Source organism: Lepus europaeus, chromosome 20 (genome assembly GCF_033115175.1).
Source record: "Lepus europaeus isolate LE1 chromosome 20, mLepTim1.pri, whole genome shotgun sequence".
NCBI classification, from domain to species: Eukaryota; Metazoa; Chordata; class Mammalia; order Lagomorpha; family Leporidae; genus Lepus; species Lepus europaeus.
This window is the reverse complement of record NC_084846.1, coordinates 20,982,295-21,043,242: the sequence shown is the minus strand read 5'-3', so window position 1 is coordinate 21,043,242 and position 60,948 is coordinate 20,982,295. Positions and strand designations below refer to the sequence as shown.

The 60,948-nt window shown below is 41.6% G+C and overlaps 1 long non-coding RNA gene across 4 annotated transcripts; it reads left to right on the top strand.

Moving 5' to 3' along the window:
• Positions 1 to 3,522: 3,522 nt before the first annotated feature.
• LOC133749834 (uncharacterized) lies at positions 3,523 to 38,763 on the top strand. Of its 4 annotated transcripts, none has more exons than XR_009864621.1 (3): positions 3,523 to 3,956; positions 16,845 to 16,960; positions 38,576 to 38,763. It is a non-coding gene; the product is annotated as an uncharacterized LOC133749834 (long non-coding RNA). The 4 variants fall into 4 exon arrangements; XR_009864620.1 differs by lacking the exon at positions 38,576 to 38,763 and adding an exon at positions 26,236 to 26,560; XR_009864623.1 differs by lacking the exon at positions 38,576 to 38,763 and adding an exon at positions 21,607 to 22,382.
• Positions 38,764 to 60,948: the final 22,185 nt, after the last annotated feature.

The following is a 60,948-nucleotide window of genomic DNA, read 5'->3' as shown; positions in this document are numbered from 1 at the left end:
CCCAGTGGAAAGAATGGGCCATCAAAGAAGGAGGTACCTTTCTCTGAAGGGAGGAGAGAACTTCCACTTTGACTATGACCTTGTCTAAATAAGATCAGAGTCAGCGAACTCTGCTTCCATAGCCTTGGCAACTCATGACAAGAGCCTAGGATGATTACTGACGCCATAAACAAGAGTGTCAATTTGTTAAGTCAACAACAGGAGTCACTGTGCACTTACTCCTCATGTAGGATCTCTGTCCTTAATGTGTTGTACTATGTGAATTAATGCTATAACTAGTACTCAAACAGTATTTTACACTTTGTGTTTCAGTGTGGGTGCAAACTGTTGAAATCTTTACTTAATATATACTAAATTGATCTTCTGTATATAAAGAGAATTGAAAATGAATCTTGATGTGAATGGAATGGGAGAGGGAGTGGGAGATGGGAGGGTTGCAGGTGGGAGGGAAGTTATGGGGTGGGGAAGCCATTGTAATCCATAAACTGTACTTTGGAAATTTATATTTATTAAATAAAAGTTCAAAAAAAAAGAAATAGTTCATGGAAAATGAATGTTATGAGAAAACCATACACAAATTTCTTTTTTTTTTTTTTTGCTTCAAAACAAATCTGTACACACTTATAACCTGTCTTAACAGGATCAACTTTCAGGAATTAAGAATGATAGGACATCAGTTAGAAAAGAACCCCAATCAGAGCAACATGAATTCTGCTAAAATTGAGGCAAGAACAAACATCCAATCAATGATTAAGTTTGGATGGCAGAATGGGCGAATCATTGATGTTTTATGAAAGTTTTATGGGAACAGAGCCCCAGTGAAATAATCAGTTTAAAAATTAATAACTCATTTTAAGAAAGGTTGGGGTGATGTTGAAGATGAAACCCAAAGCAGCAAACCATCCACATCAATTTGAGAAGAAAAAACTCATCTTGTCTGTACCCCAAATGAAGAAGACTAATGAGGAACAGCAGAAGCAACAGACAACACCATGGACATTTGAACTGGTTCTGCTTATACAATTTTGACTGAGAAATTAAAGTGGTACAAACTCTCTTTTCAACAATGTGTGCCAAAGCTGTTGCATGAGGATCAACTGCAGACAAGACCTGAGCTTTCAGTGGGAATTTTAAACAAATGGGATCAAAGCTCCTGAAGCATTTCGTCCAAGAATGGGAATGGGACATGAATCATGGCTTCACCGCTATGATCCTGAGCATAAAGCACAATCAAATCAAAGGCTACCAAGAGGTGGAAGTGGCCCAGTTAAAGTTAACAAAGTCCAGCGAACAGCAAAGGTCAGGGGAACCGTTTCATGAATGCTCATGGCATTTTGCTTGTTGATTTTTCTGGAGAGACAAACAATGACAGCATCTGCTGATTAGGAGAGTATGTGAAGAAAGTTAGTCAAAGCTTCACCAGAAAAACCCCAGGAAAGTTTCATCAGAGAATCCCTTTTCACCACAATTGTCTTGCTGCTTTCTCTCATCAAAGAAGAGTGATTTTGCAAGCATTTCATTGAGAGTTCATTCAGCATCCACTTTCAAGTCCTGATCTGGTTTCTTCTGATTTTCTTTATTTTCTAATTTTAAAAAAAATCTTAAAATTACTCCATTTTTCATAAGTTGATAATGTAAAAAAGACTTCATTGACAAGGTTAAATTCCCAGAGTCTCCACACCTTTAGGGATGAGATAAGTAGCTGTTATGATTTATTATAAAAGAGTCTAAGTTTTTTTTTTAACTTTTATTTAATAAATATAAATTTCCAAAGTACAACTTTTGGATTATAGCAGCTTTTTCCCCCCATAACTTCCCTCCCACCCGCAACCCTCCCATCTCCCACTCCCTCTTCATATCAAGATTCATTTTCAATTCTCTTTATATACAGAAGATCAATTTAGTATATACTAAGTAAAGATTTCAACAGTTTGCACCCACACAGAAACACAAAGTATAAAGTACTGTTTGAATACTAGTTATGCTGTTAATTCACATAGTACAACACATTAAGGACAGAGATCCTACACGAGCAGTAAGTGTACAGTGACTCCTGTTGTTGATTTAACAATTGACACTAAAATTTAAGGTCTACAACTTAAATAGCTGGTATAATTTCTTATAAAAGTGTCTTAAAACTTAATGGAGTTTATGTTAAGAAATAAACCTTATATTTTTTCTTTTATCTCTTAATTACATTTTCCCACAAACCCTTTGAAGTTCCCTCATATATTTCCAAAGGCAAAAATAATAATTTTTTAAAATGCAATTAACATACTTTCCGAATTTAATAATGTGAACTTTTGAAACTTTGTGTGTCTTAGGGCTTATACAACATTATGTTTTGATGCTTCACAGAGGTCAGAGCTAGAGATGAAGGAACTTGGCAGTATCAACACACAGCAGATGCCAAAGATAAATAGATAATATTACCCAGGGATTTAAAAGGAGACAAATGATGGGGGAATGAGTTTTAGGAACAATTTTGAGTGAAATCCACAGACACTAGGATTTTGCATGAAGATCGGTGTGGGTGAGAGTGGTCAGATAGAATTTGCCTTTGTGAATAGAATGAAACCCAGGCCATGATGGAGGCTGGAATTTAAGCAGGTGGTGCAGGGGACAGGCTTTTGACACAGTGGTTAAGATGACACTGGGGTGGGTCACCTGCCTTATATATTGGAGTGCCTGGATAGGAGTCCTGGCTTTACTACCAATGCCAACTTTCTATTAATACACACCCTAGGGGATGGAGGAGTTGGCTCAAGTGGCTGATTCTCTGCCACTGATGCGGGAGACCCACATGGAGCTCCAGGATCCTGGCTTTGGGCTGACCCAGCCCCAGCTATTGCAGGTATTTGGTGGGTAAACTAGTGGATAGAAGATCTCTTCATCTGCCTCTGTCTCTCTGATTTTCAAATAAATAGAAACATAAGGAAAGATAAGAGGTGGTGGTGGGTGGGGGGTGGAAATCCATATTTATTCTCTTTTTTAAGGTGTCTGAAAATCTTTTGTGACTCACAGAGATCACCTTTCTTTGGTGCTAGGGAAAATTTGGGTAAATATTGCAATGCCAAGCATCTGGGTGGAGACACTAGGTTCCTTTGCAGGAAAGCGACTTCCTCCTTTCCAGCACCCCATACACCAACTTGTTCCTCCTCTAATGTGACTGGCGTCTTCACAAGGAAGCACAGGTTTTTTGGACAGCAATCTTGAGGTCCACTTGGACCATTCAGAATGTTTCTCAAATGACTGTCTAACCTGACCCCAGACCTTATGTTCTCGGAGGTGTTTGCTCGGAGTCGGCAAACATTGCACAGATGAAAAAGAGTTAGTCAATTATTTCCAAGGATCAGATTCAGAAATCCTCAGATGATTCACCCATGATTCAGATTTCTGTGTATTGCTTCTATTCTGCTTGTTGCCAAGGGAACTTGGGGCCTACTTCCTACCACACCACGGCTATAAAAAGTACCGACAAAAGCCACAGTAGAGTAACTTCTCTACCCTTTGATTTACAAAAATGGCGAAGTTTCACAGGAGAGAGGCAGGCTTTCCCTGTGCATGTCATATCCACCAGGGCCAAGAAAACCCGGGAAACCACGTCATTCTATTTACCTTTCAATTGCTTGGCCCTGCAGCCTTTCCCATGCAAGAAATTTTACATGAAGCACCGAAGGTGCAAACAGGAATTGTGTTTTGCGTCATTAAATCCCGATTGCTGTGCTTTTGCAGGGATCAAGGCATAACCTCAAGCCAGAATAAAGACCCCTGGTAATGTCGCCAGCCTGTCTGCCTCTCTGGATTTATATGACAGGGGAAGGACATGCGGCTTGAAGATGGGGAGAAGCTGTTGAATCCAGATAGGTCCTGTACACCTGCACTCTTGTAGCCACTACCGCTGGGACCTGTTTTTACCATCAGTTTTATCAAGCACTGTAAAACTGTCAACATAGGTAAGGAGCTCTGATAGGAAACCAGCTCTAGATGGGCATTTTCCCCTGAATAGACCCTCTGGGTTTTTGCTTCTTCCAGGATGTGTTTTAGGTTCAGTTTGAATCTGCATGTGGAAAAGAAGGCTAACCATGAGGAGAGTGTCTGGGAAGGTGTGTGTGGGACTCTAGTTCATAGCACAGCCAAGCACGCTCTGTACCCGTAGGGCCAGTGAGAGGACTCTTGGGGCATTAGTAATGTTTTGTCTTAATTTGAGTGTTGGGTATCAGTGGGATCGTAAGACACAAAACTCATGTGTCTGTACACTTATGTGCATTTCTTGGTATGTAGACTGTATTTCAATTAAATGTTTAAAGAGAGAGAGAGAGAGAAAGCCTGGTAAGAGAGCACAATGGGAAGCATCCAGGAATAAGTGTTTTATGTTTACATTTATAGAACATCAAAGACCTTCTGCTCTTTGAAGGAAAAACAAATACGATACAAGTTTAGATTTATTACTTAATAAAAACGTGTGCTCAGTATTATTTGTAATTTTTCTAAAATGTGAATCTGATTATTTTATCTCTTCCCACCTTAAAATCTATCATAAGTTTCCTATTATTTAGTGGATAAAATCCAGGCTCCTTATCATGGCATGCAAAATTCATCGCAGTCTCCTCTTTCACTCTTTCTTTGTATCCAAGCAGTGAAGAGCTACCATAGATCTTAACTTACGTTACTGTTCTACACCTCTTTGACTTGGCACATGGACCCCAAATGTATTCTTGAAGCCTAGATTATCTTCTCTCTCTTGTATGACTGGTTATGGTTTACCCTCAACAAAAAATTCAAACTCTACCTGCTCTGCTGAGCCTTCCTGGGTTCAGTTGCCAATCAGAAGCAATTTTTACACAGGATATCTGACTTCATCCATATTTATGGGACCACATCTGTAATATTCTACTTTAACTAGTTCACATGTGCTTATAAGTTTTCTTATATTGTACTGCATAATTCTTGGGAGCAAATTTAAAGCATCCAGGTGTTTTAAACTTTTTATTTTGGGTATTTTGTATAATACCTGGTATAGAGCAAGCTGTTTGTTGAAACTCTGTTGAAATCTTTTCCATTTTACAAGCCTTATAACTGTTGGAGGAAAATCTGTCCCTAGTGCGTCACTAGAAAATGTTGTGATACAGTAAATGAATATTGTAGATCCATACCTTATAATGCTTTACAGAAGAGGACTAGTCCCGGACTTCTTTGTTGGATAAGCAATCAAAAAGTCATAGCACCGTAAGTTTGATAAACATAAATGAAAGGGGAATTTGTGCAAGAAAGAAGAACAGTAACAGTGGAGTCTTTCCAATCTCTGATATTAGCAGTAATTGGTGAAAAAATTAAGATGTAAATTTTCTTATTGTCCAAAAAACTCTCAATTGGACGGACATAAAGTTTTCCAGTATCTACATTTTAACTAATTACTACAGAAAGAGATCATTCTATCCACTGTTTCTTTGTCAGTGTACAAAACAGGCTGGGAACCCAAGTCTTTGAGAAACTCTCAACTCTGGGAGCAAAGGCTAAGGGAGAATCAGCAGGGACAGAAGGAGAAGAGGAGCCTTTTTCTTTTTTCTTTCCTTTTTTTTTTTTGACAGGCAGAGTGGATAGAGAGAGAGAGAGAGACAGAGAGAAAGGTCTTCCTTTTTGCCTTTGGTTCACCCTCTAATGGCCGCTGCGGCCGGTGCACTGCGGGCGGTGCATCGCGCTGATCCGAAGCCAGGAGCCAGGTGCTTCTCCTGGTCTCCCATGCGGGTGCAGGGCCCAAGGACTTGGGCCATCCTCCACTGCACTCCTGGGCCACAGCAGAGAGCTGGCCTGGAAGAGGGGCAACCGGGATAGAATCTGGCGCCCTGCCAGGACTAGAACCCGGTGTGCTGGCGCCGCAAGGCGGAGGATTAGCCTAGTGAGCCGTGGCGCCGGCCAGAGCCTTTTTCTGAAACAAGCTCACACACTGCACTGCTTCTGTAGGATCCCAGTATTAGCGGGGGTGGCTTGCTCTAAAGGAAATCGGAACGAGTACTGTGAGCTGTGACTTTACATCAACCACTGGAACCTTGCCTGGCAAATGCTATTTAGCTGGGAGTTGAGGTTCCTGGAGCTTGACCGGGAGTCACATCCACTGAAACCAGGGTTGCCAGGGCATGCTGAGAAGCCTAAGATGGGAAGGGCACCACTGAGACAAATCTGAGTATAGTGATGAAGTGAAGAAAACCCAGGATGATGTGCAATGGGGAGCATAGGGTCTTTGAACAAACATCTGGAATGTAAACTAGTTGGACAGGTGGTTTTGGAATAAAATACTTTGCAAATGATAGGAAAAATCTTCAAGTTCTCCTAAGGAATAAAAAAATTCATTAAAGAGCCCAGAGCTGACCCATGCCAGTGTCCAAGGCCTTAGTGGAGTTACTCCTTGGAATTTCTGCCCACTTCCTTACTTCCTTGGACAAATTCCATGGAGCCCATGTTTCCATGATATTCTTTCATAAAGACCAAGGTAAGGTTGAAGGACAGAAGGCAGACTTCAAGAAATGCGTGAAGAAATTTGAGTACACGAAAATGTCCTCTGACTTGTGCAGTGCTTCTTTGGTCTTCCAAATATTGATTGATAGGTGTCTGTTCTTCATCAGGAAGTAGTCTTCCAGTGGATGTTCTCTGGATCACGTCCTTGTACATTCAGAAGTCATGGCACCCAAGAATCTTGAAGAGATGGTTTAAGAGGTTGGCTGGCATCCAGCTCTGGACTAAAGAGGCATACAACCAGTGTGCCTTGCTCCTAAGTGGCTGCTTTCCCCAGAAGATCAACCAGCAACAGCTGGGAGCCTAAGGAAATAGATACCTTCTACCTCCATAGATGGCACCAGAAAGGATTCAGCCACACAATAGCATCTGAGCCACAAAGTCAGCCTGAGAAAACCAGCCATTAGAACCCAAACCAACAAAGCTAGATCAGAACTGATAAGCACAGTCTAACTGGGTCACCTACCTGCTAAAGCAGAACATACAAATAAGACCAAAGATCTCCTAACATAATAGCCAAAATGTCCCGGATAAAGTAGAAAACCACTCATCATACCAGGAGCTAGGAAAATCTGAATGAGAAAGGAAAATCAACTTGTGCCAATAACAAAATAAATTAGATGTTGGGATATCTGACAAGCAGCTGTCATAAAATTGGGTTGAAAGTCAACTACAAATCCTCTTGAAACAAGTTGCAAAATAGAAAATCTTAGCAAAGAAATAGAAAATATGAAAAAGACCTGGGCTAGCTGGTGTGGTACTGTTTCTGAGCCAATTTCTATGACTCTGCTTATCTTTCACACTATCATAATGGTAAGAAATGATATTATTAGTTCTGCATTGAAACAGTTCATGGGCTAAGCAAGAATATGGAATGGTTCTGAAGTTTCCTTGGCTGCCAGCAGTATGTCACTCCTCTGGCTTGTTCTCCCAAATTGTCTCAGTAAGTGCGACTCTCCAGAAGTCAGTGGTTCAATCACACCTTGGACATGATTATATCACCTTCTCTTCTGGGATAACCCAACCCAACCCAACCCAACCTGACTTGTGACTGTCAGAATTAGCTCCTGGAATCCTGCGGTAGGGGACAGGCCCTCCTTTTGTAAACTGTTCATAGTTTTACTGTCTCCAAGCCTACTTCTAGTTTCAAGGCAGTTTTTCTGGAAACAGAAGTAGTAGGGGCCGGCGCCATTGCTCACTTGGTTAATCCTCCATCTGCGGCGCTGGCTAGTCCCAGTTGCTCCTTTTCCAGTCCAGCTCTCTGCTGTGGCCTGGGAAGGCAGTGGAGGATGGCCCAGGTGCTTGGGCCCTGCACCCGCATGGGATATCAGGAAGAAGCACTTGGCTCCTGGCTTCGGATCGGCACAGTGCCGGCCATAGCAGCCATTTGGGGAGTGAACCAATGGATGGAGGACCTTTCTCTCTGCCTCTCTCCCTCACTGTCTTTAGCTCTACCTGTCAAATAATAATAATAAAAAGAAACAGAAGTAGTAGATGATATTCAAGACACCCTTTAGAAGTAGGTATTAACATAAGGGTTAAGATTCCTATTAGAACATCTGCACCCTATCTCAGAGTACCTGGGTTTGATATCCAGCCCCACTCCGGAGTTCAACTTTCTGCTAATGTACACTCTGGAAGGCAGGGCAGCAGGGATGGCTCAAGGAATTGAGTCTCTGCCAACTGCATGGGAAACATAGTTTGAGTACCCAGCTACCAGCCTTCTATCTGTTGCTGGCATTTGGGAAGGGAACCAGTGAATGAGACCTCTCTCTTTCTCACAGATAGATAAATAAAATTTGAAGTTTTCATTTCAAGTTTAGAATGAAACAATACCTTCAATGGACTCATGCTAAGTCCCCAATGTAGCTTGCATTAGATGAAGTGGATTTTATTGCCAGAACTTTTCAGCTGACACTGATTATACAGCAATCTGTCAAAACTAACAGGCAGACAATAAAGAACGTTAGCAAGATCTCCAAGCACTGGCAAGGGCATTTTGCCCAGAAATATTCTTGGAATCAGAAATCCTCAGCCATTCAAATATAACCGCAACTGACTAAAGCAAAACAAGGAAATACTAGTACCAGCCTCGTACAGCCCGTGAGTTATGATGCTGGACCTTTGTCATATTAAATGGACCTGTGCAGAAACAGAGAGAAGACATGCCAATCTGCAGGGATGGGAGTGGAGGAACAGCATCTCTTCAAAAGCAGACATGCTGAGGGTACACACTGCCGTAAGGCTACCCGCAGTGTACAAATGCCTAAAGAGTAAACCCATGCAATATGTGAAATAAGTAAGAGAAGAAAGACTTCATTTGACATGTCACTTTTGAGTAAGAAGATTTTTTTTTTTGAAATCCTATATGCTTAAACGCCAGAGAGTGTATCTCTATCCGAATACAGGTTGCTAACTGAGCAATTTAAGCTGTTAATTCAGTTGGAATCCTGTGCTGAAGTGACTTTGTTTGATTAAACCCAATGTGAGGAAGCTTCTTATTTGTTCTCTCTCCATAAAAGGATTATTTCTCTGAGAAACCAATTCCACCCTTATCCTGGCCTCTGATCACAAGTGTTTGCCAGGCAAGATAAAGAGTTCTCCTTTAGAGATGACTTTCTGAAGAGCACAAACTGCTCTGCCAAGTGCATCACCACCAGACGGGAGAAGGGGACTTTCCTTTGATGGCTCAGGGTGCGACCCTTCTCCCCCTTCCTTTGCACACTGGGCAGTCTACTTGTAGCTGAAGAATACCCATAACTGATGTCTCACTTAGTGGATTTTCCGGAGTCAAAGGAAACTTATCTTTTGTGCAATCTTAAAATGACTCTTGGGGGAGATGCATGGCTGATATTTGGAGACAGCTGCATGAGAAATTTGAATTCTCCAAGATGAGACATTGAAATCTTATAGGCAGTGGTATCTTGCATATGAGAAACATTCAATAAAAAATGACAAATGAATTGATTGTGTAGTCCTAAATACACAAGAATAATAAAATTCTTAAATTATTTTCAAATCATATATGCATAATGCTTTACAAATCCACATCCACATCCCCAAATCACGTATCTTTAGCTTCAATCCTAAGTTCTATCCAAGTGGAAAGGGAGCAAGCTTTGAGATCTTGCAAATCCTGGCTCTGCCTTCATAGTCTGTGTGACACTGGGCAAGTTCCCTAGCCTCTCTGAATCTAAGTTTCTATTTTTGTGTTTTTTTTTTAAAAAAGAGCTGGAATAGGAAGAAGGGGGCAAAAAAATTTTAAGTTCTGTATCATCAGAATATGAGTAGATTTTCCTATTTTCTGCATTTGAAATTTTAAAATGTTTTTTCAGTGTGAACATTTAAAAAACAGCGGGCATTTTAAAGAGACAACCATTTGTGCCTGTCTCATCCTTGCTTGTATAAAGGGAAATGTTGGGCTGTTGTATTTGACTTTGTATTTTCTGTGACCATTATGGATAATTTTTTAGTCATTTCAAGAAGAGGCTATTAGATAGTAGTGCAGCAAATAATTAAATGGAACAGTGTTGGAATGCTGAAAAAAAGAAGTAAGAAGACGAAAATTGGGGTGGCCATGTTGAAAGACAGATAGGGGGCCAGCGCTGTGGCTTAGTGCATAAAGCTGCTGCCTGCAGTGCTGGCATTCCATATGGGCGCCGGTTTGAGTCCCAGCTGCTCCACTTCCAATCCAGCTCTCTGTTATGGCCTGGGAAAGCAGTTGAAGATGGCCCAAGTCCTTGGGCCCCTGCACCCATGTGGGAGACCCAGAAGAAGCTCCTGGCTCCTGGCTTCAGACTGGTAAAGCTCCGGCCATTGCGACCAACTGGGGAGTGAACCGGCGGATGGAAGACCTCTCTCTCTGCCTCTCCTTCTCTCTCTGTGTAACTCAAATAAAATAAATAAATGTTTAAAAAAGCAAGCAAGCAAGAAAGATATATTTGCAACTAACCTGAGTATGTCTAAATATGTCTAAAATAATCATCTTCCACAGGAACATCTTCCTGTGGAATACCTTTAATTTGTCAATCTGCATTGAAAGTAATAGAGATGAGATTTCCAAGAAGGGACACTTCTCATCTTTGTGAATGACCTGCTGCAGTATTTTTTCATCCAAGTGTTCTTCACTCCCGTCTCTCTCTGGCTATTCCTTTGGCGGTGATGACTGAACAGAAGCTATGCCACCAGTTTCAACAGAAACAACATTTGGTCTTCGAAATGCAGAGCGACTCTTCCCTAAAAGTGTGTTGCAATGGAAACTCCTTGCAGATCAGAAAAATGGGACTTAAAAATCTCACTTTGCCAAGATACCTAAAAGATTTCATTGAAGAAAATATTCACTAGATATAATTATTGTTCTCATTATTACTGCTGGACTAAACCAAAGGACCTGGAATGTCAGGACATTATTGCTCAGAGAAGCTCTGGATGGTGGAATTACAAGGGCTTCATCTGAGTGCCTCCATCAGGATGAAACGCATGTGTCAATAATTATCAGTAACCACAGGGTGAACTCAGAGGAGATAGACTTTTACGGAATGCAGTATTCTTATACCTTCTAAGTGTTCGCTTCCTTTCTAATTCTACTCCCCAGTGATATTTACTATTGATGAGTTTTGTGTATATCATTGGGGAGTTCAATTTTTTGTGTGAGCTGTGTATTAGCTACAGAGTTTCTATGTAGTGAGCATTCTTAATTTCTGTGTGTTGTGATTTCCAGGGCTAACCATATATAATATCTATATTTAAGTGGTTTTGCACTAATTGGAGAAAGTCTTCCCAGAGTATGGATGAGAATTCCTCATTTCCTAAAATTGTATATATATTAGATATCAATATCTTAACAATAATGCATCCTAACAATTTTCTTCATACAGCCTTAGTCTCTTTGTTGTGAATTGCAAGCATTCATTTATGTTTAACTTTGTTAACATTTTGACATTCATTGCAAATGAAATACCATATTTCTCCCTTTTATTTTAATGTAGTGTTGTTTTTGTACACTGCAAAAAAATTTCAGGAAAAATGGAATTAAAATATAAGTATATTTTTGCATAAAATGTTGAAATCCACATACAGTTTATGGTATACATTTTCCATGAAATTTTTGAAGTACCCTTCTCTTTGTCCATTGTCAACTGCTGTCACAATGTTGATGGTGCAAGAACACGGAACCAGAAGTCCTTGACCCTCATCCTACCAGGGCAAGGATGAAAGAAAGCCTGGTTGAGTCCTAATTCTTTTATCTTCTCCATTTCTCAGTCTAATTTCATTCATTCAGTCTAATTTCATTCCATATTTTTTGTATTATATGTTCACATATGAGTTCAGCTTTCTCCTGGAGAAAGAATATAGTTGGCTATCGTTAAGTAGTACTGCCATAAATATGAAAATACTAATAACTTCTTTGGATCCTGGTTTCCATTCTACTCTCTAAGATAGCCAAGATCCAGAATCAACTAAAATGTTTATCAGCAGCTGAAGAAAGGCCATATGTTATATACCTTCAATGGAATGTTATTCTTGCCATGGGATTCCAAATCCCATTTAGCTGGGTGGCACTAATCCCATTTTATGTGATAAAGTCATCATATTGAGTATGGAATTGATCATATAGACAGTACCATAAGTCAAAGGAATCACATATATAAGACCAAGTACCTGGTAATAAAAATAGATAGAATTACAAAGGAGAGAAAGTTCCAACATGGGAAGCAGTCCACACAGCAGACTCATAGAATGACAAACGCCCTAAACAGCACTCTGACCTCAGAATCAGCCCCTAAGGCATTTGGATCTGACTGAAAATATCATGAGAGCGTTTCAGCCATGGAAAGCCAAGACATAGTGGCAAAAACGGTTCTGCGTGAAAGATCTTTGTGAGTGAGACCCCAGCGCAAAGAAGGGGCCATCAAAGAAGGATGTACTTTTCTCTGAAGGGAAGAGAGAACTTCCACTTTGCATGTGGTCCTGTCTAAAAACCAGCAGAGTTTGTGGATCAAAAGGCTTCCATAGCCTTGGCCTCTCATGTCAAGAGCCTCAGGTGATCACTGATGTCATAAATAAGAGTGTCAGTTGTTAAATCAACAATAGGAATCACTGTGCACTTACTCCCCATGTTGGACCTCTGTCCTTAATGAGGTGTACTTTGAGAATTAATGGTAAAACTTGTCTTCAAACTGTACACTATACTTTGTCTGTGTGGGTGCAAACAGTTGAAATCTCTACTTAGTATAGAGTTGGTCTTCTGTATATAAAGTCAATTAAAAATGAAACTTAATGGAAAATAGAATGGGAGAAGGAGTAGGAGGTGGGATAGGAGTGGGGTAGGAGGGTGGGAATGGGGGGAAGAAACACTATATCCCTAAAAGCTGTACATATGAAATTTGTATTCATTACATTAAAACCTTAAAAGAAAACCAAAAAAAGCCCTAAATGGAATGTTATTTAACCTTAAAAAAAGACCTTGTGGGGTTAGTGCCCACTGGAGACCTGATTGCCTCATTTCCTCTCCAGCTCCCTGAGAGCACATCTGAGAAAGCAGGGGAAGATGACCCAAGAGCTTTGGCCCCTGCCACCCAGGTTCCCGGCTTCTGCCTGGCCCAGCCCTGACCATTGTGGCCATCTGGGGAAGTGAGTCAGCAGATGAAAGATCTCTCCCCATCTTGCCATCTCTCTCTCTCTTTATTACTCTGCCTGTCAAATAAAAATAAAATAAATCTTTTTTTTTAAAAAAGGAGAAGGAAACGTTGACATTTGTGACAGTGTGGATTAATGTGGTGGACAATATGCTGAGTGAAATAAGTCAGGCACTGAAGATCAAATATTGTAGTATCTTGCTGACAGGTGAAATCAAAAATAAACAAACTTGTAAAAGTGAAGAACAGGATGGTGATTGCCAGGGGCAGGAGTGAAGGAGAAACAGGAGGATACCAAGTTCTAGTTATGCAAGATGAGTAAGACCTGGATAGGACTAGCTACTATAGAGCACAGCATCTATAACCAACCATATTAAATCGGATATCCATGCTTAAAAATTTGGTAGGATATAAGATGTTAAATGAGAAGTCCTTATCACAAAAAATAAATAAGTAAAGAAGACAGGAGGAAACATTTGGAGGTAAATGTTGGCCATGTTTCACAAAGTCATCAAGCTCTGTGTATTAAATACATACAGCTTTGTGTGTCAATGACATCTCAATAAAGTGATGATAACAGAATGTAGAGGGCTAAAATGCTGAGATCCAAAGGGTAAATTCCCTTTTTCTCTTTAACATAGGCGTTCCCTCCAACACAGGAGACTTTGCTCAAAACAGAAACAGAGATGAGATACCAGACTCAAAGAATGACTGTGCCCCGTCATGTCCAGAACCAATCATCTGAGACAGGTGCAGTAATTCTACAAGACAGAAGCAGATTGCCTGCTCTAAGCCTGGCATTGGACCAGTCAGAGGCCTTAATGCCGTCTGCATCTCTTTCAAATACATCACAGTGCATTGGGAGCACACTAGCCAACAAAACTTTCTACTTTGTCTACTTTGTTTTAAAGTCATTCTGTTTTTACAAGATTTCGAATAAAGGACTCATGTATATAATGAACACAGTAATAGTTCATACTGAAAACACTTCTCAACTCTCTCCTATAAACACTGTCATGGCAGCCACACTTTTGGAGTTCAAAGACTGTGGATGACTTTAATGCGATTCAGTAGCAATACACAAAGACCCTACAACAACGATGCTATAGCTCTCCCATCCGTCTTCTGAGTTCACATCCCTGGCGTTCAGCTGAGAAGCCCACAGCATTGCCAAGCTTGCAAGGAAGAAGGAATTATTGGGGTGAAGAATACAAATGATGTTCTGCAAATTAAGTCCAAGTGATAAAGCTGAAGGCCCACACATACATATTCAATCATTCAAACAGAGCTATTTTTCAACATTTTGATTCTATCATGCATACTGTTTTGAAACACATTTTTTCATAAAACATGATGAACAGACTTTATAAATATAACCACAGGCATGTTACTTTTAGTTATCCAAGTCATCATTTCAAATACTTAAGTTGTTTTCAAAAATGTCATGATTTTATATAATCTTTGCATTAATTTTCAATAACAAATTCCTGAGTAGATCTCTCATTTTTTTCTTTTTTCTTTTTTTTTTTTTTTTTTTTTTTTTTTTTTTTTTTTTTTGTGGTCAAGTTCCTGGCAGTGGAAATGCTGGGTCAAAGATTACAGCTCAGAAACCTTTGCCAAAATCCCCTCCAATGCTTGCTTCAACAGATAATCTCTTCAGCAGGACATAACTGCATATTTAGAAACTGCCCTTTATAAATAGATAACTGCACACTTTGTAATACAGGTTGAGTATTCACAATGCAAAATGCCTGGAACCAGAGTGTTTTGGATTTCAGAAATTTTGGGATTTCGGAATTGCAACATATATATATATATATATATATATATACACACACATATATATATATGTGTATATATATATATACATATATATATATAAAAGATGTCTTGGGTAGGGACCTAAGTCTAAACACAAAGTTCATTTGTATTTCATGAACACCACATACACTTAGCCTTAAGGTAATTTATACAATATTTTTAGTGACCCTGTGTTTTGACTTCAACTTTTCTTGTGCAGTTTTCACTTACAGCATCATGTCAGGGCTCAAAAAGTTCAAGGTTTTTGGAACATTTTGCACTTTAGACTTTCAGAGTAGGCACACATTCAACCTTTTTCATCTAGATGATTTTTTTTGGGGGGGGGCAGGCAGAGTGGACAGTGAGAGAGAGAGAGACAGAGAGAAAGGTCTTCCTTTTACCGTTGGTTCACCCTCCAATGGCCGCCGCGGCTGGCGCACCTCGCTGATCCGAAGGCAGGAGCCAGGTGCTTCTCCTGGTCTCTCATCGGGTGCAGGGCCCAAGCACTTGGGCCATCCTCCACTGCCTTCCCGGGCCACAGCAGAGAGCTGGCCTGGAAGAGGGGCAACCGGGACAAAATCCATTGCCCCGACCGGGACTAGCACCGGTGTGCCGGCGCTGCAGGCGGAGGATTAGCCTATTGAGCCGTGGCACCGGCCTAGATGATTTCAAACCTTTGTGGAAAGAACTTCTTTGATTCCTTATGAAAATGCTGCTAGGAAGACATTTGCAGAGGTCAATGATCACATTAATCCTATAGCTTCAAAAACACAGGCATGAAGACCCAGTGTTTAACTTAGTGGTTAAGATGCTAGTGTTCATAGTGGAGTACCTGGGTTCCAGTCCTGGCTCCAGTACCTGACTCCAGCTTCCTGCCAATACAAACCCTGGGAAGAAGTAGGTGATGTGTCAAGTAGGGGCCCCTGTCACCCATGTAGGAGACTAGGATTGAATTCCCAGCTCCTGGCTTTGGCCCTGGCCCAGCCCCAGCTGCGGCAGGCATTTGGGGAGTGAACCACTGGATGAGAGATCTTGCTCTGTTTTTGTCTCTCTGTACTTCTGTTTCTCTCTCAAATACTTTATGTGAATGTAGTTAATACCACCAAAATGTTTATTTAAAAATAGCTAAAATGGAAAAGTTCATGTACTGAAAAAAGTTCATGGAATTAAAAGACAAAATATAAGTTTCTTGATAAATGCTCCAAGTTTAACACACCTTTTAAGCAATGATACCAGCTACTTGGTCTATCCTTAAAGACTCAAGATCTTTGGAAATTTTTTTTAAGGTTCATTTATTTATTTGAAAGTCAGAATTATACAGAGAAAGAAGCAGAGGCACAGAGAGAGAGAGAGAGAGAGAGAGAGAGAGATCTTCTATCTGCTGGTTCACGCCCCAACTGTCCACAACAGCTGGAGTTGCACCAATCCAAAGCCAAGAGATAGGAGCTTCCTCCAGATTTCCCACAGAGGTGCAGGGACCCAAGGATTTGGGCCATTCTCTGTTGCTTTCCAAGGCCATAGCAGAGAGCTGGATCAGAAGTGAAGCAGCCGGGATTCAAACTGGCGCCCATATGGGATGCCGGCACTGCAGGTGGCGGCTTTACCCACTATGCCACAGCGCCGGCCCCTGATCCTTGGAAATTAACCACCTAGGTACAGCTTTTGACATTATTAATGAAAAAATGGATATCCTTTGAAGGGTTTTTAAGATTAAATTAAAAAGATAACAATAAATTATAACAAAGCAAAATAAACCATAAACTGAGCCCAAAAAACCAATTCATTATAACCATCAACACTCTAAGATGAACTTGCGGCTCTTGTTCTCATTTTATCTGAAAACACATTCTGGACCAATGTTGAAAACTAACTGCTTTCTAAATTTGTCCTCAGATGTAATGAGCCATGCAGATGTAATGAATCATCACATCAGGTTAACACATGCAAGAGATGGAATGTTAAACACAAGTGAAAATTCAAAGGAAAGAAGAAGGATCCCCACAGTCAAGGTACAAGGCTGTCTTAGCAAAACTCTACTTCTCTATGTGACAGACATCACAAGACCTTTCTAAAAACCCTCAGAGCAGATTCATTCTGATCATAGACTCCCAAAATGATAAGAAATCCCTTCTGCTCAAGTGACTTGGCTTCAAAGTTATTCAAATTCTTTCTAGGTAGAGTAATTTAATAGTTTTCAAACTTGGGCACAGTGGGAAGGACATAGGAAGAGAAATCAGAAAATCTGATTTTTTACTTCCCAGCTGCACTGCATGTACTACCTGATGGGTGCAAAGGAGGTACTTTCCAAGAAATAGCTAACTTTCCTTGAGCATTCTGGTTTTCAGGCCTTGTGTTAGTGTTAGTGTTCTCATGCAAGTGCACAATAACTGCACAATGCGTTATAGTCTGCTTCCTCTTCCTTTGGAAATGGGAACGCTGAGGTTGAGAGCTCATGTGCCTTGCCCAGCATGACTCAAGTCATCTATAGGTGGATGGATGGATACCCACTGTCTGTCCTCCTGAATTTACAGGCTTGGCTGCCCCTCTTGTTGACTTGGCTCTTCTGAAGAATGGGGGTTCTTTAAGGTTATTTATTTGGAAGGCAGGTAGAGGTGGGAGAAGGAGGGGGAGAGGGAGAGGGAGAGGGAGAGGGAGAGGGAGAGAGAGAATCATTCATCTGCTGGTTTGCTCTATACCTGGATCATGCCAAAGCTGGAAGCCTGGAACTCGATCTGGATCTCCTGACATCTTCTGTTGCTTTTCCAGGTGCATTAGCAGGGAGCTGGATTGGAAGTGGAGGGGCCAGGATTTGAACTAGTACCCCTATGGGATGCCAGAATTATAGGTGGTAGCTTAACCTGCTGCACCACAATGCCAGCCCTCTGGGCGCATGTAAGAACTAGAGATTTTGGCCAGCACCACAGCTCACTTGGCTAATCCTCCACCTGTGGCACCGGCACCCGGGTTCTAGTCCTGGCCAGGGCACCAGACTCTGTCCTGGTTGCTCCTCTTCCAGTCTAGCTCTCTTGTGGCCCGGGAGGATGGCCCAGCTCCTTGGGCCCTGCACCTGCATGGGAGACCAGGAGGAAGCACCTGGCTCCTGGCACAGCCGTAGCAGCCATTTTGGGGGTGAACCAACAGAAAAGGAAGACCTTTCTCTCTGTCTCTCTCTCTCTCTCTCTCACTGTCTAACTCTGCCTGTCAAAAAAGAAAAAGAACTAGAGATTTTATAAACTCATCTCTAAATCTAAAATTCTCTTCCCTATGTCTTCCTACCTGTTTTTTTAAAGTAAACAGAATTATTTTTGTATTTATACAATCAATAATGGGATAACAGTATTATTTAAACTTCCCAACTATATTCATACTACATTAGTTTCTAAACTTAACAACATTAAAATATTATTTATGTAAAGTATGAAATTCATTTTAATATATCCAACATTATACAACTATGGCCACAATCTATTTTAGAGCATATTTATCACTTCAGAAAGAAACCCTCTACCTATTAGCAGTAACAACACATTCCCCACCAAGCCCTGACCCAAAGCCAAGTGCTACCAAATCATATCTACTTTGCATCTCTCTGGATTTGCTTATTTTGGATTATTTCTTATATTAAAGAGAATCATACAACTGCTTTCTTCCATCTAGCATAATGCTTTCAAGATTCACCCATGTTATAGCATATATTGGACTCTGTCCTTTTTATGTCTGAATATTGTTTCATTGTATGCATATCCCACATTTGTTTATTCATTCATCAGTTGGTGGATAATTGTGTTTTTTCACTTTATATTATTTATAATACTGCTGAGAGTACTCATGTACCTGTTTTTGTGTGGACCTGTATTTTCATTTACCTTGAGTATATATCTAGGATTGAATTGCTGAGTCACAAGGTAACTCCATTTTTAAGATTTTGAGGAATGTCCAAAATATTTTCCAAAGCAGCTGCCCCACTTTGACTTCTCACTAAGAGTTTGAATTCCAACTTCTCCAATCCTTGCCAACACTTATTGTGCTGTCTTTTGGATTCTAGCCATCCTAGTGGATATGATGTGATACCATGTTGTGGTTTCGATTTACTTTTCCCTGAGAACTATTTATGTTAGCATCACTTCATGTGATTATTTTTATCTGTTTTGAAGAAATGCCTATTCAAACCATTTGCCCATTTTAAAAATTGGGTTGTCTTTTTTTAAATATAAAGTAATCTTTCCATATTCAGCACATGTTCCTTATAAGATATGATTTGCAAACATTATCTCTAATTCTGAGTTGTCTTTTTACTTTCTTGACAGTATCTTTTGAAACACAAGTCTTTAATTTTGATCAATTGCTATTTATCTTTTGTGTTCATATCATAGTAATCATTGCCTAATCCTACATCACAAAGATTTACTCCTGTGTTTTATTTTAAGAATTTTGTAGTTTTAGATTTTACATATAAATTTTTGGTCCATTTTGAGTAGTTTTATTGTTACCAAAACTTGTACTTTTTTAGCTGAATTTTGATGCTTATGCTTTTTGTTACTGTCAACACTGTGGTTTTTTTTTTTTTTAATATTTAAGCCACTTTTTGGTTCTGGTCCCAATAAAATAATCATCTTTCTTATTCTTAGAATTCCTGTTCCCTCATCAATTTTTCTTCATATGGTTTGTATAAAATTAGGACCTCAGAAAGTCAACATTTCCTGTGAATTCAAGAGACTGGGCAGAGCCCAACCCAACAGGATTAGGCAATGAAAACCAGCTGGAGAACAGATATGTTATGATGTCCTTGGCCAAGCTACTGTTATGTGTATGTGTAACATATATGATGTTTAGTGAGAGCCCAGCTTCATTCTTTAGTGTGTGAATATCCTTTGCCCTGACACCATTTCTTGAACAATACTCTTCTTTCTCCCTAGTGAATCACCTTGGCACCTTTGCTGCCTACCTTTATTGATCTCTAATTTTTCACATCCATATGTTTCCTAAAGCATGAAGGCTGTGAATTCCTTGGGTTTGCTGACCTAGTGTTAAGACGTATGTATGTCCCACCCTCAGTACCTGGCAGGGTGCTGAATCTGCAGTGGGTACTTAGTAAATACTTGAATTGAAGATATCCAAGGGCTAAAGGAAATAAGTCAAAGGTTATTGCAGAGTTAATGTTTATAAACTTCCTCCTGCAATGAAATATCTCATCTCATAGTTTTGGAAATGCTGAAATAATTAATATTTGGAAAATGATTTGAATTTGAATTAATATTCTATTAAAAGTAATTTCTAAATCACTATATTTACATATATTACCATGCTATTTTCAATATATGGAGTCAACTTTCATATGCATTCTTATTTTGGTATAGTATATGCAATTAATTACATTTTTTCCTATTCTGTCCTTTGTTGTAAATCCACTAGCCAAATATTCAATGGAAAGTTTTACTAATGATTCAATATTTTAAGCCAAATAAACCACCTGTACACATCAGTGCAAATAAAAAGGAACTAGTTATAAACATCGTGCCCCTTTACTCCTTGTAGCTCTCTTTTAGATACTACATTCACGTTGCCAAATTTAGAGAATTTGAGAACTAGAAAAAGAAAAAACAGGCTTCCGCCTGACCTACAAACATAAAACCTTTTTTAAAAAAGTTCTGGTTTTCTGCCATTAAATGAATATTAAGTTAATCTAATCTGAGACTTATTTTTTAGTTAACGTTTGCAAATAAGTCTTTAAAAATGCAAATTATATAATTGACTCTTGGGTTTTTCCTGTCCTTTTCTTTCATCTTATTAATCCTGCATGAAACCTCATATATGTCTTTCAGAACATTGAATTTAACTGGATATGTTCCTAAGTAAAGAAAACAAGGCTCCACATAAGGATGTAACACAATTGTTCTGGAAAAAATTTGGAAAGAAGTTTGAGATATTAAGTCTTCTGTTTTGTTCTTGTTCCTGGATGATTATCAAATCTGGAAACTTTGGCTCTCATTTTTCTGTATTTTTAAAAGTTGAAAGTATGCAAAGATGGAGTCTGAAAATTCTGTAGGTTAAAAAAAAACACACACACACACACACACACACTAGTAGCTAGTAGAGGTAATACAGGGAGTTCAGGGTATTTGTACCTGAAGGCTCAAAATTCCACTGGTCTACTGACTTAGTTCCTTTTTTGCAACTTATTTTTTGCATCTAAAACTCTTTTCAATGTGCAGAGGGCAAATGAGGAGGGCATAATGAGACACTTTGCCTATCTCAGGAAATACAAATAAAATTAAGATCAACGCTATCCACATTTGTTAAGACATTGTTTTAAGAACGTGGGTGTGAATGTATCTCACACTTCTTTGGCTAGTAATGTAATTACCTTTACAGCCAGTTGAACTGTATCAAGTAACATTGCTATCAGTGCCTAGCAAGTAGCTGATGAAGATCTTGTCCAGGGGAACTCATCCTTCTAGATAGCAGACATTACAGCGGGATTTAGGGAAGATTAAACTCTTGTTCCCTGCCAAAAGCAATAATGGAAATGAAGGGAATCTGCTTATATAAACAGCTGTTGTTTCTTGTTAAGCAGAGAATTTTGCTATTTACCAAGGCCCAAAAGGCTAATCTTTTAAGAGGAGAGTTTTTACCATTTCCCTTCCTTATTTTTTAGGAAGGTTCTTGAACTATCAGTCAAGAGGAACTATGTAGGATGCACCCAGCAGTGACCATGCACTCCAGCCTCTGCCTAAGCTATGGAAGAGTCAACAGAGCCAGGCCAATACTCCTGGTTTCTGTCTCTAAGTATCCAATCAAGAGGAGGATTCTTTCTCATCTTCCTCTTGCCTTTCTGCCTGAGTCTCCAAGCCTTAGAAGAATAATAAATATACTCCAATCTGGGAAAAGCAAACCTCTCAGTTTTTATCCAAATATCTAAAAGAGGAAAATTTTAGAAAGTAAAAGTACATTTTTTTTTTTTGAAGTAGGAGACTCTCTCCTTAAATAGTCACCAGCAGAAACTAGTTGTCTTAAGAGCTGGACATTTGAAGTCACGAAAGATTTGACTTCAGAGGTTATGATGACTATAGGACACAGATTCTGAATGTCACAAGGGAGGAAAAATGCTGAATCAAATGTAAACAGAGATTATTGAATGAGAAGACAGATTAGTATGCCATATGTTGCAAATTCCAGTCACGTCGATATACTGTATTTATTTCATTGTCAGAGACATTTTGTGTGCTAGACAGAAATAGAGGCTCAGAGGTTTATGACTTATTTGAGAGCTCCCCAGTGTACTTAAACTGAAGATCGTAATGAATGATGCATTTTAGCTCTTTTCTCTAAAAAATTTCAAAGTGTTTTTTTTTTTTTTTCAAAATAAAGCAAAAGACCGACAGTGGCAACAATGTAATAAGGCAATATTTAAATATCTGTGCCAATATGAAATGCCTGTGTGATTTCTTTTTGACACAAATCTACAGTTCACTAAAGCACACATGTAGGGTTGGTCAGGGAACAGCTGTTCACAGGAATCCTGAGGCCAGCACATCGACTGGCCTCTTAATCTGATCCTAGCCATTTGGTCATGAATTCTACCAAGCTTTTCAGCATAGGAAGAGCTCATAAGGGTGAGGGATGACTCCCCTCACCCCCCAAAAAAAGGTACTAAAAATGTAGCAATAATAATTCTATAGCAATATAAATATACAGTAATATAATACTCTAAATGAATAATGGGCATATATGGGGTACTGTGCTAAATACTTGATGTGGCCCAAATCATTAAATGCTCCATGAACCTGAGAAGTATTTACTGACTATTGATGAACGAGAAAGTAGAGATTTATGAAACAGAAGAGAGTTGCCCAAGGGCACGTGCCTAGCAAGTGAGACAGCAAGGGTGTGAACCAGGCCTCAGAGTGCAGAGGCAAACCTGATGCCCTGTGCTATGTTTTCTCCAGAAGAGAACCCACTTGAGATTCACCATCACTAAGAATGGGGAATTTCTGGCTGTGTCATTTCTATCGGTGGAATGAATGAAATTGACCAAAAAAAAAAAAAAAAAAAGTCACTCAATCATAATGGTTCTACTGTTTTTAAACTATTATTCCCCCTGCCTCAAATTATTTTTTTTTATCCTTGAGTTTAGCTTTGACAAATTTCCAGTCGGTAGTCACTCCCCAGGTAGGATGTCAGACCATCATAAAACAGACCCTTGGTGTCTGCAGTCATAAAAGGGAGCAGAGTTGCAGAAATAAGCAGATGATGCTGGGAAATATTTTCTAAGAAGATGGTTTCTCATTTGCCTTCAAACTTAATCACAGTGTAATTTCCAGAGCTGGAACTGAACTCAGGTGCTCTGGTGTGGGACACAGGTGTCCCAGCTGCTAGCTCAAATCTCTGTCCCTAAATGTGATCATTAAAAGTAGTCCAAACACCTGTCCTTCTTTGTATATAATCATCCGGCTTTGGGGGTCAACGTGGTGCAGTGGGTTCAGCTTTGGCTTGCAGTGCTAGCATCCTTTGTCAGATCGCCAGTTCGAGTCCTGGCTCATCCAGTTCCCTGCTAATGGGCCTGGTAAGGCAACAGAAGATGGCCCAAGTTGTCTGATCCCTGCCACACATTTGGGTAACCAGGATGGTGTTCCTGCCTCCTAACTTCAGCCAGGTTCAGACCTGGCTTTTACAGCCATTTGGGGAGTGAACCCAATGGATGTAAGATCTCTCTCCTTCTGTCTCTGTCATTCTGTCTTTCAAATAAATAACTCTTTTCAAAGACCAAAAACGCATCAACCACTAACTCGCTGTGTTACTAAACCTGTCTTGAAAAATTATCTGGTTGTTTCACTTTGATAGCAGATTTAAGGAAGCATGAAACATGCCAATATTGAAAACCACACAAACAAGATTTTCTCTCTAAACAAGATACTAAAATACTACATGATGAAAAGAATGTCTAGTCGCTATGCAAATGCCATCTGAAATTTAGTTTCATCCAGACAACATGAGCGAGAATAAATTTTAAGGAAATTCCTTAGGAGGAAATTCTGATTTCAGAATTTTGTTCTAATTGCATAGTACACTTGGCCGTGAATGTGGAAAGTGAAGTAGCTATAATTTTCTGCCTTCTGTTGTACTAGTTACCTACCAAAAGCATCAGAGAAGCCAGATGCCAATGGCAGAACAGGCCTTGTTTTATTTCCCGGGGTGCTGTACAACACCTGTTCCATGGGGTGGGTGATGTGGCACAGCGGGTTAAGCTGCTGCTTGTGCACCACAGCTCACATCCTGTATGAAGTGCCAGTTTGAGTCCTGGCTGCTCCACTTCACACTAATGCATTCTGGGGGCAGCTGATGGTGGATCTAGTGCTTGGGTTCCCAGCTTCAGCCTGGCCCTGCTCTGTGGGCACTTGGTGAGTGAAACAACAGATGGAAGAGCTCGCTCTCTCTCTTGCTCTCTCGCTCGTGCGCTCTCTCTCTCTCTCTGTTGCTCTGCCTCTTTCAAGTGAATACAATTAAACATTTTTTTAAAAATTGGGGTGGGTGTTGGAGCATAATGGGTTAAGCTACCACCTACAATGTCAGCATCCCATATGGCTGCCGCCCGAGTCCTGGCTGTTCTGCTTTGATCCAGCTCCTTGCTAAGGCACCTGGGAAAGCAGTGGAAGATGGCCCATGTCCTTGGGCCCCTGCACTCATGTGGGAGACCCAGATGAAACTCTTAGCTCAGCTCTAGCTAGAGTGGCCCTTTGGGGACTGAATCAATGAATGAAAAAATTCTCTCTCTCTCTCTCTCTCTCTCTCTCTCTCTCTCTCTGTAACTCTGCCTTTCAAATAAATAAAATAAATCTTAAAAACAAAAATATTTTAAAGTACACACTCCAAACATCAACAGAGGATAAGAATATGGCTGCTCTACGTAAATGGTAGCAGAGTGAAAAACTGCAAAGCTCTTCATCCTGTGACAGCAGAGTTAATTGTGGAATAGCAGAATCAATTTCTGAAAAGCCAACTCTTCAATAAGAAAAACATCAGCTACAATGCTTGGCCTCATAGAAAATGATAACAAAGGCTTATGTAACATTGCATTTTCAAAAAAATTGCAAATGATTTTTTATACTATGCAAAATTTTTAAAAATAGATTTTTCATAAACAGATTTCATATTTCATAAATACAATTTAAATAATATAATGAGACTTCCCATTCTCCCTCTTCCATTCTTTTTTTCTTTTAATTTTTATGATAGCATACTTTCTTTTTTTTTTTTTTTGACAGGCAGAGTGGACAGTGAGAGAGAGAGACAGAGAGAAAGGTCTTCCTTTGCCCTTGGTTCACCCTCCAATGGCCGCCGTGGTAGCGCGCTGCGGCCGGCGCAGCGCGCTGATCTGATGGCAGGAGCCAGGTGCTTATCCTGGTCTCCCATGGGGTGCAGGGCCCAAGCACTTGGGCCATCCTCCACTGCACTCCCTGGCCACAGCAGAGAGCTGGCCTGGAAGAGGGGCAGTTGGGACAGGATTGGTGCCCCGACCGGGACTAGAACCTGGTGTGCCGGCGCCGCAAGGCGGAGGATTAGCCTGTTGAGCCACGGCGCCAGCCGTGATAGCATACTTTCAAGTTACTTTCTAATCACAAGCTTGATCCTCCACTAAAGACAGAATTGAACAGATAGAAAATAGACCACTGTTGCTCAGGAGGGTAGATGAGGGTTATAAATAATAATCAAATCTCAAGATTATGTATATTAGGGGAACGGCAATATACTGGCCAACTGAATATATCTTAGACATGTTTATAACATATTAATTCATTATAAGAATACTTATTTCTTCATTTTCCTTCCATATTTTGGTACCACAATGGAAAGCATTTGTAACATTCTAAAACTCAGGTTTTTCCAGAGATGCATGGAAGGTATCTTGAGACTTCTCTTTGCACACTCTTAGAATCATATCAGTATTTTTGGCAACCATACATAAGGGACATTTGTCCCGCTGCCCTGTTTTCAGCCGTAACCTCTCTCACAAGAGAAGGAATTAGAGATAAATTTCACAATTTTTCCAGGAGTTTTGAGATGGTGATCTCCATGCAACTGACAGGTGTTCATTATACAGATTGAAATAGAAATAGAACAGATAGAAAACCGACACGCAGGGACAGATTCACAGCAAACAGTTTGATGCTGAGATACTGAAAGGTGCTTTCGATTTTTCTGAGATTATATACAGTTGTAGCAGCTTTGACCACAGAAACACATGTGTGATGAGATTATGCCTTTGTTCTTTTCTTCTTGCTCTAAGTGTTTTAAGATCTGATTTCATGAAGATCCATGCAAGTTTAAGAAAAATAAGAGGGGCCAGCACTGTGGTATAATGGGTAAAGCTGCTGCCTGCAGTACCGGCATCCCACATGGGTGCCGGTTCGAGTCCTGGATGCTCCACTTCTGATCCAGCTCTCTGCTATGGTCTGGGAAAGCAGTAGAAGATTGCCCAAGTCCTTGGGCCTCTGCACCCATGTGGGAGACCTCGAAGAAGCTCCTGGCTCCTGGCTTCGATTGGCACAGCTCCGTCCATTGCAGCCATTTGGGGAGTGAACCAGTGGGTGGAAGACCTCTCTCTCTCAAACTCTTTCTCTCTGCCTCTCTGTAACTCTTCCTTTCAAATAAATAAATAAATAAATCTTTAAAAATAAGAAAGAAGAGTATGAGAGTCCGCAGAGGCAGCCGGGTCCTCCAGCATGGTGGTGGCCTGGTGTGTCCATGCTAACCTGGCCATTCTCTCTGACACTGTGTTTGGTGTGTCTATGCCCTGGCAGCAGTGCTTGATGTCACATTGGTTATAGATTTCTTCTTGGTCCTCAGTAATCCTCTCAGCTCAAGGCAGCATCTGTACTCACTAATTCAAGCCAGGAGCCCTTCTCTCGCTCACCTGTGCTCCACGAGTCAGTCACCAGGTCCTGCACCTGAGTGCCTCCTAAAATCTCTCCACCACCAGCCCTTGCATCTTCCTCCGTAAATCTCAACACTCCCGTTTCCTAAGCCCTCCACTCTCTTGCCGGACTACTTCAAGCACCTCCCTAACTCGTTCTCAACCTCTGGCCGTCACTCTCCAGTACCTCTCTCCACGTTGTTACCGAGGTGAACTCGACACGCTGGCCTGCGTTACATGGTACCACGTCTCTTTCCTAACCCCCCTTTGCTTCTGCATTAGTAAGAAGTCCAGGAGACCCATTCAATTTGTGTGATCTCAAACAGCCCGAAGCAGCCCTCGGTGTAATGGCTCCGGATTCCCTGCCGTGCCATGCGGAGAACAGCAATGTTCGCAGCTCCAACCCTCACCTTCGGGACTCCCAGCAGTCCGTGCAGGCATCCTCCTCTCCTCCTCAATGTCTCTCTGTGACTGCCGTTCCCTTAGCTCCGCCCCCACATTCTCTTTGCTTGTGGCGCTATTCCTGCTTGCTTGTTTCTTTGTGCAGATTCTCAGAAGCAGAGAAGCTAGAATGTCCTTGACTGTGTCTGGTTCGTTATCCCATGCGCAGCACCTAGCCCAGCCTACAAGCCGAGAGCACAGCTGCTGACTTGAGGCAGGTGCTGTTCCCATTCTCGGTCCCCATATTCTACGGAAAGGAGAAGGTAGAGCAGGAGACACGTGACACAGGAAGGAACCCCCGGAGTGGCCAGCACTCGGCAGTCCTTTCTGTACTCTCTCTCCCGTCCTGGGAACACCTGTAAAGTGGGTGGAACCCTGCATACAGCAGGAAGAAACTCAAGTTCAAGAGACATGAAGTGACAGCCCCAGGGTCACAGAGCTGGGCCTGGAACCCTGACTTATGTCTCAAAATCAACTTTCTCTTCATCATGCGCTGCTACCTTCACGTTTCTTTTCCAGTGGACAGAAGAATGTTTTTGCAATCAAGGCTGAAATTATTCTAAAATAATCATTTCTTCCTAACAATGTATAAAGCATTTTTTTTTTTTTTGGCCAGATTGTTTGAATGATGGTTGCCTTGCGATAAACAGGGAGGCTTAGAAATGATGTTGTAATAATGACATTCACAATGAGACTGAATTAGATTGCATCAGCCAGTAAGGGCCTTTGAAATGTTTTGCATTTTTAAAATGGTGTATTTGGCATACTTCATAGGGAAGTGGTAGATTCTTTACAGAGGTTCTTTTTCCTAGTTTGTTAGACATGAAGGTAATTGCACTTTTCTTCAGAGATGATCCTTCCCTTGCAGTACCATTTAAATCAGTAACTTTCCTCCCAGACACAGGACCAACATAACTTTACACACACGACAACAAGTGACATGTACAAAAAATGTTCTGATGAGTGATATTGATCATGGCTGACAGATAAGCTACAATCTTAGTGTCCATCAACAGCAGCATGTACAAACAGGATCCGTTCTTGCAATGGACTGTGAGACAGTATGGAGGAAGAAACTACTACTGTTTGCCTAACATAGCTGATTTTGAAAAATAGAGCTGCCAGGCAAATTAGAGGATTACCAGGTAAGTGGGGTATTTCTTCACTTTCTCAAAAGTTCAAATTTAACTGAGTGGCCTGCATTTTTATTTGCTCAATCTGGTAGCTCTACTTAGAATGCTCATAAAAGAAGCAGAGCACACAGGAGTAGACTCAAATAATCAGACTTACAAAATGTTCAGAATGGGGGCTGGCAATGTGGGACAGCAGATTAAGTCACCCTCGTTGATGCCAGCATCCCATATGAGCAACACTTCCAGTCCTGGCTACTCTACTTGTGATCCAGCTCCCTGCTAACACACCCGGGAAGACAGAGGAAGATTGCCCACATGCTTGGATCTCTGCCGCACACTGGGAGATGGAGATGTGAGTTCTAGGCTCCTGACTTTGGCTTGGTCTAGCTCTGGTTGTTACAGTCATTTGGGGAGCGAATCAGCAGATGGAAGAAATCCTCTCTGTAACTCAGCCTTCCAAATAAATAAATCTTCTGTAAAAAGGTTCAAAGGCAGGGGATGCAGTTAAGGTACTGCTTGGGATTATTTTTGGAGAGTGGGGACTGCAGGGACTGCTGGGAAGAGGGGCTAACAATCTCCTGCTCTTGACCTGGGCTGACAAGAGCTGGCTACTTGTATTCACTGTGTAATAAATGGAGCTGCATACAGGGACTTCTTCATATTGTTTATCCTTTGGAAAGTGTATTATACTAGTTTGTTTTTGGTGGTAATAATATTTGTGTGCCCTGCCCCCCTTCCCCAACTCCTCTGGAGGCAGAGTTAAACATAAATTAGAAAGTAGCCAGACTGGTGCTTAGAAACTGATATGATATGTTGATCCCAGGGGAAAAAAAAATAGAAGGAGATTGAAATGGTCCAGGGAAGAAAGGGCAGAGCATATTACTGAGATGGTCATGTTGGCAAGAAGTCTGTCCAGTTAGGTACCTATGGGCAAGAATAAGAGAGTATAGGAACACTACCACATCGATGGCACAGAGAATTAGGTGAGTGGTGGTCAGGATGGTTTATGGCTGAAGTCTTTGCGCTGCATAGCCCTAAATGGCTGCATCCAAATCTTGGGTATCATCAGTTTCTATATTTATTATAAAAATGTCTGGCACATTATCATCAGTTTCTATATTTATTATAAAAGTGTCTGGCACATTTTTTTGAAAGGCAACAAGTCCCAGCTGGACCAAACTGAAACCAGGAGCTCAGAACTCAATCTTGGTCTCTGATGTATGTGACAGAAACTCAAGGACTTGAGCCATCACCTGCTGCCTTCCAGGGTGTGCCTTAGCAGGAACCTGGAATGATAAGTGGAGTTGGGACTCAATCCAGGCACTCCAATATGAGATGCCAGCATCCCAGGCAGTGTTTTAACTGCTGTGTCAAATGCTCACCCCAATAGTGGTCATTTTACCAAAATTGGAACATTAATTTTATTTCCTGAGAGATGAAATATTTTTTTCTGACTCCCACATACATTCCATAAGGACTGGTTAGGAACATAGACTAAGAACAGAGGAGAATGCATTTGCACAGGTGGGAGAAGAGAAAAGCATAGTTAACTGAGTGTGCAATTGTTATCTATGAAGTTTACAGAAGATCAGTTGGAAACATATACCAGGAAGCTGAACATATAGGTATGAGTTGTAAGGATCTGTTCTGTGCTAGGAACATAAATTTGGATGTTGTCCGTGTATAGGAGTTAATTGACATTTCTAAGCAAAGATTACCCAGCAGGAATTGGAGGGGAAGAAGCAGAGAAAAGCAACAGCAAAATCCCACATGGAGACTGACAATGGTCTAGCTAGACAGGGATGGGATGAAAACTAGAAATAATGGTGAAGGGAAATTACAGTGGTCTCAGTGATTTCAGTACTGAAGGCAGGAACAAACTGAGTAAGGTGCAAGTGAGTAGGAGATGGGAAAAGGAGGTATCAATGCTTTTTTCTAAAAGTTAAGTTAGGAAAGGAAAGGGAAGCAATAGAGTGATATAGATGGAAGACTCAGAACAAATGGAGTTTTTTCTTGCTTTACTTTTTTAAGATAGGGAGAATTAAGCCTGCTTACATATTAAGGACGACCACTCTATAAAGAATTTTGGAAAAAAAGCTAGCTTGAGGCCTGGATTCAGATCTTGGAAGAAATGGAATAGCTGGGACCCAAACCCAAAACATAACTGCAAAGATTGGCTCAGATGATGAGGTGGGAAGTTTCTGAGGCTGAATCTAAGACAGATGAATTTGACAGTTTGTATGTATGAAAGGGGAAAATTGGGAGAGTTCATCCCAAGATCTCTATGAAGTCCATAGAATTGTGTGGAAGGTCACGTGCTCAGGGTGAGAAAAAGAACACAAAATGCTCGGGTAGGGAATTAGAGCTGTTACAGTTTGGGTGAGCTGTGGAGGAGAGACTGAACTAATCTGGCAAAATAACAATGGCTGATGGTCATGACTGAGCACCTGAGCTTAGGGGTCACCTCTCAGCAGTAGTACCAAACTCCACTGTGGTTTGCCGTTCTTAGCCATACTTAGCAGCTCTGAAGATGAGGGACTGTCTTGTGACAGTGAATGAATGACACAAGAACCCTAGAGAGGAGGGGCTGAGGCATTTTCAGGAACATGGTGGAAAGGATGCCCCTTGGATGCAGGTGGGAGTGGAGCCAGTGAAAGAACCTTCTGGACCTGTAGGAAGCAGGTGGTGGAGAGAAACTGGAGAGTGAGATGTGATAGGAGTAAGCACCATGGGAATTAGCAATGTAAAAGTGCAGGGATCAAAGGATGCTGGAGTCTAGCTATTGGCTCTTGTAGGCACAGGCTTTAGAGATGGAACTATTCCAACTTTTGGTAGGGTCTAACCAAAGGCTCTGAGAGTTACAGCTGATGTGGAAGGCACATTGCCTGAAGCCAACCACACAAAGTTCCAGTGTGGGAAGGATCACCCTTGGGAAAGATCAGGCCTCTGGCTGTGGATCTGGCAGAGAGGATGGTTATGAACAAGTTGTCAGAACCCTTCATAAATGCTCAGGACAACATCAGCAGAGGTCAACCAAGAATGTGACTCATGGTAGATGAGCTGACTGACAGGTATATCAAAGGGGGTGGTGCAGAAGAGTTTAAAGGAGTCAGGGCTGTGGACTTGGGAATGCATTTCTTTGAACATTTCAGAAGGGTGGTTTCCTCTCAAAGAAATCACTACTTCTGGGAAGAATCAGACTTCAGAGAAGGCAATTTTCTAGACAGAACACTCTGCAGAGAGATGGATGGCATGGAGAAGAATATATTTCCAGTGGCATATGGTCTCAAAAATATCATATAATAACTTAGTGAGATAAGCCAGTCCCAAAGGGACAAATTTTATATGTTCTCCCTGACTTGTGATAACTAACAGAGCACCTAAAAGGCAACCTGTAGAAGTGATATTCACACTTTGAGAAGTAATGACTTTAAACAGCCCTTCTCTTGACTGTTGAAGAACAAGGGTTGTTGTTGTTGTTTTTATTTCTTTTCCTTTATCATATTTTACTTATATTTTTGCTTTCACATTGAACTCTTTACTTAACATAGAGTTAAACATATGTGTAAAGAGTTAATTGAAAATAGATCTTAGTAAAAAAAAAAAAGAGTGAGAATAAGAGAGGGAAGAGGAAGAGGAGTGGGAAGGTGGGCATGGTGGGAAGAATCACCATGATCCTGAAGTTGTAATTGTGAAATACATGAAGTTTGTAACTGTAAAGCAGTATAATTCTGCATACATTCCTATGGACTTACTTCTAAGGGTGCAGTTTAAAAACTTGCCATGGAAGCCCAGGTCCCCTTAAGCTGAGTGGTAAAAATAGCAGCTTAAGTGTCATAGAGATCATATGGATAGGATTAAGTGGTAAAGTGGTCATATAGATATGATCAAGTGTTAAAGTGATCATATAAATAGAACTAAGTGTTTGGTAATAATAATAGAAAGAAGTGAATGCTCCAACATGGGAAGCAGTCCATACAGCAGACTCATAGAATGACAATTGCCTTAAGTAGCACTCTGACCTCAGGATCAGCTTTAAGGCATTCTAGTCTGGCTGAAAAGCGTAGGAGAGCATTTCAGGCATGAAAATCCAAGACATTGTGGCAAAAAAATGTCTTACATGAAGGACCTCTATGGGTCAGACCCCAGTGGGAAGAAGTGGCCCTCAAAGAAGGTTGTACTTTTCTCTGAAGGGAGGAGAGAACTTCCACTTTACTTAGGGCCTTGTCTAAATACTGAAGGAGTCTGTGGATTCAAAAGGCTTCCATAGCCTAAGCAGCTCTTGTCAAGATCCTCAGGTGATCACTGATATCATACATAAGAGTGTTAATTGTTAAATAAACAAGAGTCACTGCACACTAACTTCCCATGCAGGACCTCCTTCCTCAAAGACTTGTATTATGAGACTTAATAGTAAAACTTGCTCTCAAAGAATTACTTCCTTCTAGTGTATAAAGTGAAAGATATTCTTATGTCTCATAAATTATAGTTAGGTCTAAGTGCTCACAAAAAGTAATTAAGTTTCTAAAAGGAAAGAAAGGGGAGGGGAAGAAAAGGAACAGAGAAAGCAAAATTACCTTCGAGATGCAATAATTTTTCTTTATTCGACAGAGTTATAGACAGACAGACAGAGAGAGAGAGACAGAGAGAAAGGTCTTCCTTCCATTGGTTCACTCCTCAAATGGCCACCATGGCCAGCACTGCACCAATCCAAAGCCAGGAGCCAGGTGCTTCTTCCTGGTCTCCCATGCAGATGCAAGGGCCCAAGGACTTGGGCCATCCTCCAGTGCCCTCTCTGGCCACATCAGAGAGCTGGACTAGAAGAGGAGCAACCGGGACCAGAACCCGGTGCCCACATGGGATGCTGGCGCCACAGGCAGAGGGTTAACCAAGTGAGCCATGGTGCTGGCCCCCGAGATGCAATAATTTTGAGCAGCCCTTATCTGGACTGTTTTTTGTTGTTGCTGTTCTTTTTTTCTTTTTGTTTTTCTTTCTCATACAAAGTGTTGAACTCTTTACCTAGAATAGAGTTAATCCTCTGTATATAAAGTTAAATGAAAATAGATCTTAGTAAAAATACAAGACAGGAAACAGGAGAGAGAAGAGGAAGAGGGAAGGAGGAGGGGTGGGAGAGCCAGTCCTGTGGGAAGAATTACTATGTTCCTCATGTTGTATTTATGAAATGCGTGCAAATAAATTAAAAAAGAGAGAAAAATATCATATAATAGAGAGAAGCTGCCAATGGGAGGTAATGGAGACCAGCGTGGCAGACATAAGAGAAAACAGACTGAAGTAGCTATCTTCTTACAAGTGCCTAGGAATCAAAGTGCCTTTGATTAATGCTCACAGCTGAGATCCACTGTCACTGCAGGGGTTAGGGGATATGGTCAGCAGTGAGGCAGGATGCCACGTTCCAGAGCACCCTGATGGCTAACTGTGGTGGGAAGCCCACATGGAAAGAATCATAAGTGAAATAGTTATTCATAGTAGTTTAGGACTTCCTGAAATATCTTCTACCTTCTAACTCTATAGCCATGAAGAATCAAGACTGATATTTAGAATGGTACCCTAACAATAGATAAAATCCCCAGTGATGGAAGAAAACTTCAATAACATTGTCTCAAAAACAGCAGACGTCAATGGGATCTTGGGCACTCTACACGAGGAATTCAGTGCCAAACATAATTTACATGCTAAACTAGAAAAGTAGATAATATATGAAAATTATTTCAAAAATAAGGACCAAAATGAAATATTTGGAAATAAATAATGGCTACCCAGAGAATTGTATTAAAAACATTTTATTTAAGAACAGTTCAACTATGGGTGAACTTAGGTCAACTATGAATGCTTCTTAGATGTTTCTTAGTGCTACAATAAAGACAAATGAAAGGATAAAGCCTTAAAAACATTTCTGGGGCTATGCCAAGGAAGAGAACACCTGTTACGATGGCTGTGGTACAACTGCAAAGGACAGAATCCATTACAACACCATCCTGAAGGGTGGTATTTCCATGAGCAGGTGGAAGTCAGGGGTTAGAAGACAAAGCTCCTCGCCTTTTTATAAGATGAATAGAGGAGACAGTGGCAGAGGGGTACACTCGACTCTTCATTCTTTACTGCCACTCTCACACTCTAAGGGGAGAGCGATTTGGAAATCTTCCATCTACATGAGACAGCGCCTGGTGTAAGGTTCTCAGAATGAAACTGGAATTCTCTGGGCGCCTCCACACAGGGAATTAAGCCTTTTCCTTGAGTACACACACACACACACACACTCACACATTCATTCACATGCACTGATGGAAAATTTCTTCTTCAATCATCATTGATTAATATCAACTAAACCATATGCTACATAATTGGGGATCATGCTTTGGAAAATGGCTGTCTAAAGGCCAGGCTTACAGCTATAAATCAATACTGACATGAGTCTCGTGAGTCCCAGAAAGGAGTTCGGATGGAATTTACCAACCTGCTGTCAGTGCGTTCAAAGTCAGCATAATGATTACTTCGAATTCTAAAGAGAATCCTTTTCCACTGAAATGTATGCTCAACATCAGCTTGTCTAAGCTTTGCACCTACAATTGATGCATTAATGAGTCTTAAAATATTAGCACAAGAAGGAACTTCAAAACCTCCCTTTCTCTACTCTCCAACTTTCTGCTCTCCTCTCTGTCAACATACTAGGAAAGTGAAGGCAGGGCTGGTTGTGGGGCAGTGGGCTAAGGGGCCACTTGGGCTACCCTCACCCTAATCTGCAGTGCTTTAGGATAGAATCCCACCTCTGTTTCCAATCCAATTTCTATTGGAGACAGCAGGTGATGGTCCAAGTAGTTGTGTCCCTGTCACCCATGGGGGAGGCCCAGATGACATTTTTGGACCCTGGCTTAGGCCTGGCCCAGTTCCAGCTGTTGCAGGCATTTGGGTAGTGAACCAGTGATTGAAGCACTCTCCTTCTCTCACTATCACTCGCTCTCTCTCTCTCCCTCAAATAAGATTTTTAAAAAAGAAAAGGGGAGGGCTAAGAAAGTTACATAGCTTATGAATATCAGCTCATGCAATGAGTTAGCACTGACTTGGCATTTGAGAAAAGTTAAAAGCGAAAATAAGAATTGCTTTGGTACTAATAAAAAACAAACTATATAAATAAATACTAAAACTGGCTTCAATTGTCTTCCTTAATTGGTGGCACAAAATCTCGGTTGGAATGCTCTGACATTCGAGTGTTTTGGCTAATTTAGTATTCCGATTGACAAAGTGACCAAAAACCACTTTTGCTGTAATTCTTCATGCTGAAAAGATTCTCTGCCACAGGCTACAGCACTTTGCAGCCTTCAAAGGAAGCATTTGTTGTATCCAGACAAATCATTTCCTTGTGTCTGAAACCAGAAATCTTCTGTGTTTTCTGCCTTGCCACGTGCTTTTCATGGTATTCCTTGTCTTGTGTTTGTCTTCTCACCATAGGAACTCAACATACAGATAAGGCCCTGGGAACCCCCACGTATATGTGATTTTGCCACACAAGCCCATGCTCCATCAGGGGACACACAATCGAACAGCTGTACCTGACAAATAACTGGCAGCATATTAAAAACCAAATATCTGGGGGTGGGCATTTGGTACAGCAGTAAAGACACCACTTGAGACACTCACATCCTGTGTGCTTGGTTTACATCCTGGCTCTGCTCCCTAGTCCAACTTCCTGACAATACCCAACCTGGGAGGCAGCCAGCGATGGCTCAAGTGCAAGTGCTTTGGGCCCTACTACCCATATGGGAGACCCAGCTTGAGTTTCAGGCTCTTGGTTTTTGTTTGGCCCAGGCCTGGCTATTACAGGCATTTGACGAGGGAACCAAATGGAAGTTTTCTCTCTCTCTCTCTCTCTTTGTCTCTCTCTGCCTTTCAAATAAAATAAAAATAAATAGCTTTTTAAAAAGAAAACTAAACATTTGGTTCATGTGCTGCTATGAGATTTTTGTGCAGTCAAGTCTATACCCAGATCTTACAGCATAGACCTAAATTAATTTCTTCTTCTTTACTGCTATTAATATACAGTTTTTGGATTTGATGGACTTTTAACTATTTTTAATTATTTTTCCAAGGTATCAGTTGTAGAGAAATCCAATACAACCAATCAATGCTAAGTTTCTAATAACAATTGAAGTCTTCAATATTCACCCATCCCAGCATAATTAGTAATGTGGCAGCTAATTTGTGAAAGGTAAATTTTTAATTTTCAGAAACAAATGTCTTAAATAGAATACCAGGCACTGTGGCTGCTAAAGGGTTAATAACTAAACGAAGCAAGACTTACACCCTATAGCCAGTTCTTGAGACCCACTCTGAATCCTTGGAGTGCTCATGCTAAATGGTCGCTGGTGTTCACCAACAGTTTTATACACTTGTTTATTCTCACCTCCATCATAGGAGGGATTTTAAGTCCATTTTAAGGATACATAAATGAAATTTTAAAAGTGTAATTTATGAGGAAGAAAAGGGACGTAACGGGAGCCAAGAGTGAGACTGAAACAAAAGACAAAAGGTATGATATGATCTGATTTCCAAAGTCCATCCATCCATCCATCCATCCACCAACCCACCCATCTACCTACATAGTAAGTACCCACCGCCGATCTGGTAACCACCTGTGTGGCCATGCAGGGTCAGAGTCCTACCAGCTGTTACTCAGATATCTATTCTGCTGGATTTGTGCAATATTTTGAGTATTAGTCCCTTGTGCCGAGAGTACAACAGAGAGGAAACAAACACAGACTCTCCCGTCACTGGCTTCTGTCACAGACTGATATCTACGCCAGCAGCTATAGCAGTGTATGGCAAAAACCAAACTTATTATATGAAAGAAACAAAAATAATACAAAAATAAAACAAAAACAAGAACCCTCCCCCCAAAAAAATCTTGCATGAGTTTGCAACATAGGTGAAGATCCACCACCAAGAGCTTTATGACATTCATGAGCAAGTTTGAGTTTAACCCTCACTGAATTTTCAGCAAGACAATGAAAGAAGTCATGTAGCCTGTTAGGAAGCTCTCTGACAGGGAACATATGCTGCCCCAGCCTGGTCAAATCCCTGTCAGGACCTGGCTTAGAAATCTTCCATGTCTGAAAAAGAGCACCCAAAGCGATGTTTATTGCCATGATCTCTGGCCTAGAATGACAGGGGTCAAATCCTGACATACTGAGTAGCTGTCCTACTGCAGGCAAGAAGTATAAACTCCTCTGTGCCTCAATTTCCTTATCTGTAAAATGGGTTGGGTACCTACCTTCTCGATGGTTGTAATTAACAAGAGATGATACAAGTAACATGTTTAGAACATTCCCAGAACATGCTAACACTGAGCCCTTTACATACAACCTTCTTCACTCTGACGACAGCCCTTTAAGAGAGCTTCATCTTGCCACGTTAACAGTCTTTCATCATGCCTCTCACAGTGTCAGACACAAAACCAAGTTTTAGAGTTAATTGAAGATTTGTGGAACTTCTATTTCTTCCTGTTCTGGTTCCCTTTGGTAACAAACAACAATTTTGACTTTCAGCTTTTTTTTTTTTATTGGTCAGCATAAATGTAAAAGTTTCAGTTACTCAAGTGTGGTTTGTGCTCACTTCCTAGACTGAGCCTTATATGTCATCTCCTAAGAGATGGGGTCTCTCCCTTCAGATAGAAAACTTAACATGAGCATCACCTATGTGTCTACAGTGGTGGAAATAGCACACTCTGTGTTTTTTAGAAAGTGTTTGGGGCTTCTTCAGTGGGTGGAGGGGTGGGTATTTGGCTTAGTGGTTAAGACGCCACTTGGGATGTGCTCATCCTATATCAGAGTACTGGGGTTCATGTCCTGGCTCCATGCTCAAGCCCAGCTCCCTGCCCCATCAGAGGCAGCAGGGGATGACTCGAATTGGATCCCTGTCACCCACCTGGGAGACCTGGGCTGAGTCCTCAGCTCCTAACTTCTGCCTGGTCCAACCCTGCGGGTTCAGGCACTTGGAGAATGAACCAGCAGACAGGAGATCTGTGCTTCTCTCTTCCTTTCAAATGAATAAAATTAAAAACATTTAAAACAGAAGGAAATGTTGCTGATGCTGGTCTCTGGATGTTGGTCTTCTCTGTCCTGTAGGTCTATGCAACTCTGCAGAGGGGAAGGAAATCCACGCTTTGGTTGAGCCAAGACCTACTATACTCAAAGTGACCGGAGGTAAGTACTGCATCACACAGAAGATGAGGATCGTCTATGACACTTGACAAATGCCCATAGAAAAGGCACTAGTGACATTTCCTGGTGTTTCTGTGTTTGGGGTAGACACAGCTGCGGACAGGTATTACAAAGGATCCTTGCAAAGGCTTCATTGGCACTAGGGTGCTGCCCATCATTGTGGCTGGACATGAAGAACTTGTGAAAGTCTTTTACTAGGCACTTTAGCATTAAGAAAATAACAATTGCCATGGCCCATACTTCTCTGTGACAAGTAGCACAACGGCTAAACACTTAAGAGAAAAGGAATTGCGTTTGATGACACCTTAGTTTAGCTCAAATCAGTTGGTGCCATACACAGTTTTTTTCCTATCCAGGGATAAAACTACAGCAATTCAGAAATTTTTGCAAACTTTGCCTGCAGTAAGACCCTCAGGCTTCTTTCCGTCTCGCATTCTGTGGCTTTGGGTCTACTGGGTCCTACTCATGTTCACCTCTCTCACCAGCCCATTTGGTTGGAAGCTTCTCTTTTTTATTTCTTGTTCTACTTTATCTTTGTCTTGGCTGTTTTTTGGAATGTTTTTCCTTTCTTACTTTATTTTTGAGTGGAGTCTAGAAGGCAACTTGACTCAGAACCCAAAGCTATGCTCACTTCTTCTCTGCCATCCAGGGCAGGGTCTGGAATTACAGCCTTGTGTCATACGCTGGACCCAGAGTTAGAAGAAACATCTAAATTCAGCATTAGGTAGCAAGTCATTATTTTATGGCAGCCTTCCAGGTCCCTGGAAACCAAGTCTTGGTTCCTGTTGCAGCAACTACCCAGACTATCATGGTTTCAACACCTTCAATTCCCAAATCCACTGAAGATTTCCCTGGAGGTGATTGCTAGCCTTTCCCACTGTATCCAGAGGCACTCTGGTTCCATGATGACTTTATTCAGATAGCAACAACCCCAGATACCCAACTTATTCAATGCCCTACTCTACATTTTCCAGTATATTCTGGGGCTATGAAATAGATTTCATACTTGGGCTCTTGGGAGGGACAAATTTGCATTACATTTCAGCTCTTTCACCAACAGCTTGTCTTAAAAATTAATTAGAGGACTGGTGTTGTGGTGCAGTGGGTTAAGCCGCTTGTAACACCGGCATCCCATATCAGAGCACAGGCACAAGTCCGAGCTGCTCCACTTCTGATCCAGCTCCCTGCTAATGCACCTGGGAAAGCAGTGGATGATAGGTTCCAGTTCTTGAGCCTTTGCCATCTACGTGGAAGACCCAGATGGAGTTCTTGGCTCCTGGCATTGGCCTGGACCAGATTTGGATTTTGCAGCCATTTGGGCAGTGAACCAGCAGATGGAAGATGGATCTCTCTCTTCATCTCCCTCTCTCTCTGATGCTGTGCCTTTCAAATAAATAAATATTTAAAAATTTAACCAATGTCTCAAAAACTTAAGCATCTATTGAAATTTAATATAGATGAGACATATAAAGTGTGGTGGAATGTCAAAATGGACACCCCTAAGTAACCAGTACTCAGGACAAGAAAGGACAGAGTCAGCCCCAGGAGGTCTCCTTGTACCTCTTCCCCCAGTCCTACCCACCACCTGGGTAGGAGTCAGGGCATAGGGCACTCAATAATTTCCACATCGATCACCATAGATTTTTTTGGGGGGAGCCCTGTACTTGAACTTGCTCAGCCTCAGTTTCTTCTCATGTAAAATCAGGAAAACATAAGCATTAATTTCAAAGCAGGTAAGCATGAAATGAGACTGCTAATAGAAAGTGTTTTGCATTGAGCTGGATATTTAACAACCTCTCAAACGGCATTCTTGTAATTTATTTTGATTGTTACCTACCTACTTGTTTCATATTGGCCTATCAGGTGTCTGCCTGGCCCCCTCTCTCTAAGACAAAAAGGATTTTTGTTGTTATTGTTTCACAACATTCCAGGTGTTGAATCTGGCTGGGAAAGGTGGGGTTTTGGCATCCTACCAAGAAAAGAAGTGAACAAAAACTGAGAATCCAACTTGGAGAAACATTGGGAGGTGTCTAGGAAATGTGATTGGCAGAACAAAGAGGAGGAATGGAGTGGGGACGAGAGAGGTTTTGCCGAGTAAGACGTGGGAAGAGAGGGTCAGAAGTTAGGTTTCCAGACCAGAGATGTGAACTCCAAGCTAGGCTATCAGGAGAGTCATAGTCATGAGGAATTCTGACATGGACTGGGTATGGATGGAAATCAGGGCACATGAACTTGGGTGGGCTCTTGGGGAGTCATTCAGCATGGTCAGCATAGTGCTTCTGTTGAGGGCTGAGCTCCATGCTTCCTCGAAGGAATATCAACGTCAAGAGGAGACTCTGCCTCGACTCTGCCCATCAGGAAAGTTTCCATCCCTCTCTCCAGGCCTCAGGCACTGCCTTGCCTGCTTCTGGTTCACGTGCGTCCCTCCCTTCCCCCAGCTGTATGCCCTTCATGGCCCGTAGTCTAGATTTCATGAAGTGGCCTAACCATGAACTAGTGGCATTGTTTCAACTTTTACACCAAGGCGAATGGTTCCTTGTGGGAATTCAAAGCTCTTACAGGAAAACCACACCTGGTAGACCCTTTTTTCATAAACGGTTTCCTTGGTGAGGAAGCTAGTTTGATTAAAATTTGAGGAACAGCACAGGCCACAGGAAAGCATTTAACCTAGAGGTTGTTTTAAAAATTAATCTATCTATTAATGTGAAAGGCAGAGGGACAGACACAGAGAGAGATCCTCTCCCTGCTGGTTCATTTTCCAAATGCCCTCAGTGGCCCCTGGCTGGGACCAAAGCATGGAGCCAGGAATTCAATCCTGGTCTCCCTGGTGGGTGGCAGGAGCCCAGTTACTGGAGCCATCACTGCGGCCTCTCATTAACTTGAGCAGAAAACATTAACATCTGCATCAACAGGAAGCTGGAGTCAGTAGCCAGAGCCAGACACTGAACCCAAGCACTCCAACACAGCACGTGGGTGTCCTCACCAGCATCTTCACTGCTAGACTGGATGCCCGCTCCAAGCCTGAGAGCGACCAGCACTCGATAAAGGTTCATTTCCTTGACTTTCTCTCCATCAGACTCTGAGCTTCAGCAGAGAAAGTGTGCAGTGGTGCTGGTTAGCAGCCGGGTTTGAACCCTGGCTCCGCACTGACTTGCTTTGTGGTCTTGAGAAATTTTATGACTGCTGAACTTTAACCCCCTCTAATTTAAATAGGGTTTCTGGTACCGAGTATCATTGTGAAGGTAAATTTACATGGAGCATCTTGTTCTGCACCTGGCTCGGAAGATAAATATAACAAGTCCTAGCCATGATAGCCTTAGCCAATTGGCTCTATATTCTAACTGGGTTATAAATACTCCTCTGTGTGGAAACAATAAAAGCAAATATTTACTGAGCCCTTATAATGTGCTAGACACTCTTTAATGTTATCCTATTTTCATTTCATATTGGTCTTTGAGTTTGGTATTATTGTAATCTCAAACTGTTCAGAAAAGAAAATAAGACTATGTGATGTGTCCTATGTGAAGAAGGAGTGGAATAAACTTTGAACTAAAAAAGTTGGACTGTGGAGCCCCTGTTCTTAACCACATCTCTATACACAATGAGGCTCTTCCACTTGTTCTGTTTCCATAATCAATTCTAGAGCTTGTCCAATACATCTGTAACCCGTTTTTAATAAATCATATACATATGGCTTTGCAGTGTGCAAGGTTTTGTGTCAAACCATTTGCCAAACATGTGTGTACTGGGTAAGTAAGGAGGGCATTTGGGGTCAAATGGTTCACATTTCTTTTCTTTCATTTATTTTTTTAAATTTATTTGACAGAGTTATAGACAGTGAGAGAGAGACAGAGAGAAAAGTCCTCCTTCCATTGGTTCATTCCCCAAATGGCCGCTATGGCCAGTGCTGCGCCAATCTGAAGCCAGGAGCCAGGTGCTTCTTCCTGGTCTCCCATGCGGGTACAGGGGCTCAAGCACTTGGGCCATCCTCCAATGCCCTCCCAGGCCACAGCAGAGAGCTGGACTGGAAGAGGAGCAACCAGGATAGAACCGGCGCCCATATGGGATGCCGGTGCCACAGACGGAGGATTAACCAAGTGAGCCACCGCACCGGCCCCACATTTATTTTCATTTGTATTTTCCTAAAGCTTCCTGTTTATTTACATCACAGATGGTAACTGACACACTGAGGTACCCATCTACTGCCATGCTTTGGTTTGATAAGCATAATCTTTCAGCACGTTCAGTGTCAAGGACTGACTTCACCATTGCTATGTTACATGATCAGTTTCACAGTGTTTGAGGAAGTGATTAGATCCCATGGTGACAAATTCAGGGCCAGCTAAAATTATGGTTCACAATGCTGCATGTTAATAGTGAAGGCAACACTAATGGGGGTTTTTGTAAAGGTAGCACCCTTCTGTGATCTCACTGTACCACCAACTTTTATGTATCAGTTCTCATTCCATTGTATACATCTTCTCAGAAGGATCCAAAGCTTATTTCTCTTTGTCGACCAGAGTTCTTAGAGTATCTGGCCCCCAATTAGAATTTCCATAATTAAAAGTTGAATGTCACGGAAGCGTGAGATAAAATGCCCTCCATACATACTCATTATTAGATATTCAAATACCAGACTTGCTACAAATAAAGTGATTCTTATTATATCCACTATATCTTATTATATATTATATTATATCCAATATATCTTATATATTATTGATTGTATAATTATAATTATATATTATATATGTCCTATATATCTTATTATATCCAGTGATAAGCAAAAATGTATTGTCTTCTACTTGTTTACCAAGTGGTCTCTTTCATCTTCATCCCCTTACATTTTTTTCTACATAATGCAACTCTTCACATAAATTCTTGCTTTTCTGAATCATGCCATCATATCTGGCACTACCTACTGGCCCTTCCCTATAAAAATTTTTTAAAATTTTTATTTGAAGAACAGAGAGACAGAGAAACAGACAAACATCTTCTATCTGCAGGTTTACTCTCCAAATACCTGCAACAGCCAGGACGATGCTAGGCCAAAGTCAGAAACCTGGAACTCCATCTGGGACTCGCACATGGGTAGCAGGGATCCAAGTATTTGAATCCTCACCACTGCTTTCCAGGTTACCCATTGGCAGGAACCAGGCATGGAAGCCACATTTCAAACCTAGGCACTCCAATATAGGATCCAGACATCTTAGTAATGTCCCAAGTGTCCATTCCTGCCCATATCTTAACCCTCACCTCTGTTGGCTTCTGTGAATTCAGCCTTTGCTTATTGAAATAGTGATGGGTGCTGGGTACCCGAAGACGTGAACACTACGAGCAGGATGTGCACACAGACATTGATGTTGCAGTGAAATCTCAGGGAAGAAGCATGCAGAGCTTGGAGGAAGAGACCGTTACCTCTGTGCTGGTGAATTACAGTGGGACCTGCCCAGAGGAGTTCGCCTCTGAGCTGTTGACTCACAGATGCTTGGACAATCGGCATTTGTACCAAGCAGAGAGTCTCAGCTCTCCCTCTGATCCAACTTCTTGCTAATGTGCCTGGGAGGCAGCAGGTGATAGTCCAAGTGTTTGAGTTCCTATCACCCACTTGGAAGATGTAGATGGAGTTCCTGGCTCCTTGCTTTGGCCTGTTCCAGCCCCAGTTGTAAGCTTGGGGACACACCAGCAGATGGAAGACCTTGCTACCTCTCTCAGTCTTTCCCCTGATATCAGTCTGCCTTTCAAAGAACTATTTTCAAAACGTATTGATTTTTTATTCATATGAAAATCATCAACATATTCATTTATTTGTTCTCATATTCATGCTGTCATTCAAAGACGTTTTCCTGAACACTGATTCTGTGTCTGTCTCTGTTATAAGCTATTTGGTGATTACACTCAACACAGTCATAATGGTGCATGGTCTCATGGAAGAGATAGTACTAAGGAATTATAAGAACATGTGGTGGAGCAGGGACCCCACCTCAGGCTCGGGTAGGCTGCCTATAGTAATGGTGCTTAATACGGAGGAGATGAGTAGGAGTAAGGCAAGTGAGCAGTAGGAAAGGCTATTGCAGTCAGAGGACACTGCCCCTTCAAAGGCACCGACAGGGAGCTGGTCATAGCTAAGTCACAGAAACTTTAGCATGATGATGGGCTTACTAGCCACCTTTAGGAGTTTATACTTTAAGGACAAAGGACAGACTTTATAAGGTTGGAAGCAGGGCAGTCTAGGAAGATTGTTGTTGTTGTTAGCTGTATAGAATGGATTAGAAGGGAGCAAAATGGTGAGACTAGTTGAAGGCAAATGGGCCAAAGTAGTAAAAACAACAATCTCACAGGCACCTCATAGTGGCTTCTCATGGGCCAGGTGCTATTCCCAGGGCTGTGTATTTACTAGCACACTGAATCATCACAGCATGCCTATGAGACAGATCCTATGCCTTATGCCTCTGTTACAGATGAGAATGCCAAGGCACAGATTAAGTGATATGTTCAAGATCAAGTCAAGTTCAGAGGTAAAATTCAAACCTTCTGGCTTTGATATCACCTCTGATATTCTGGTTAAGTGTGATGCTGGCATGAACTGGAGTACATCAATGGGAATTGAGAAAAATGAACAGAATTAGAGGTAATTCTATCATTAAATAAGGCAGTTAGACTCTTGAACAACCATGGGTAAAGGAAGACATCGCAAATGAAATTAACATAATATCTTGAGACAAAACAAATTGACGTGAAAATCGTCACAGTGTTGGTTCATTGTAATTTTAACTAATTATAATCAACATCCAGTGAGTTTATTTCACTTGGGGAGTTTTGCTCCCTTCAGTATTGAGGTAAATTAATAGACTCGCATTCAGACAAGTCTGCAATTGGCTCTTCTCCAAGGGATACAGGAGCCATTTGGGACCGTAATTTATCTTCTGACAAAGAATAACAGACAGATTTCTTTAATATCATGGATTTACTTTTCTTGAAGATTGTTAAAAATAGCTCCCTCCATACTGCCAAGCATTTTTATGGCCCATAGATCTTTGTGGAATAGTCAGAAAGTATCTTTTACTACTGACTCTATCCAGATATTTGGGGGGGTGGTGGAATAAAGTATGGAATTTTTATTACATTAAGAGGTTTTATTTTAAGTACTATTCTTGTGATCAGCTATTGCCTGGGGATGTTTTACATTCACATGTAATACTTGTTTATATTTAGGGAGTATGCTGCAATATTTCCACACATGTATTCAAAGTAAATGGAGCAAATCAGGTAATTAGGACAATTTGAATTACCATTTCCGCATATTTCTCCATATAGAGAGCCTATCAGCTTTTCTCTTCCAGTTCTCCATACAGTAAATAACTATTATTATGAGCTTTAGTCTTCCTATACTGCTGTGGGCACCAGAGCTCATTACTTCAGACTGTGTTTTGGTACCATTACCCCACCTACTTCTAACCCCTCCCTCATCCTTCCCAGTCTCTACCAGTCACTACTCTAAGTTCAGATCACCTATTTCCTTTTAACTTCCATGTATGAAAAAGAAAATACTGTATTTTTCTAGCCACGTTTAAGGGTTTAACCTCACAATATAATCTCAAAAGACAGGATTTCATTCTTTTCTCATGGTTAAATATCCACATTTCCTCATCCAGTCACTGGTGAAACACTTAAGTTGAAGTTGATTCTGTGTCTTGGCTGTTGTGAGTAGAGCTGCAACCAACATGGGAGCGCATATGCGGTTTTCAATTCTTTCTGATATATATTCAGAAATGATAACTGAGCCTTATACTAGGTCTTCTTTTGTGTGTGTGTTTTGAGGAGCCTCCATTCTGTTGTCCATAGTGGCTGTACTAATTTCCCTTTCTCCCAACAGTGTATAAGAATTTCCTTTTCCCCACATCCCTGGCAGCACTTGTTATTTTTTTTTTCTTTTTCATAATAGCCATTCTAACTGGAATGACATGATATTTTAATTTGCATTTCTCTGATGGCTAGTGACATTGAGAATGTTTTCAAATACTTGTTGGACCTTTGTCTTTCTTCTTTTTGAGAAATGTCTATTCAGGTGCTTTGCCCATTTCTTAATTGAACTTTTTTTTTTTGAGTTCTCTGCATATTCTGGGTAGTAATCCTTTGTCAGATGAATAGTGTGCAAATATTTTGTCCCATTCTGTCAGTTGTTTCTTCACTCTGTTGATTGTTGCCTTTGCTGTTCAGAAACTTCTTAGTCTGAGAAAATCCCATTTGTCCTTTTGCTTTTGTACATGTGTTTTTGGAGTCTTATGTGAAACATTGCCTTTGACAATGTCTTTAAGAGTTTCTCCCTGTTTTCTTCTAGTTGTTTCATTGTCTCAGGTCTTACATCTATTCTTCCATTTCAACCTGATTTGTATATGGGAGAACAAATTTCAGTCATTGACATATGGATACACAGTTTTCAGAGCACCTTCCATTTAAGAGACTGTTCTGGCTGGCGCCACGGCTCAATAGGCTAATCCTCTGCCTGCGGCAACAGCACCCTGAATTCTAGTCCTGGTTGGGGTGCCGGATTCTGTCCTGGTTGCTCCTCTTCCTGTCCAGCTCTCTGCTGTGGCCCGGGAGTGCAGTGGAGGATAGCCCAAGTCCTTGGGTCCTGCACCCGCGTGGGAGACCAGGAGAAGCACCTGACTCCCGGCAGCGCGCCAGCCACAGTGGCCATTGCGGGGGAGGGGTGTGTGAACCAACGGAAAAGGAAAACCTTTCTCTCTGTCTCTCTCTCTCTCACTGTCCACTCTGTCAATAATAAATAAATAACAGAAAAAAAGAAAGCAATTTAAAAAAAGAGAGACTTCTTTCTTCAGTATCTGTTTTTGACATATTTATGGATGAACAGTTAGCATGGATTCATTTCTGGAAACTCCACTGTGTTACATTGGTTTCATCTGTTTTTATGCCAGTACTATGATGTTTTGGTTACAAAAATTCTACATTATGTCTTGAAATTAGATATTGTGATACCTCCAGCTTTGACTTCCTTGTTCAAGATTGTTGGACTACGCAGGATCTTGTGTGCTTCCATATGCATTTAGGATTTTTTCCTAGGTCTGTGAAGAATGTTATTGATATTTTGATGGAGATTGCATTGAATGTGTAAGTTACTTTTGATAATATGTACATTTCAATATTAATTATTCCAATCCATGAATGTGGGAAGTCTTTCCATGTTTTTGTGTCTTCTTCAATTTCTTTCATTAGTGTTTCATGATTTTTTATTGTAGATGTCTTTAACATCTTTTAATTTATTCCCATGTATTTTTTTTTTTGACAGGCAGAGTGGATAGTGAGAGAGAGAGACAGAGAGAAAGGTCTTCCTTTTTGTTGTTGGTTCACCCTCCAATGGCCGCTGCGGCCGGTGCATTGCGCTGATCCGAAGCCAGGAGCCAGGTGCTTCTCCTGGTCTCCCACACGGGTGCAGGGCCCAAGCACTTGGGCCATCCTCCACTGCCTTACCGGGCCATAGCAGAGAGCTGGCCTGGAAGAGGGGCAACCGGGATAGAATCCAGCACCCCGACTGGGACTAGAACCCGGTGTGCTGGCGCTGCAAGGTGGAGGATTAGCTTGTTAAGCCATGGCACCGGCCAATTCCCAGGTATTTTTTGTAGCTATTGTGTGTTCTTATCATTTTTTTCAGTGAGTTTGTTACTAATTTGTATATGTTGATTTTGCATTCTGTAACTTTACTGACTAGGTCTTGACTTCTATGGTGTTAGGTTCAGTCTCCTTTTATCTTAGAATCATTGGCGGCACAGTGCTTACAGTAAGGCCTTATGATTCTAATAGGAGCCATCCAGGTGACTTTTATCTGGCTATTCTGTGAGCAAAAGGGATACTTTTCTCCCACCAGAAATTATGGCTGACACTGATGGCTGAGAGCTAAGTTGAAAAGATACTCAACATATATGAGCCTGTTTGGCCAAATATTCTGTAAAATAATATTGCTGAATCATGATGACTTGCCTTTTCTATGATCTTTATTAATGACTTCTGATTTAATGAGGTAGGACCAGTTTTAGTATGTGAATAAAATAATAGAAGTTTCACAATCAACTAAAATTCAACCCATTGGCTTACCACATTTTGCCTGAATAAAGTAAAGTATCAAAAATTCTCAGGTGATGACAGTGTGGCCCCAGGCAAGAGAGTTCAGGACCAGGTGCCTGAGTCTGGCAGAAGTTGGAAGATGGATGCCAAAGCAGCAGTTAAGTAGACAGATCCAGGGATCCAAGTATCCAAAAAGCAGATTCAGGTCAGAAAGATTGTTCTGAAGATGTCTGGGTTCTATCATATCTAGCCAAGACATGGTTGGAGCACAAGATACAAGCATGTCTAAATGGGCAGGCACTAGAGACAGACAAGTCAACAGTTTCCAAGGAATTGCTGCAAAGCTGCCAATATTGAGGGCCAGGCATATGGGTAAGAATAAGACCAGGATAGAAGCTGTGACTCGGCCGGTGCTGAGGCTAACTAGGCTAATCCTCCACCTGCAGTGCCGGCTCCCCAGGTTCTAGTCCCGGTTGGGGCGCCAGATTCTGTCTCGGTTGCTCCTCTTCCAGTCCAGCGCTCTGCTGTGGCCTGGGAAGGCAGTGGAGGATGGCCCAAGTGCTTGGGTCCTGCACCCACATGGGGGACCAGGAGGAAGCACCTGGCTCCTGGCTTCGAATCGGCCATTTTGGGGGTGAACCAATGGAAGGCCTTTCTTTCTGTCTCTCTCTCTCTCTCTGTTTGAGTTTACCCTCACTGAGCTACCTCCAATACCAGTTTCGCTTTAAAGAGGGTACGTTTTTCTAATTGCTTAAAGAAAATGAATTTTGCTTTTAAGAAGGGGAAGTGGGAAGAACTGAGTCAGTGGGTCAATGACAGCCCACCGGAAGCAGAAGGGCTGCTTTGTATGCTGGAGAACATGTTGCCAAACACCTTGTAGACACAGACAAAGCAGCAACCTACTCTTATCACTTCATTCAAAATTTAAATTTTGCTTCCAAACCAACGTACTGACTAACCCCAGAGATAAACGTTGATGATCAGATTTATAGTACCTAGAGTCAGAAAACAGGAAAATCATAGAAATAATGTAGACCAGGGAGCACTGCAGCTCTGCAATAAGTGTGCGAGTGTGTGAGTTAGGGTCAGTTCCTGCCCCAGTAGACAGTTGGAATGGGAAAGTGAGTAATCTGAGTTTTTGGTCATAGTTGAGATGCAGTTCCTTGGAAACTACAGTCATTTTGAAGCTTCTTGTTGACTGTTCTACACCTGACAATGGGAGTTACTTTTCAGATACCTGGACCTTCTGCTTATGCAATGGGACACCAAAGACAGCCATTGCCGGTGGCCTTTGGAATCCCAAATCTGAATTCTTTTCTAGGAGTGATGGAAGTGAACAAGCCATTTTAGGGCTTTCTTCCTTTCTCTACAAGTGGAACCTTCACATGTGTGCAGGCCCTCCCTCTCCCCCGGGGGTTCTGGTTGATTCCTTCTGGTCACCTTTCACCGTGTTCAGCATACTTTAAAGTAGCACAAAAGGAAGTTTCAATGTTTGTTAGCTTTGTTACCCTAGAAAGGAAAGAAAGTTTAACTTGTGGCTTTCAATTCACCACCACGCGCACATGCACTACTAATCGGGTGAAAGAAGGTTTTCAAGTTCTTAAAGTGAAAAGAAATTTCAAAAGAAACACTCCATTACTCTGAAATAGTGAAAATAAATGACCACCAGGATACTCCAGATGTTCCCTCTGAGTCCATATCTACTTAAAGATACAGTGTACATTTCTGATTTGTGCTCTTTGACCCTGACAGCAGAAACTTAGCTCCCAGCTATCTTCAGAGCACCCAAACCAGGCTAGCTGTTTATTGCTTTGGTCTTTGGACACAACACATATGGCTTCATGGTGTTAGAAATCTGTATCATTGGCTGGCACCGCGGCCCAATAGGCTAATCCTCTGCCTGCGGCACCGGCACCCCGGGGTTCTAGTCCCGGTCAGGGCACTGGATTCTGTCCTGGTTGCTCCTCTTCCAGTCCAGCTCTCTGCTGTGGCCCGGGAGTGCAGTGGAGGATGGCCCAAGTCCTTGGGCCGTGCACCCGTGTAGGAGACCAGGAGAAGCACCTTGGGGGGTGAACCAATGGAAAAAGGAAGACCTTTCTCTCTGTCTCTCTCTCTCACTGTCCACTCTGCCTGTCAAAAAAAAAAAAAAAAAGAAATCTGTATCATTTATGAAAATGAACTTCAGGTGTCTTTTTTTTACTTTGCAATGATTGTTATTTTTATTAATGAGTTATAATATATATCTTATAAATTTGTAAAACACCTGACATTTTCTCCATATTTAAACTAACTCTAGGTCAACTCTTCAACTGAATCTAAGAACGCATACATTTTCGGGGAAGTTTAATGTTTTTCATATGGTTATTTGTTTAACTCTCAACTTCACTTTTTTCCCCCTTTTAAACTGAAAGGCAGAGAGACAGAGATCTTTTATGTGCTGCTTCACTCCCCCAAATACCCACAACGACTGCAACTGGGCCAGGCTGAAACTGGAAGTCTGGAACTCAATCTGGGTCTCCCACATGGGTAGCAGGGACCCAAGTACTTGAGCCATCACCTGCTGCCTCCCAGAGTGTGTATCAGCAGGAAGCTAGAGTTGGGAGTGGATCCAGAACTCAAACCCACGTACTTTGATACAGGAGGTGAGTGTCCCAAGCATTGCCTTAGCCACTGTGCCAGATACCTGCCCCTCCCTAGTTCACCTTTAATTCATTCGTGTTTGCCTTAAAGACTATCTCTAAGATGTTTGTTTTCTTTTTTTTTTCTTTTTTTTTCTTTTTTTTTTTTTTGACCAACAAGAAGAGGCACTTGTTTATTCCACACAGTATTTTAGAAAGCACCTGTAGGATTTTACAAACACTTGTTCCTTTTAGACCTCTGGGCCTTTTTCATTAAGATAACCATCAGGACTGATAACATCATAAGATCATTAGACTTTTGTCATTTTGGACATCTGTATCTACAAAATTTTATAGTAGCATAACTTAAGGTTTAGTACCATCTCACATCTTGACAGTACCTTTAATATAATCCACTTAGCCTACTTAGTATCTCTACAAGATGAGAGATGCATCCTTTGACATTTCCAGGGGTCCCACTGGAATTAGCTAAGTACCAAGAATTTAGAATCTTGATTCTCAGAAAACCTGTCAAATATGCCAAAAGGGCTTACAATATCTAGTCAAAATGAAATTCCTTAACATCATGAAATAACATCTATTTACTTAGGGTAATTTACCCAACGATAGACCAGATTTAATCATAATTATAGGGTGAATACTTAAGTTTTTTTGCAAAGACATAATTTTAATCCACTCTATAATCACAGGCTTAATTCACCACTAACCATAATATTCAACAAGTAAAAAGTAGGAAGACCACAGGAGTATAAACAAGGGCTAAAAATGGCAAAGACCGAGCAACGAGGGCAGGCAGGCAGAGAAAAGGGAGAAAAGAGAGAGATCTTCCACCCATTGATTCACTCCGCAAATGCTCACAAAAGCCAGGGCTTGGCTGTATTGAAGCCATGAGCCTGGAACTCCATCCACTTTCCCACATGGATGGCAGGGCCCAAGCCCTTGAGCCATCCTCTGCTGCATCCCAGGATGTATCAGCAGGAAGCTGAATCTGAAGGGAAGTGGCCAGGACTCACACCAGTACTGTGATATGAAATGTGGGTGTCCCAAGTGGCAGCTTAACCCCTATACTACTACACCTGCCCCTGGAGGTTATTATTTTAATGACAAATATTTCATTGTTTATTTAGTCCAAGTGATTTACTCTCTAGCAGATTCTTATTGATTTATAATTGATCCTATAACAAAGATACATTAAATAAAATTGCAAGATGTCATCGATTCAATTTCTTCCCCGTATGGCATATATATATTTTCCATTTTTTTTATATATTTTCCATTTTGACCTGCTTTCTTGTTCTTGTGATTATTTTTTGCCTGACTTTGCTGCATGTATTGCTTTTTATCACTAGCTATACTTAGGCTGTCACATTGAAAGAGCATTTTAAATGTCGTATTTAAACTGACAGAGTTGGCAAGCCCAGAAAGAAACAACTGTGCTAAGAGCAAACAGATGCCTGTATGTTGGTGACAGCTTTTCTCTCTAGAGGAGAATAAAATAGACAATTGGCCTAAGTCATTGCCAGAATTTTCTGTGGTGGACCAAAACCTATCAGGAGACGGTAACATAAATTTATGGAAGTCAGAAAGTAAATTTTTCATAGCTCTGGTTTTAACTTTGAATGCCCACTCTGATTCTTTTCAGATGGTCTCTGGCACTCTCTAGGTCGAAGCTAGTTCCAGCTGCTCAGACCATCAGCCATTGGGTTAACCTTCTGAGTCACTTATCTTTGAGAATGACTTGTGCTCTCCTACTGTGTCACATGCATTCCGTTTGTGATTTACTGGGCATTTTTTGGTTAGAACTTTAGAGCTTTTAAGAGGCAATGTGTCATTTCTCAATGGAGCTGTATTTCATGAGCCCAAGCACAAACTTCCCCAGTGATGTGCTTTGGGCATATCTGCACATTGGATTGTCGCTTATCTGTATTTTCTCACCAGCTAAAGTGCATCACTTAGTTCTCTGTGGAGTCTCCTTTTTCTGTACTCTCAAAGTCTACAGTCATTCTTTATGGAAGACAAGGGAGATGAATTTAGCATTGCTTAAGACAAATCAGTATTGTAAATATAGTTCACACCCCTTAGTAGTTTGTATCCTGAAATGGAAAAGACAGCAGGTAATTTCAGAAACAGAAAGGGAACACAACCTACAGGAGACAGTTTGATAAGTAATGTGCACACAACATTCTAAGTGATTTTTATTTTTGAGGCTTTTCTGTAGTATAAAATTGGTTTCTCCATGAAATTAAAAATGAATCACCAAACTTAAACGTAGGAAAATCTTATGGAAATGTCCTTGTTCATGCCCTGCTCCCAGAGGATGCTCTGTATTCTGCCTCTGCTCTGGCCCAGAGGGATCACAAGTTGCTAAGAGAACTCTAAGTTATTTCCATTTTAGTCAATGAAATCTTCAGGAGCTAACCCTATCTACTCGACCACTATACATGGATGTTTCAGCTTCTTTATCAATCCTGTCAAATGTTTTTCAACTTCAGATTCGTATGTTCATTGACTCATTCACGTGAATTCTCTTATAAATCTTACAAAGCAGTGTTAGAATGGGACAGCTCATGAAAATATCAAGTTGGAACAAAAAGATACAAAAATTAAAGATGAAATAAGAAATGTCAGGCAGGGCGGGCATCTGAACTTACAGGTAAAACGTCACTTGGGAAGCCTGCATCTTACATTGGGCAGCCTATGTTTGAGTCTTGGTTCTATTTCCAATCTTAGCTTCCTGCTAATACAGGCCCTAGGAGACAGCAGGTGAAGATTCAAATACTTTAGATTCCTGCCACCCAAGTGGGAGACGCAGCCTGATTTCCTAGATTCTGACTTAAGCCTTCTCCAGCTGTTATGGGCGTTTGGAGAGTGAACCAGTAGATGGAAGCATTCTTTCTCCCCAAATAAATGAGAAACCTTAAGTAAATGTTGCAGACAACAACTACCTTGAAACAGGAGAGATGAGGGAGATTTAAGATATAAGCAGGTGGTCCTGGGTGTGGTTGGATCTTCAATCCAAAGGGATGAGCAGAGAAGACAAGGAAAACTTGCAGGGAGAGAACCCATGAGGTGCGTGAGAGCGACATCTCCATTCTTGTCTGCTGTGATCCCCTGCATGGGCTTGAGGCATGGCTATAGTTTTTCAATCGTTTCTTTATTATTAATAAAGCCTGCAATTCTATTTTGGCACTAGGTCAGACATGGAGGACGTACACTTAAATTATGTACATTATGTCATCATGGAATTGGCTGTCTACTGATGGGGACAACAGGTGTGCTGGCTGAGGGACACATTCTTCAATCAAATTCACAATGGGAAGTTTTATATATCCCTCTCATTCATGTATCTAGCAAACATTGTCTACGTGTCTGCTTTGCGCCTGGCATTCCGACTGGCAGTGGAGTGAAAGAACTAGCAATGTGCTCACTGCCTTCAAGGATCTTATATTCTAATCAGGGCTAAGGGAAATGGAAAATAAATACTTGAACCAATACATAGTTTGCAAGGGCATAGTGAAAAGTACAGTAGAACAAAGGTGTTGGGAGAGTGGACAAGCTCTTTTCAGAGCTCCCTGGTGTTGAAAAAGGCAGCCATTGGCACACTGGAGCAAGAGTCTCAGGTACAAGGACCCAGGACAACAACAGCTCAGTGCAGAAAGGACTTGTTCAGGGAGAGCAGAGGCCAGGCTGATGAGGAGTTGCATGGGCTAAAGGTAGTGCGGATGAACAAGGAGGCACGTTCCAAACTCCCTGGTCCCTGTGAGCAGAGTTCATGGTGGAGCTATACCGTTTGGTGCAAAACGTTCACTGGTTGCATACGCTGGACAAGTTGCTTAGATTCTTTGACAGCTACCTGCTCAACTCGAGTTCATATTCAGAGCTTGCTTAAGGTTGTTTTGAGAATTAAACGAAGGAACACGTTTCTGTCTCCACACAGAGTCAATGCTGAAGAAATAAACAGAGTAATTGTAGCTTTTGCAAAATGACTGATTGCTATGGGTCCCTGCCAGTGTTCCCATTTATAAGTCTGTGTCATCTGTCAGCCTGGATTATGGAGAATAGCTTTCACCCCAGGTCATTCTGCTCCAAGCCATCGGGTTTCTTCTGCTTAAGCGCTGCTATCATCATCATGTCATTTATGGTTTCTTATAATTTGCTCCAAACACACGTTCCAAAAGGGTCTCGCACAACGGTGCAGCTGGGACCATCTGTTCCAGCAGGCTTGTCTGGCTGCCGGCTCGTCCTCCAACGTTGCTGACTTTGGTAAAGCATTGGACCTCAGGTTCTGACCACCACACAGTTGAACTTGCCTTAGACCCTACCAGCAGTTCTAGGCCTATTCTCAAGAGAGACATTCAAAATCAACTTATCCTCTCCTTTCCTTTTTCTAAAAGAGAACCCTTAATTTCCTTATTTCGTTGAAAGAGATCTATTATCTATCAATAGATCGATCGATTGAACTTTCTCCCTCCTTCCCTTGCTAGCTATATGCTGGTATACTGCCCCAGTACCTGCAACGGCCAAGGTTGGTCCAGGCCAAAGCCAGGAGGCCAGAGCTGAGTCTGAGTCTCTCATGTGGGTGACAGAACTAACAGCTTGAGTCATTCCCACAGGGTCTGATTTGCAGGAAGCTGGCCTGGGAAGCAGAGCTGGGATTTGAACTAGGTGCACAAACAGGGGATGCCCGCTCCACCTCCTCCTCTACTTTTAAAACAATCCCCTATGCTTGGATAGTCATGGACTTTTCATGGTCGATTGTTATTTTAATGAAAGCTATTCTAGAAAATGCTAACTTAGAACTCACAGTACTTAAATGAAAACTTTTTCTTTTAACTATTTATTTCTTTGAAAGTCAGAGTTACATAGGGAGAGGAGAGGCAGAGGGAGAGAGAGAGGTCTTCCATCCGATGTTTCACTCCCCAGTTGGCTGCAATGCCCAGAGCTGTGCCGATTTGAAGCCAGGAGCCAGGAGCTTCTTCTGGGTCTCCCACGTGGGCGCAGGGGCCTAAGGACTTGGGCCATCTTCTACTGCTTTTCCCAGCAGAGAGCTGGATTGGAAGTGGAGCAGCTGGGTCTCGAACTGGCGCCCATATGGGATGCCAGTGCTTCAGGCCAGGGCGTTAACCAGCTGTGCCACAGTGCCGGCCCCATTAGATGAAAACTTTTCAGACTGAAAAGGAGATTTATTATGGGTAGGAATATCAGCAGTCCTGGTGTCAGGTAAAATTTATTTTATGGGTACACAAAAGTATCTGTGACGGGTGCATTTACGTGAGATGTATCATGGAAACAAATAATAAATTGTCAAATTGGAATTTGAAGGGTGCTCAGAGCTTGTCCCAGAAGAGGTCACAGTATAGTACTAAATGCATTTTATCCCCCCAAGAGCTTTTCCATTTGGCATTTACTCCAATGTGGTTGCAATAGTACTTTTCATTTTGGAATTTCTAGAAATTTTCAGGCAAAATTCTTTGCAAAGAAACCTAGAGAAGCAGAAGAAAATTTCCAACATCAAGGTTGAATTTTTGCCTCATTCATCATCATTCTGAGTGCTGGCAGCTTGTGCTACTTATGGTGGGTATGACACCTACACACATAAACTCTTAGGCGAATACTTTTCAAGATCTCTTTAATTCTGATTTGGAAAAATGATGTCGAAGTGTGTGTGCCACTCAGTGTTAAGCTGATTACAAGCTCTGGGGAAGGACTGCACCGTCCAGGCTGGACTCTACCGTCCTCTCTGGGAATGCAGCAAAGAAAGTGCAATCAGGAAAGGGCACCTGCTGTGCTGGACACCTAAGGCTGGGGGAGGTGAGGAATCCCTGGAGAATCCCCAGAGAGAGAAGGTGATGTTTCAGCAGCAGAGGAGAGTTCTATGTACACAATACATGACCAGCTAAACGCATTTCTCCCAAACCCCACTGTTACTGCTGTCCATCCACCAGACCAAGCAAGAAACACAAGTCAGGCCCAAGCACCCCCAGTACCGTGACCAGCAAGGGCCAGCCACAGCCTTAATGTTTGTCCGACTGAGAGATTTCATCCTGGTATCACAAAATGTACAACCTAAAGAAAATTACCTTTCCTTCTAAAATGAACTTCTGAAACATATATATGTAAAATTTCACTAGAAAAAGCAATTTGTGGACTTTGCGACAGGACACAATGACAACGACTGAATGGAAAGTGTATTATCTTCCCACTCCACGCTCATTTCCCTCCCTAGAAGGAAGAGTTTCTGTGTACCCTTCCAGAAGGATTCCCTGCGTATGTTGTACAGGAAAGCCTACAAGTGACTTTACTTGGCAGTCTGTATACATGTGTGTGTTGTATATAAGGGGTTCGAGAAGCTCAGGGAAAGTGGATTTAGAAGAGATGCAGACTTTCCATGGACGTTTTGAAGCTCCATGTATATTTCTTTATCCACATATTTACTCACATGGGAGCACAGCATTCATGCTGTTATTTAATGTTACTGTTATAACATTTAGATATATCCTAGTTTTACCAGTTCTATATTGCCTACACATCTAGGTTGCCTTTTCTGTTACAATAGTATGGCCATAAATTCTCATGTCTCTGGAAAGATATGGAGACATTATTATTATTATAGCATAGTATAGTATAGTATGATAAGTTACTAGAAGGGAGATTTTTCTGGCTCAAAGCTAGTTTTCATTGCTTGATTATCAAGCTGTTCTCCTAGAAGTGGATCATTACGTTACATTCCCACCAATCTAGAAGAATGTCACTTTTAAAGATTTATTTATTTATTTGAAAGTCAGAATTACAGAGAGAAGGAGAGGCAGAAAGAGAGAGAGAGGGGTCTTCCATCTGCTGGTTCACTCCCCAATTGGCCACAACGGCCAGAGCTGTGCCAATCCAAAGCCAAGGGCCAGGAGCTTCTTCTGAGTCTCCTACATGGGTGCAGGGTCCCAAGGACTTGGGCCATCTTCTGCTGCTTTCCCAGGCCATAGCAGAGAGCTGGATCGGAAGTGGAACAGCCGGGACTCGAACAGGCACCTATATGGGATGCTGGCACTGCAGGCGGCAGCTTTACCTGCTATGCCACAGCGCCAGCCCCAACACTTGTCAACGCAGTGCATTATCAATTTTTCTTTGCATTGGCAACCTGTGGACTAGATTTCCTAATTATCTGGCTCTGTTTACTCCCCTGTGTAATCACCATGATCATTGATATCCTCTCAGGAAGGCAGTGTCTACGTCTACAGAACGAGGACCTCTCCTCTTAGGAATACCAAGTTCGTCTTAGCTTTGCGAAGTGAAAATGTTGTCCTACCCGTTTGGGCACCATCCTTGTTCACAAGGAATAAAGCACAAGACAGGGTATAGTCCTTCTATCCAGGGCTTATGTTAATATCACCCAACACCCCAGTCAAAACAAGGCCAGGGTTCTTAAAGGGACCCTCCGTCTCAGAACTGATTAGTCCTCTGTGATGAGCGACAAAGTCCCAAGCGGCAGGCTTGTGGTGGGATCAAAATAAACTTACAAGTGAGCTTTGTCTTTTAGATGTGACTCAGGCCAACACTGAATTTCCTGATTTCAAATGGCAAACACTTCTGTTACATACTTTGTAATTTCAAAGAGCATCTGTCACTACACAAAGACAAATACATGTCTCACAAAAACCATCTGGTACTTTTTAAAACAAGCCTCGGGCCAGCTCTGTGCAATAAATGAAAAATGTGCTATAGATAGAGTGTTACTTCATGTAGCTTTTCATTGAATCAGCAAGTGTGGAATGTTTGCATTAAATTAAGTATCTCAGAAAGTCAGTTCCCGAGGGCTCAAGGAAGCTTAGAGGGTCTTTCTGTTCCTCTTAATGTGCATTTCTCCATATAATAATAAGTAATGTCAGTCCTCTGAAGAATAAATTAGTCTGGGGAATAACATCTGTAAGGTGCAAGGTGACTTTTATTTTCCTACTGTGATGCTTCGTGGTAAATGACTAAATCTGTTTTCCACAAGAAATGTCCTAAACCAACTACTGTCAATGTTAGCTCAGATAAGGACTTTAACAGTTTTTGGCATGTAATACGCATTTTAAATCTCAAATAACATACGGGGACCAATTCAAAGAAATGCAATCAGTTGGGGGAATACCTATCACAACTCATTGCACAAGCCAAGATCCAACTTTGGAAAATGTTTCTTCTAAAGCTGTTTAAGTCCTCAGCGGGGTAGAAGATCTGAAAGCCTTCAGTGTACAGTCCTAGCTCACTCAGTGTTGGTGAATGGAAGGCAGCAAGCACACTGTCTCACAAGTGAACTCAGAAGACACAAAGCTAATAATGAGACATGTCCTCATTCTAAAGCTGAAAATTGGGTCAAGGCTGCCTTTGTATCAGATATTCACAGTCAGTGAATGTCAGGGCAAAGGAACTTCAAGAAACCCAAAGGAGCTGAATGAGATTAATAGTCAATGCCTAGCCTTCCAGGGCCAAATTCAAGGTTAAAATGTTCAAACTGATGTGTTTAGCATCACTTGTGCAACGTTGGAAAGATAATGTGGAAGTAGAATGTGACCCTGGGTATGAGATTGTTTCACACAATTTATTTTCCATTTGCTGTATCTCAACAGATGGGAACATATGCATTCAATGACCCTTCTCCGAATGCGGAAATCATCAAAACAACACAAGTGAACCTCAGTGGGAGGTGGGTTGTCATTTCTGAGGGGAGGGGGAGAGATTACACTGTAATTGTTCAAAAACTCTCTTTAGGAAGCCGAGTGCCCTCAATCAACCCAGCCATCATAATGAATATTTTCTACAGCCTGCCCTTTCCACCTTGGTAATACCCCGTTGCTCGTCAGCGGCCGATTTATGTTGAGCTCAGAATGCCTCCATCTGATTCCCCACTCCCTGCTCAGGAAGTGCTCCTCTGTGAGCAGAAGAGCTGAGTTGGGGACATGAAGGGGACAATCCAGGGCCAGAAATCTGCTTCTGGGAGAGACTGACTCGAACAGCTCCCTGTTTGACACTGTCTCTGTGGAGTGAGGTTATGACTGATTGGACATTGCTTTCCCCAGGTTTAGGGATGGAAAGAGACTCCAGAGGTATAATCTTGCCAACACCTGAGGGAGCCACCATCACTCCCCTGGTGGGCTCCAGTTTTCTTCTGGTGTGGAGCTGAATAGTTCTTGGTGGCTTTCCTCATGGGATCTTACCCCCTTTCCAATTCCGATGACTTCCCGTAGGTCCGGGTCATGTCTCTGCATCCACTCCCACTGTGTGCAGGTGTTATTCTGACCACAGGTGGCACTACAACCCCCCTCAGTCACTCCAGGAGACACCATGCATCCTACTCTCTTTCTATATAAGTCCTCCAAGTACAACTGCTTTTATTATGTTTTTCCATCCCAATACGACTTAGGTATCCTAGGGTGTGCCTTAATAGTGTTTCCACTTAATGTTCCTTTTCCTCCATGGCGTTTCTTCATCGATTTTATAGCACAGTGTACATTTAGGAAACTTTATATGAAGTATCCTAAGACCTCATTTTTCCACTGCTCCAGGCAAAAACAGATGCCT